Source organism: Brassica napus, chromosome A8, assembly GCF_020379485.1.
Source record: "Brassica napus cultivar Da-Ae chromosome A8, Da-Ae, whole genome shotgun sequence".
Lineage (NCBI taxonomy): Eukaryota > Viridiplantae > Streptophyta > Magnoliopsida > Brassicales > Brassicaceae > Brassica > Brassica napus.
Genome location: NC_063441.1, coordinates 10,214,323 through 10,277,454, shown reverse-complemented (window position 1 = coordinate 10,277,454; position 63,132 = coordinate 10,214,323). Strand labels below are relative to the sequence as shown.

The window sequence follows — 63,132 nt, the reverse complement described above, 5'->3', positions numbered from 1 at the left end:
AATAATATAATTTTATAGTTCTAAATTGAATTTTTGGTTCAATTAGTATATCAATAAATTAATATCTCTATAAATTAATAAAAAAATTATAATTTTGGTGTAGTCCCAACTATATTAATTTATAGAGGTTTCACTGTATTTTCTCCGACCAAATCAATTATAATGCTTCGTCCATCTTTATTTTATCCATTAAGACTTAGGCCGCTTATCAAACCCTTTTTGGCTTAAATTTCATTATTCGACCAACCTTTGTCCATTTCGGCCATACATCGACCATTTTCTCCTCGGCCATTATTTTGAACAGACTTATTTGACTAGTCGTTCCCTACAAACATAGTGAGGGGTTGTGAGGATAATGTTTATTGTGTTGTTCGCATTACTTTTTAGTTGTGAAGCGTCATTATAAAGACTAGATTTTTTAACCGCGCTACGCGCGGATAAGATATTATATGTATTTTTCTATTCTAAAAAACAATGTATAATATTATATTATATTATTTAAAGAATATAAATAAGACTACATAACATAAATATTTTTTTTTATTTTCTTTGTGGAAATCATTATGTTGTTTGATTGTTGTAGTTGATTCACATATTTGCATAGATATTTGTGATAGATGAATAACTATATTTTTATTATCAGTAAATAGTATATATTCATTATATAATATAAGAAAAATGAAATTATTTACTTTTTAACAAACTTGTCTCATGTTGGGGACTCGGTTATAGACATATCATATTCGAAGGAAACATTTTTACACTTATCAATCTTTTTAACAATCAAGAAACAAATCTGAATATCAAAACAATATCTCATACGATCTCTTTGTGGAATAACTGCTCTGAAAAAATTGAATTTATGCATCAAAAAGGACTGGAAATGGATGTGCATATGTGTTATCTAAGTCAGCTTTACAAAAAACTATTTATAGTTCATATATCTTTATGTCAATCCTATTTTTTTGTCCATCATTTCTTAAACATCTTGAAATAAGTAATGCTAATTAATAATAAACTTTTGGCTCAAAAAATAAAAATCAAATTTGTCTAATTATCGCTTAATTTGTCTAACTGATATATGTATTTCTCAATTCTAAAAAAAAATGTAGAATATTGTATTACATTATTTAAAGAATATAAAATATGACTACATAACATAAATATATTTTTTAAATTTTCTTTGTGAAAATCATTATGTTGTTTGATTGTTGTACTTGATTCACATATTTGCATAGATATTTGTGATAGATGAATAACTATATTTTTATTATCAGTAAATAATATATATTGATTATATAATATAAGAAAAATAAAATTATTTACTTTTTAAACAAACTTGTCTCATGTTGGAGACTCGATTATAGACATATCATATTCGAAAGATACATTTTTACAATTATCAATCTTATTAACATTGAAAAAACAAATCTACATATCAAAACAATATCTCATACTATCTATTTGTGGAATAACTACTCTGAAGAAATTGAATTTAGGCATCAAAAAGGACTGGAAATAGATGTGCAGATATGTTATCTAAGTCAGCTTCACAAAGTACTATTCATAGTTCATATATCATTAATGTCCATCCTATTTTTTTGTCCACCATTTCTTAAACATCTTGAAATAACTAATACTAATTAATAATAAACTTTTTGGTGGAAAAAAAAATCATATTTGTCTAATTATCGCTTAATTATTTTATTAATATGGTCTAAGAAGCTTTCAAGTGATATCATAGTTTAATTTATTAGTTTTTTTGTTAATTTTTAGAATTTTTTGTATTTAAGATTTTTTTCCATATTAAACTTCTATATCTTTCACAAAATTGATATATATATATATATATATATAATATATATATGTCGTAAAAATTACCATCAAATCAGTTTTACTTATTTATTATGTCGTAAAAATTACCATCAAATCAGTTTTACTTATTTATTATTTTGTTTTAACGAAAATACACTTTTTAGATAATTTAATTTAAAATAAAATTATAAATTAATTTGCTGTATTCTAACAATTTCATTGATTTAATTAATTTGCTTTGGTGGATAACTTAAAAAGTTTTCATATGAATCAGGGAAAGCAAGCTTATGTTGTTATATTATATTTATTTTGTGTATATAGAATCTATATATAATGCTAGTGTAATAAAGAAAGAACATTATTTTTTTGTAACTTCAAAAAGATACATTATTACAATTTGAAATGAATCAAAATTGAATAAAATGGTAATTAAATATTTGTAAATCTAATTGTTTAGTTGAATTCTCATGAAAAAAAATCGATTGGTTAAACAAATGTTTCAAAATTTGTTGTGGTATTGTTTTGTCTATAAATTATAAAATTTATTGAATTAATATATTTAATTATTGCATCCTTAAATAATATTTTATTAAGACATTAGAGAAATATGTTTTGAGTTGTTTTGTCAAAATTGTACAAAAATCTATGCTTTTTCATATTTGTAACTTAAAAAAGATACATTATGACAATTTGAAATTAATCAAAATTGAATAAAATGGTAATTAAATATTTGTAAATCTAATTGTTTTTTTATCTTGTTTAGTTGGATTCTCATGAAAAAAAACGATAGGTTAAACAAATGTTTCAAAATTTGTTGTGTTATTGTTTTGCCTATAAATTACAAAATTTATTGAATTAATATATTTAATTATTGCACCCTTAAATAATATTTTATTAAGACATTAGAGAAGTATGTTTTGAGTTGTTTTGTCAAAATTGTACAAAAATTTATGCTTTTTCATATTTGTCACGAAAATTTATATGTTAAACTTCTTTTTACAAAATTCTTAACTTTGTCACGAAAACAAAAATCTATGCTTTTTCATATTTGTCAACGTTCTCACACTTTCAAAGAATATATTAGCTTAGTCACTTACTTATTTTTTTTTTACAAAACAAAGTATCGGAGTCTTGAAAGTTGAATTCATATTATTCTAAATGTACATAAGAGTTTGTGATTACATACTTAGTGGTTCTTGTATATGTGTCCAAGAAAGTTTCAATGGCTTAGTGGTAACTGTCCTATATATATATCATACTAACCCGGGTTCGATCCTCACTTTCGCATTGTTTTTTCATTTTTTACGAAAAATAAATGAGATGACATGGCAATTTCGGGCTTTCTGATTGGTTAATTTTTCTATCCTACGTGGACACTCTCTCCATGGCTTATACCCCCCTTGGCAATTTATATGTTAAACTTACTTTTACAAAATTCTTAACTTTGTCACGAAAACAAAAATCTATGTTTTTTCATATTTGTCAACGTTCTCACACTTTCAAAGAATATATTAGCTTAGTCACTTACTTATTTTTTTTTTACAAAACAAAGTATCGGAGTCTTGAAAGTTGAATTCATATTATTCTAAATGTACATAAGAGTTTGTGATTACATACTTAGTGGTTCTTGTATATGTGTCCAAGAAAGTTTCAATGGCTTAGTGGTAACTGTCCTATATATATATCATACTAACCCGGGTTCGAACCTCACTTTCGCATTGTTTTTTCATTTTTTACGAAAAATAAATGAGATGACATGGCAATTTCGGGCTTTCTGATTGGTTGATTTTTCTATCCTACGTGGACACTCTCTCCATGGCTTATATCCCCCTTTTAGTATAGTATAGATGTGATTGGTGGTAGCCGTAGATATTCTCCACATCCTTCGTATTATTTGAAAAATATTACATGACATATGTCATTACTAGAATGTTTTTTAGATTCTTTAAAAAAATGAGTTGGTCAATCTAAACATATACGATAGTTTCACTATATGTTATATTTTAAATTTTTTAAAATGAATATAAATTACTAAAACTGTTAATAATTACACATTGAAAATTTTGTGATTATTGATTTAATTTTTTTATTATAATAAGATACAAATGATCATAAAACCACATGAGTATGAAATTTCATTTAATAGATTTTTAAATAAAATATATATCTATTTCATATCGTATAAACATTATAAAAATACATAATATTTTAATTTTGAGATTTTATTGAACGAATATTGAGAACTTAATATTTTAATTTCAGAATTTGCATTGAGTTTTAACCTAGTCCATAATTATTTCTACAACACCAAATTTAGAACAATCAAGTTTTACCAACTTTGTAAATTTAAAGCCCATAACTTTCAAACTAACTTATGTCTCTACAAATTAAATGATTCCTACAACCAAATATCTGTAGCTGATTTTGTGAGCTTTCCATAATAAATAAATAAATAAATATTCGTTCAAGTTTCATTCAATAAGTACTTTAAAATAAAAATAAAACCATAGATTTAAAATTATATAATTACTTTATATATAATAAAACCCCTGTGTACTACTAATATATATACCTTTTAAAAAGATTATTATAACCTATTAATTGTATTTTCTAATAATTTTATTGATTATTTCTTTATTAAAATAATATGAATTATGATGAAATTTATTTTGTATCTCTTAATATATTTTCTAATATAAATATACTATACTAATTTACAATTAAATTAATTATGTTTTGTTTCATTTTTAAATTACAATAAAAAAGTTTAAAGTCAAAATCCTACAATATAAAAATCTAAAATCACAATAACAAAATTCTACAGTTTTTTTTTCTACAGCAAATTTTAAAAAGCAACATCCGTTTCTAATCAAATTTTAAATACGTTTGCGGCCGTCTCTAGAAATTTGATGAACACTTTATAAACTGGCTTTTGGTGTGAGATTGTACGCTTTAAATATATATTTTTTTGTCTTTGTTACTTAATTATTATTTATGTTTAGTCAAATTCTATGTTTATATTTTCATGTTAAAATAAAAAAGAGAAATTTGTCAAAACTAACCCAGAACTTGATTTTAACCCCAAACATGTACACAAACTTGAATCAAATGCAAAACTAACCTAAAAGCCTTGTGAAATTATAGCCCAGCCCTTTGTGACCAAACAAAAAAAAAGAAGCCAAACGAATATAGTCCCATTACGTCGTCTGATCGTCTGAGATGTTGGAAGTCGTCTAGACGAGTAAGTCTTCTGGTGTAGCTGATCTTAAAAATAATTTATAATTTTTTAAAAAAATATTTTGACAAGCAAAAAATTAAAATCATTTAATTATAAACAGTTTTAAGTGATATAAATTAAAATATAACAAAATTGAATTATTTTCAACATAGATGAGTGTAGATAGTGAATCATGGTATTCTTTGGTCTAGGGTTTGGCAACATATGTTGTAGTATTGTATGTATTTTTAGGGTTAGATTTTGGAAAGCTTGAATGTTTTTTTGAAAAATTAAATTTTTACCTATAAGTGTTTATTTTTGTGTATAGTAAACACTTTTGAAGTTTAATTTGATTTTATGAAGTGTTTGTTAGTTAATTAAGTTTAGGGATTATGTTTACGATCTAGACGACTTACATTTCAGTTGTCTGGTGAATAATTAAAATAGACGACTTACATGTAAGTCGTCCAAATATTCCCGCATAAAATTTTTAAAAAATTATTTTCCCGCTTAAATAATTTAAACCAAACGACTTACTTGTAAGTCGTCTGGGAAGTTTTCTATTTTAGTTTCCTGCTAAAAATATTTTAATTTCCCGCTAAAAATATTAAAGTCTTCTTGACGACTTACAAGTAAGGCGTCTAGGAAGTCGTCTGAATCAAAAATATTTAACCTAATTAGATTTTTTGTCTCCCTATATAAAGAAAAATTTGCACATTCTCTCTCATCCTCTCAAATGGCTGCAACAAAAATGTAATGTTCATCATTCTAAAAATCTTCAACCTCTCTCTAATCTCTTTGACTTGAAAACACCAAACTTTATATGAATTTTTCAGTTTTGTCTCATGTCTTTCTTACTAATCTATTTTTTTTGCAGGTTTTTAATCAGATGGTAATCATCTTCCACTTATTTAAAGGTAGATCTATTAATTTTAGATATGTATTTTTGTGTGTTTTATAAAGGTAGATTTATCTAACCTTCCACTCATTTTCTCTGTTTTTAAGTCATTTGAACGTTTTTGGATATGTAGGTTTTTCAGATCTGGATTTGATATGCAGGTTTTTCAGATCTGGAAGACTTCTGGGACGACTAACATGTTAGTCGTCTAAAATATTATGCACTAGACGACTTCCATTTTAGTCGTCTGGACTTCGTGGAAGTCGTCTGGAAGTCGTCTAGACTTCTTGGAAGTCTTATGATGAAGTCTCCCTTTCATAATAGATCTAAGCGTTTTGGTAAGTTTTTATATCTGATTTTTTCTTCATTTGGTAACTTCTTGTTGTATAAAGTTCTTACTTTTTTTCCAAACTAAAACTCTTCAAACCCACTCTAATCTCTTTGATTTGAAAACACCAAAATTTATATGAATTTTTCAATTTTGTCTTATGTCTTTCTTAATAATCTACCTTTTTTTGCAGGGTTTTAATCATATAGTACTCATCTTCCACTCATTTAAAGGTAGATCTATTAATTTTAGATATGTACTTTTGTGTGTTCTATAAAGGTAGATTTATCTAATCTTCCACTCATTTTTTCTGTTTTTAGCCATTTGAACGTTTTTGGATATGTAGGTTTTTCAGATCTAGATTTGATATGCAGGTTTTTCAGATCTGGAAGACTTCTGGGATGACTTATCTGTTAGTCGTCTAAAATATAATGCACTAGACGACTTCCATTTCAGTCGTCTGGACTTCCTGGAAGTCGTCTGGACTTCGTGGAAATCGTCTGGACTTCCTGAAAGTCTTCTGACGAAGTTTTCTTCCATATCAAGTGGAGTTCAAGCTTGTCGTTGTAGTGGAATGATCTATAATAGTTTTGTTTGTGGTCTGTTTTGTGATTTGCATGTCTACTCTTTTAGTTGTCATTTTTTTATAAAATCATTAGTAATGTTTCCCAAGATGTAATACATGTGCTAACAATGTGTTTACACATTTACAAATCAATGAAATAATAGACTTAAATATCCTTTTTTCTTATCTTTGGATCTTTCATATGCAATAATAAACTCCAATGACCTTTTTCTCATCTTAATAAACAAGAATGTTGGTAGCTTCATATTGATACAACATTTTAAGAAGCATTTTAACCCTTCTTCCAACTCATAACAATAATCATCATTAGTATCTATAACAATAATACTTAAGAGATGGAAACAAACAATAGTAACTAGTCAAAGCATATCAAATTTTTTTATAAGTTTGTATTGAAAAACTTAGTCAAATTTAGTAAAATTAAGGGAGATAACATATTTTGAAAATATGAGCTTTACATATCTTGAAGTTACTTATCACTCTTAAAAATACAAGTTATTCAAAAACTAGCGTAGAAGACTTAAAAACTAGTAGAGAAGACTTCCACAGAAGTCTTCTCAGATTAGTTAGAAACTTTAATTAACGTGAATGTTGGCAACCTCATAAATATCACCAATTAAGTTATAAATTTCATTCAGTAGCCCAAATATTCATTAATAAACATGAATTAACAAAACTATTGCAAAACTAACGTGAATATTGGTAACCTTATAAATATTCTATGTATAATTAAATATTGAAGTTTTATTTTTCAATTGCAAAACTAACCTATGACGATTTACTTTTCAGTCGTCTGGTGAAAAATTGAAATATAAATAATTTATTAAAACTCGACGACTTACAATTAAGTCGTCATAGGTCAGTTTTGCAATTGAAAAATAAAGCTTCAATATTTAATTATATATAGACAACTTACAATTCAATCGTCCACCCGATAAGTCGTCCAGGATTTACAAGGTTTGACCAGAATCTCAGAATAAAATCATGGACGACTTATATGTAAGTCGTCTGGCGGACGACTGAATTGTATGTTGTCTGGGTATAATTAAATATTGAAGTTTTTTTTTTCAATTGCAAAACTAACCTACGACGACTTACATGTAAGTCGTCGGGCTTTAATAAAATATTGATATTTTAATTTTCCACCAGACGACTGAAATGTAAGTCATCCAGGAAAGTCAAACTTGTAAAATAATCCAGTCAAATGCAAAACTAACCTATGACGACTTACATGTAAGTCGTCTAGGTTATTTGGAGATTTTTTTGTAACCAAACAAAAGCAGACAGCTTATATTTCAGTCGTCTCAGAAAACAGATTTCAAAGTTAATTGCAAAAATAACCTCTGCATTGACCAGACGACTTTCAAGTAAGTCGTCTACAGCCAGACGACTTACCCTGTAAGTCGTCTGGATGAACAGATCTGAAAAAACTCGATTTCATACATTAAATTGGTGAGATAACTTCCTTAGCACACATAAGGCTTCTCCAAGAACACAAAATCTCAAACGAAAGTGACCCACACAGAATCGTTAGTTTCTATGACTCTATGAACCATAAAAAATATAGAATCAAAATCTTAGATTTTTTTAACTTAATGTGGAGAGAAAGTGAGAGAGATGTTGTGTTTAGTTCAGAAGAATGGAGAAAAAGAAGGGTAAACTGATTTTGGAACCGATTTTGGGAGCATTAAGAGCTTCAAATTGGTTGTTCATGGTGGTTAGGGTATTGATGACAATTGAAATCTTTTAATTATTTGAAGATGATGAGGGTGAGATAGTAAAAAAATCATTTTCGAAAAAAAAAAATTAATGGTATTTTCGTGAATTATATGAACTTGTGGGATGAATAAGGCAAAACTAATTTTTTTTTTAAAAAGATTAGTTTTGTGTTTGACTTTGAGTTGTATGTTAGTTTTGCAAAAAAACCCAAATAAGAAACCAATGTCATGTAAATTTTCTGAGAAATTTCTAGCTGAAAATAAAAAAGGATATGTTTTTCACTTAGATGGAAAACAATTCGTCTAAATCTGAGACAAATCTTTTTTTTTTGTTTTTTCTTAGTCACTAAAACTTAGCTTACTCTGCTAATTTATTTATTTTTGTCAGTCGTGGCTTTAAGACCCCTAAACTTAACCAATTTCATTATTGAATTCACTAGCAGTATCCAATCCTCTCTATTTGTTATTTTTCCTAAGTAATATTTTCCAAGAAACTAATAAATCTAGATCTTTCCTAATGACCATGCTTTTAGATATTCCCAATAGATGTAATAATCAAAACTGTTGATATTCAGAAATAAAATGTCCTCTTTTTAGTTTTAAATGCATTTGATATCTTAATTCCCCTTCTAATTGATTTTTTTCCTTTGTTTCCATTAATATTTTATCATTAACTTATTAAATATAATATAATTCTCCACATTTAGTTCATTATTCCATTTTCTTAATTCCAAAAAGTTAAGATTCCCTGTCATTTATTATTTAATAAGCTAATGTTTATTGTAAACATCACGTTCCAGTGACACTCATATATGGCGAATCTAAGTCTAGACCTTAACATAATCTCTGCACGTAACCTTGTAAATGTTAATCTCATCACAAGGATGGACGTGTACGGCGTCATTACCATACAAGGCGACGCCACCCAAAATGAAAAAAAGGTGAAAACTGCCGTTGATCGCTCCGGCGGTTGTAACCCGACGTGGAATCACGCCGTCGAGTTTTCCGTCGACGAGAGATTAGCTCGTGACAGTCGTTTGACTCTCGCCATGAGATTGACCTGTCGCCGTGTCCTAGGCAACAAAAATATAGGAGGAGTTAACGTCTCGTTGCTTGAGCTTTTAAAATCATGCACTCCCTCTATTAAAGGTGACGTTAACGGCCAGGAGATGACGTTTGTGACGTATCAGGTAAAGTCACCGTCAGGGAAACGGAAAGGCTATTTGACTTTCGCGTACCGGTTTAATAAGACACCGATTAAACCGGAAATCCCAGCGGTCCTTAACCGGAGTTCTGTTGGTACGGAGGGTTTTTCGCCAACGTCTTATCCTCCGCCGTCTGCACCGTCAGAAATCGAGCACTTGCCTTCAGTTCCACCAGAACGATCAACTGAGTGTCGTCAGGTCGATTCCGACCATCGGAAACATCTCCTCGTTGCTGGCTCGAGTTTCGATCCTCTTCCAGTATCCTACGGCGGCGCTGGTTCATCACCGTATGATAAATTCGGTTACGCTTACCACCATAGGTCACCACCACAGTCTTCTAACGCATACTTTGCGCCGCCAGAAACGAGGCACCAAGGGTACGGACCGTACGGTTCTGCCACGCCGTCACCACCCAAGGGGATAGGGCTTGGGCTTTTAGGTGGATTGATAATGGGAGATATTATTGTGTCTGACGTGGTAAATTGTTTTGATCTGTGATTTTTTTGTTTATGTATTTTTTGTAATCGAGGTATGGCTTATTTGTGCAATCTAAAATAATTTATTGATTCCAATCAATGCAATGCATAAAAATAGTTAGTTACATGAAACAATATTATAACAAAATTAATATTAAGGATTTTATCTGGCAGAAATCTAATTTTCCAATTCTCGTTTTAGTACTAATTTAGTTTGAATAGCTAAAATATAAGAGCTTGGATATATATAATACTAGGGGTGGCCCGCCCTACGGGCGGGAAGTTTACATTAAAATTATTTTATACTAAAATATATTTAATTTTATAAAATATTTGAAAAATACTTTAAACTGAATATAATAAATATATTTTTTTAATTAAATAATATATATTATTTTGTTAACATTTGACCTTTTTAATTTATAATCATGTACGTGTTTGGATTTTTATTTGTTATCAACTATATTTTCATAATTCATTTCAGTTATCATTACTCGAGCTCCCACTTTTAGATATTGTATAAACTACATATTTTTTTAGTGGACAGTTAATTAGTTTGTTTATTGATATTTAGCCTAATTTATTATCTGTCCGGCCAAGAAAGAGTGCCAAAGTATCGTTGCTACCGAGCTGGATCAGTATCAAAAGGGTGTGTCATGTATGCAAAGAGAGGTGGTGGTCAAGCTTGGATGCCACCGTGAATCCTCAGTGAATATGGAGAATTTGCAAAGCTTGTTAAGGTTTCAACAGTCAGATGACCCGGTTTTAGTTACAGTTTGTGAGCTAGTGGAAAGTGATAAATCTAATCATTTGTAAACCGCAGGAGTTAGGTAAACTAACAGTGTTTATTTATTTCAAATATTCTCGTAGTGTTACAATACAAACGAATCTTTGTTTTGTCCTTTACGTCTCATGAGGAAATGCCTATGCTAGTGTACATCATGGTGAAGTATGCAGCGATTTGCATGTGGAGACGCTGAAGTGTTTATAAAGATTGCGCAGTGACTTACAAAGAGAAGAATATGGGATCATGTTGCTGGAGTTGTGATTGTAGGAGAAGCTGGTGGTGTAGAGAGTGATACAATCGTGAGAAAGTTATATTTCACAAAAGGAGCTTATTTGGAAAGTGGAACGTCTTGACGGAGGAATCATAGGATATCTTTAAAATACAATATTTATCAAAAATATTAAAGTACATTAATTTTATTCCAAAAGAATGATTGTGGAGATCGTAGGAAATGGTTAAATTGCCATGGAAATTGTGATTAATAATTAAAAAAATTAGTTTGCTTTCTGGTTGCTTATTTCTCAACATATGATTCATGTGAATTGTCTTCTTTAAGTGGGAGATTCATAATAATGTTTAAACATCTTGTAGTTATTTACAACCAGATCATATATTCTCTTAGTATAAAATTCTAAAGGGAAAATTCCTCAAAAATACACGGACTAATTTTTATTTGCTAATAAAATACACGAACTATTTTGGATCTCCGTTTAATACACAAACTAATTTTTGTTGTTTATTATATACACAAACTTTTAAAATTCGCAGGTTTTACACATCGTTTTAGACGGCGTTAACTACGTTTAACGGAAGTGAAGACGACGTTAATGTTTAATTAAACATGTGTCTAATTTATGAAAAAAAAATTCCTTAAAAATACATGAACTAATTTTCATTTGTTAATAAAATACACAAACTATTTTGGATCCCCATTTAATACACGAACTAATTTTTGTTTCCTATTTAATACACAAACTTTTAAAATTTGTAAATTTTACACATCAATTTAAACGAAGTCAACTACGTATAACAGAAATGACTTTAGTTTTAACTAAACGTATGGTTAAAAGTGAAAAGCACGCTCACCCTCAACCAAAACCTCTCGAATCGATTGATACTTATATTTAAGCTAGCTTCAATTCAAGTTTGACACCCTAAATCGATGTGTAAAATCTGAAAATTTTAAAAGTTTGTGTATTAAATGAGAAGCAAAAATTAGTTCGTGTATTAAATGTGGATCCAAAATAGTTCGTGTATTTTATTAACAAATGAAAATTAGTTCGTGTATTTATTAACAAATAAAAATTAGTTCGTGTATTTTTAAGGAATTTTCTTTTCATAAATTAAGCACATGTTTAATTAAACACTAACGTCGTCTTCACCTCCGTTAAATATAGATAACACCGTCTAAAACTATGTGTAAAACCTGCGAATTTTGAAAGTTTGTGTATTAAATAGGCAACGAAAATTAATTCGTGTATTAAACGGGAAGTCAAAATAGTTTGTGTATTTTATTAGCAAATGAAAATTAGTCTGTGTATTTTTAAGGAATTTTCCCAATTCTAAACTAATACTGACCAAGAATTAATTAAAGAAAATCAGTTTATCTCATGTTTGTTAAAAATCACATAAGAAAGCACTTTCTTGGTTCAGTTTTACTATGCTTCTTTTGAAAAAAAAAAACAAAAAAAAACAAAGCCTCTTCAATCGTTGGTAAGTGGACCATAGTTGCGAATTTTAATTTCCAAGTGAAGATATGAATTTTTCAATTCGAAGATGAGGTGAACTTTTTAAACTTTTTAACCATATTTTTTTGATGGGTACGAAAATGTTTTAGAGAGGCAAATTCAAAACACCGACAGAAAAGACATGAACTGGAACATATTGATGCTACAAATTTTTGGAATTAAATAAAAAAAAGGATTAGAGTAACTGTGAAAATATAAAACAATATCATGGACTCCTCCATGTTGACGAACCGTCGTCAGTCCGGCATTAGCCTGAGTAAAGTAAAGCGTAAGGTGAGTGAAAAGTTTCAAATTGACAAAACTAATCTATTAATTAGCCAAACAACATATATGACAGTAGTTGGACAGACCTTTGAAGCGAATGGTAGTATTAATACCCTCAGTTTTATGTGTATCTTCATTGTATGTCGTTTGAATTTTGTCTAGTCAGTAATCGGTACATCAAGCCTCTACAATCAAACAAAAATACCAACAAACGAAGCATATTTTAGAAGGCTAAGCCATTCATCTATTAGTGAAAATTTGATTTAAATATTGATTGCAGAGCATAGACCCAATAGTACCTTCAAGGGAGCAAAATGGTCTAGCTCCAGAAGCAGAGCCAGCAGTTGCACTATCTTGCGACATAGCAGCACTCCTCGTCCAACGAACAAAGCTGCAAGAAAATTTGCAAAAATAAAGCTTTCATATTTACATGCAAGAGAAGCTTAATTCTCTCTACTGAACTCTTATAAAAAGGATAATAACATCAAATACACCTAGAAACTCTTAACGTATTCCCAAAAAAAAAACAATCAGGGAACACGATTTCATTTCTCTCTCGACTCATTCAACCACAAGAGTAAGAACATAATCTGAAAGCATATCAAACCCCAATTATTCAAAATCCCTTCTATGCAAACCATTACCTCCTGTGACGTCCGTACAGATTGTGAGTGGCTAGAACCTGGAAGTGTCGCAGAAAAACATGAGAGGCAATGGTAGATATGTATTTGAATTTTGACAGTCAAAAGCTTTGGTTGCTCCTTGATACATCAAACAGACTTAGGTCAAAGAGCCCGCCTTCCTTCAGGATGTTTCTGAAAGTATGAGCCGATGAAAATTGATTGAGGCATGGATGAAAGCGGACTGCAACCCACTTGAACATAACACGTAATCAGCTTATTTCGTAAGGATGCATGTTATCAAAGCGAAATCAAGACCAAGAGTTGTTACCTTCTCATCTACCAGTACCACATCAACGGCTGCAACTCTCCACCTTTCTTAAAGTTTCGAGCTTCCCAGAAACAAAGAAGCCTCATGATAACACTCTAACTGCAGCGGCCAGCCTTTAGCTCATAGAAGTGGGGCCGTCGAGTTGCCATTGTCGTGGATAAGATAAAACTATTAAGAGTTTTCTGATTTAGAAGGTAAAGATTGTCCAAGAGCGATGATGAAAATGTTGTTAATAAGCAATGAAGCAGACGTAGTGGGGATTGATGATTGAATGCCATAACTACAACCATTTTGCAAAAGGAACTTTGTGGGGGAGGTGAAGGAAAACGCAAAATCGAGAAGGGGAAGGGAATCAAATAAAATATAAGACACGTATGAATACCAGACTAATAGCCCAGAAAACTACAAATAAGAACCCAAATAGCATCCAGTCTCTGGCATGAGCAGATCCATCCACATTAGCTCCCCACCATGCTTAACGTTCTTAGACTCCCAGAATCGAAGCAGTCTCGCCTCCACAACTGATGAGCACCGCACAGACTTGAGATCGGAAAAGAAAACCTTTGTCATAGCCATTGAGAGAGATGAGGGGTAAGATTCGAGTATGAGTGAGATGTGAGATTATAAAAGTGTAGATAACGCGATTCGCACCGGTGAGATTGCATCAGATTCGTAGTGGGATGGTGATTGAAGACGATTTAAGACCTTTAAATCACAAACACCGTTACAGATTCTGGATCATCCCTGTGCTGATAGAAGGCGAATGAAGAACACAAAGAAGAGCGTAGAGACTGATTAGGGTTTCCGTAAGAGATTGTGTTCGATGGGCCGTAGACGAAGCGCAACGGCATGCCCAACTCCAAGCCCGAAACATCATAAACTCACTTTAATGAAACGCAGTGCAGAGGACATGTGTCGCGCGCAGGAAAGACTAATTTGTGACGTGGATGCACATGTGGCATACCTGGGAGGGATCCAAAGCCTGTTTTATATATATAGATTTACTTGTAAGCCTCTGTTCAATCCGGATTTTGGTCTAATCCAGATTTTGGTCTCATTTCGGTTCATATTCTTTTTTGGTTTTTAGTATTTCGGTTTATTAAAATTAGCTACTATATTGGAATTATAACTAATTTAATTTGGTTCAGTTTATATACTATTTATTTTTGGTTTGTTTGGTTTTATACAAAATTTAGTTTATATGATCAGAAATTAGATATAATCAAACATGCATAAATATATATTTCTTACTTTAATTTTTAAATATAATATTTTCTGTTTTACTTAACTATTAAAATAAAAGTAAGAAAAACAATAAGATCATAATATTATTATATAACTATATTTTAACATAAATATTTCCCTTAAAAATAAAAAAATTATGTTTTATTTAATTTGATGAAAATGAGAAAACAAAACAACCTCTATAACTTAAAAAATAAAAATTATTATAATAAATGTGTTAATTATGAATACCATATTTATGAAATAATTTATGTATATATTATTAATATTATTTGATGACAAAAAATATTATTATAAATTTTTACATAAGTATACTTATATATTTTAATTAATCGGGTTCTTCGATTTATTCGGTTGGGTCGGTTGATATACCCAACCAGGCAACCATATAAATATACTGTAGTCTTTTAACAATAAAATTCATTCGGTTTATTAGGTATTATGAAATCTACTTTCTTAACTTTGGTTTGATTTTACTCTATTGAACACTTATTTTTAGTATAAACTTATTATAGTTACGATCGTTTGATACAATCAGAGGATCTTTTGATACAGTCAGGATTTACCTTTAAAGCATACGGTGCAACTGTACAATATACTGCATAAATATTTTATGGATCAAATCCACAAACACTAATGTTATATTACAAATTTTTAGAGAGAAGTTAAACTAAGATTAAATGAGTTTCTTTTTCTAATGCAAGAATGTAAAATGTAAAATTAACCAAGTGGTGGTAGCCTAGTGGCTATCTCTTGGGGTTTGCTGTGTATCTACATCTGTCCTGGATTCGATTCCCCTTGGGAACTAAATTATCACTACTTGACTAGTCTGGGTTTGGGCTTCGGTCCAAGTGGCTTACATGGTGGACCATAACATATGATTGGTCCACCCCTGACATTAGTCGAAAGGTATTTCAAACTCGGGCCAGACAGTGTGGTACGCTTTTGGGCTAGTCCATTCTGTAGCACTAAGTGTGTTCCTTCTGGAACCGACCGGATCAGCCGATAGGGTTTATAAAAAAAAGTGTAAATTTTTTAAAACTAGTGGGTTTTGCACTTTTGCTGGCTAAAATCTTCCATTTATAACAAAAAAAAATAATTGAAGCAATTAATAAGATATGTTGAGTGAAGATGCTGAATAACAAGTATTACAGGATAAACTGAGATAACAAGCATGCTATGCACATTTCACATTTATAACCATTTACTTTATAAATTAACCGTTGACAACAAATGTTAAATGGTGATAAAATATAGTTTGCTGTGAGCGTCCAGTCTGTACTGCTACAGCCACAGTGAACGCATTAGATTCGTGAGCTTGTTAGTGTCCACCCTTAGGCACATCCCACATTTGGTATAGCCTTTAAATTCAAAAGCGAGATCTTGAACATATGAGAAGATAACTTGAACATTATTAGTCCATTGATATATCCAATGGTAGATAGCTCTTTTGTAAAACAATGGAATGTCCAAGTTGTTAGTTTTGACTTTTGATTGGTTAATGTTATTTTGATTTTCAAAAATTTATAAGTGGACAGGCATATTTTTGAGAATATACCAGTTTCATTCTCTTTCGACTTTTCTTCCCTCTCGTACCTGCTTCAATCATCTCGATCTTAATTTTGACCTAACTTTATTTGGTCACTAGTTTTGACCTGGTTAATTTCTCTCCTCTGACGGCCAGGGCAAGCAAGGTCCCATCAAAAGAAAGCATACATTAGACATCATTATTGTAAACCCTATAGTATTTGAATATTATAACTACGATGGGTTTATTTAGCAAACTTGCATTAATACGAAGAAGAAGAAAAGCCAGGAAAAGTCTAACATAATGGGACAACAAGCATCCAAACAACAAATCTCTTTTGGGACTTGATGTGTGATGCGCCGAGTGATATATGCAACAAGTAGAAGTGAAAAAAGAAACTGTACAACAAGTAATTCAAGTATATATTCAACATCATCGTCTAATCATGATATATTTTTTTAACACACGTAATTATCAGTTGTTATTTAAAAATTATGATTATTTCAAATAATTCATATGGGATACATAATCCTGACGCTAGGTATTCCTCAGATTCAACATAAACTAATTAAAAAAAACTGAAGTTTAATCCCACCTGTTTTTCAAAATTTCAACCACCAGTTCGAGCACTAAGGTCTAATGATAAATTCACCAAAACTTTTTACAGACGTCAATTAAAAAAAATCAATCATGATAAGTTGACAAAAAAAAATCAATCATGATAAAATGAATGACCTTATATCAATATATTTAAATATTACTTTAATTTGTTTTTCATTAAGTTGCTCGTACCGGATAATAACTCTTCCAAGTTTATACCAGGTTAAAGAAATATGAAAGTTTATCCTTCAACCATGTGTATATGTTGTTTATAAAAATTGGTAGGAATCATGAAGTTTATTCTCACTTCCACAGAACATTCCAAATTATTTTAAAGCTTCTAATCATATTGTGTCTCACTTCCGTTAATCTAAAAACGAAAAGTTGATCTTTCTACCAAAATGTTGTCCAAAAAAACTTGGTAGGAATCAGGAAAGTTTATTCTCACTTAAAACATTCCTTCTCATTTTCTTAAAAAAGCTTCTAGTGACATTTTGTCTCACTTTCTCTAAATTTTGTTTGGTCTTAAACTCGATTACCTATGATTAAGTTAGGGTAATATGCCAATTATAATTTCATTTCAATAAAGAAAAGCACATGATAAAAAAGAAGAGAATGAAAATGTTATAGAATTGATTAACTAACTAATGATGGTATATACACGAAAACAATCTAAGCGGCAAAAAGTGCACACTTCCCTCGGGTTCTTTTACTTAAATTTGCAATAGTTATACTTATTTAATTACTGTGGAATATACTTTTAAAAATCGAGATGAGTGGAATATATTTCTCGATTTCACGCACCTCAAAAAATTGTCAAGACAGAATCCGTTGCTCATGTCGAGAGTTGTTTATATAATAGCTTGCCAGTAACAGATAAAAACTCAAAAGGGGATGTTAAGTTATAATCATCATCATCGTCAGCTATGTGGGGAAGCACTTGAATCACTAATCATCTACTATTCCAATGGATTGCGAAATAAGTATGGAACTGGCACCACTCGAAAACCAACCAAGTTGGGTGATTATTCTCAATATTTGCAGCAATATTTGAGCTAGTTACTATCAGTTACTTCCTCCTCAGTCGCCTTTGATTGATGACTTGGCCTTGTTTACTAAATGGCAAATTTGGAAAATGAGGAGTATATTAATCTTCCCAAATCATAGAGAATTCATCTCACAAGTGATTAATAACTCTATTATCAATCGAAAACTATGGGATTGAGATAAAGCCAAAACATGGGAGGAGCGACATCAAATTCAATATACAAATATCAACGGTAATTCTGCTTAGGATTACAAACAAGTAAGACTGTATATATTGTAGATGCATCATGGTCTTCACCAAAAGATCGAGCAGGCATAGGATGTGCACCATATAGGAAGGACTACAAGTCATTAAAGCAAGTACAAATATTGATCTTTGGAAGTTGAAGTTGTCAAAGAAGTAATAGACTGGTTTCTGATGAAGTTGTGTTTGTTGGTGACAATTGGGTCCTCTTCAGTGAGCTTAATACCTTTCTAGAAGTAAAATGCTATTTGGTTGGAGCCAATCAGCATCCAGGATAATAATGCATTATCTTCCAAGCCTTCTTGTGTTACAGTTTAAAAAAAGTTCTCCGAATCATTGTTTCTGAAATTGACGATCTTGCTATAATGTCAAGAAAACAAATTTCAAGATATAGTGTATCTTAAAATACTTACGTAACATATCTTTTCATCTAATACAACAATATATTGCCGACAAAGAATAAGAGTAGTATTCAACGATGAAACAAACAAAAAGTAATCAGCCTAACTTGAACTGTCTAATATCACAACAAATTGATCAGAGTTAAACACATGAACAATGATTCATACAATATACTAACCAAAATCAGATTTTTTTTCAAAGCTACCAATTTTTTTTTTTGGCTCTAGAAGCAAAATACATAAAACACTTATATCTTGGATAGAAAAATATACAAATGATTAATTAATGTTTTCAGACTTACAACCAAAAATCCTACAACAAAAATATTTACAGCTATAACAAAAAAATAATCATGTGCATTATTATTTCTACAACAAAATATACATCATTCTAATCAAACTCTTCATTTGTAAATTATTTTCCTTCTACTTGTGTTTTAATTTCGAGTGTTTATTTGAAATTTAGTGATTTACAATTTTATATAGAAAAAACATACAAAACTCACTTCTTTAATTTTTTTTTGTTGCTTATTAATTTGTTTCGTTCTTAAAATTTTAATTTAAATGATGTGTCACAATTTGATTTCAGATGCGACTTCAAATGTGTTTAATGTTATATTGATCTCCGCCGTATCTAACACACCTCTTCCTCTCTGCAATCACTCCAAACGCCGAGCCTAACGTCTTTCTTCAATCGCCGGGATACGAGATCCGACGAGCAGATCTTCTGCTCTGCTTAACCTGCAAAGATGGTGAGAAAATTCAAATCTCTCGTTGATTTCTATTTCATCTCTCCCAGATCTCAAGCTAACTTACTTGCGATGCGATCTAGTTTCCTGCATTTGCATTTCATCCGTAGCTAGGCCTAATCTCAGCGAAACCATCCGGATTCTTCTTTGTAGTTATTTTTTCACGAAATCGAGTCTAGTGTCTCGCATTTTTGGTTTATGAGATTGAATACGGATCTGGTGTTTGTACTGACTACTGACGATTCGTTATTATTATTTTTTTTTTTTCAACAGCCGCTCAGACTCGATATCAAGGTAATTGTTCTTCTTCTTCTTCTTCTTTCCATGAAGGATAGTATTAGGAACAGTTTACTAACGTTCTTATCTGTGATTGCTGTGGCGATGATTTGCTTTTGTTGTGTTTGCATCAGAAAAAATTTGCTCAACGATCAGAGCGAGTGAAATCTGTGGATCTGCATCCTACAGAGCCATGGTGAGTAGTTTTCATCTTTGATTTTTGCTGATTCATGTTTTTTGTATTTTGGAATGTCAATTTATTCTCACGGTGGTGGTTGACATGTTGGTGTTACAGGATTCTAGCAAGTTTGTATTCTGGAACCGTGTGTATCTGGAACTACCAGACTCAGGTGGGTGAATTCTTTTTAATTTTTGTTTCTCTATCTGTTTCTGCTTGTAAGTCATTATAAGAGACTTGATGATGTAGTAGTTGTTATGATTTCGTGGACTTTATTCTAATCTGAATCTAATATGATTGTCTTCTCAGACGATAACAAAATCTTTCGAGGTCACCGAATTGCCAGGTATAGTAATTTGACGAGCGTCTTTTTTGTTATAGATTTTTTGTGGAGCTTTGTTTCTGATACTGAATTTTTTTATATATGACTTTGCAGTTAGGTCGGCCAAGTTTATCCCACGAAAGCAATGGGTTGTGGCAGCAGCGGATGATATGTACATCCGTGTATACAACTACAACACAATGGACAAGGTTAAAGTGTTTGAGGCTCATTCCGATTACATTAGGTGTGTAGCTGTCCATCCAACCCTCCCATATGTGCTGTCATCTTCTGATGATATGCTCATAAAGCTCTGGGACTGGGAAAATGGTTGGGCCTGTACTCAGATCTTTGAGGGACATTCGCACTATGTGATGCAAGTGGTATTTAATCCAAAAGACACCAACACTTTTGCCAGTGCATCACTTGACCGTTCCATAAAGGTAAGAAAAATGCTCCCAAGCTTAGATTTATGGCTTAGTCAGCAATAGGTGCTGTAAAAAGTGTTTGCTCAGATTGTTTTTTTCATGCTTGTTCATCTTCAGATATGGAATCTTGGCTCCCCTGACCCAAATTTTACACTGGATGCTCATCAGAAAGGAGTCAACTGCGTAGATTATTTCACAGGGGGTGATAAGCCCTATTTAATTACTGGCTCTGATGATCAAACTGCTAAGGTCTGTATCCAGTTATATATGTGATTTGTTAGCCTGAGAGCATATGTATTCGCAGATCATTTACTAGTGTTTCTGGAATCAGGTATGGGACTATCAAACTAAAAGCTGTGTCCAGACGCTAGAAGGGCACACCCACAATGTATCTGCAGTATGTTTCCATCCGGAGCTTCCAATAATACTCACAGGCTCTGAGGATGGCACTGTTCGCATTTGGCACGCCACGACTTACAGGTGTTTTTATCTAAAACCTTTCTGTAACAATGCTGATGCTTTTGTGGGGTATTTAAAAATTCAACTACGCCTTTGGCACATGAGTTTCTTTCTCGTACTCGTTTTATTTTGATTTGTTATTACTACTTTTATTTTTTCAGGCTAGAGAACACATTGAATTATGCTCTCGAGAGAGTCTGGGCCATTGGTTACATAAAAAGTTCGCGCAGGTAATGATTTGGACTCTTGCTTCCTGTATGTAGATTTGCTTTCGAGGGGTAGATTTTCTCTCTTAAGTAAAATCTTTGTGTCTGCCATTTTGTTGCTAACTTTCTTCTGAAATTGACTATTTGAAGAGCTAAGGGTGCGTATAATTAGTAAGAGCTATTGTGGGATCAGTGTTAACGCTGTATTCAACTGAGCATTCACGACCATCTAACGAATGTGCTTGCATTTTACAGGGTTGTAATTGGATACGATGAAGGAACCATCATGGTCAAACTTGGACGAGAAATTCCTGTGGCTAGCATGGACAGTAGCGGAAAAATTATATGGGCTAAGCATAATGAAATCCAAACTGCAAACATCAAAAGTATTGGTGCCAGTTTCGAGGTCTAACTTCTAACTATAATTTTTTTAATATAGCACGGCTGAACCTGCGCGACTAAGCTGTTTATGTGTATTGTCTGATGATTTTAACCGTCTCTTTACCTAGGTTACTGATGGAGAAAGACTTCCCTTGGCTGTTAAAGATCTGGGGACCTGTGATCTTTATCCACAAGTGAGTGTTACTATACAGCACCGGGAGAATCTTACCCTGTTGTGCTGAATTATTATAGGAGCTATTGGGATAGCATTTTGAAGTTTTTGGTATCACTAGAGTCGTGCTTCTGCTAAATATGGTTGCTGTAATCACTCTTTGAAACCATTTATTATTCGAAATGAAGTGGGTAACACGAAGTTCCAAGAGCGTGGTTCAGAATAATTATCTCTTGTATCTCATAAATTGCTATTCATTCTAACTCCCAGAGCTTGAAGCATAACCCAAACGGGAGGTTTGTCGTAGTCTGTGGGGATGGAGAGTACATAATCTACACAGCTTTGGCTTGGAGAAATAGGTCTTTCGGTTCTGGACTGGAATTTGTTTGGTCATCCGAGGGGGAATGTGCAGTTCGAGAGAGCTCGTCAAAGATAAAGATATTCAATAAAAATTTCCAGGTCTGCTATTCTCACTATGGCATTTCCCATACATTTTGTTAGAGTGTGCATCTAGGTTAAAGATACATTTTTTTCTGGATTGTTATTCATTTTGTTGTTGTGAGACTTGTTGAACCTTATGATTTCTTCAAGGCGGTCGTGATGAGATCGTTGAGAGATCCCTAGAGACATTGTGTAACGATCTAGGGTTTCGGATAGTAATAGGATTTGCATCTTGTATCCGTCTGAAATTTCCATAAAGTGCATCTTATTCTATACAAATGAGTTCAGTCACAACACATCACTGGTATTTTCAGGAAAGGAAGAGTATTCGGCCTACTTTCTCAGCTGAGAAGATTTTTGGAGGATCCTTGTTAGCAATGTGTTCAAATGATTTCATCTGCTTTTATGATTGGGCTGAATGTAGGCTGATTCAGCGAATTGATGTCACAGTAAAGGTATTCAACCACTAAACTTGTATCTGTTGTGGAATTTAACTTTCATCAGTTTTTTCCTATTCTTATTTTACATTTTATTTTCACTTGGAAGTTGTCTCCATTTGTATCTTGTCTAACTCTTTAGTGCTCCCATGAAAAATCTGCAGAATCTTTATTGGGCAGAAAGTGGTGATTTAGTTGCCATTGCTAGTGATACGTCATTCTACATCCTGAAGTTCAATGTGAGGGTTTCGCTCAACCTCAAAATTTTCAGGAATATATTTTTGCATTTCCACTTTCGTGGATTTTCCTAATGCTTACTCTGGTGTTCCTCTCTGTTGCAGCGTGACTTGGTTTCCTCCCATTTTGCTAGTGGAAGACAAACTGATGAAGAAGGTGTTGAGGAGGCTTTTGAGGTTCTCCATGAGAATGATGAACGTGTTAGGACAGGTATATGGGTCGGGGACTGCTTCATTTACAACAACTCTTCTTCGAAGCTTAACTATTGTGTTGGAGGCGAGGTACTTTTCTTGTATTTTGATATCTTCAAAGATTTAATCATCTTTATGAGTTACACTATATCTTAGCCGGTAATATATACTTATGACAGGTAACCACAATGTATCATTTGGACCGTCCAATGTATTTGTTAGGCTATATTGCCAACCAAAGTCGGGTCTACTTGGTAGACAAAGAATTCAAGTACGTTCCTTTTTTCTGTCTTTTTATTTCTCACTGTTTAATAGCTCATTCAAAATATGCTGACGTATTTCACCATTCTTGGGAATGCAGTGTCATAGGATATACCCTGCTGCTTAGCCTGATTGAATACAAGACTCTTGTGATGCGGGGTGATTTGGACAAAGCCAATGAAATTTTACCTACAATTCCTAAAGAGCAGCATAACAAGTACGTTATAAGTTATTTTAGTCTAAATTTCAACATTTACATATTCAATATGTACCGCAACTCATCTCCTACTGCGTCCTATGTCCTACGTGATGTTATTTTTAGATTTCCAATGGTCTTTGTTATTCAGTTTACGAAGAACATTGTTATTTTGGTTTCTTTGAGATGTATATGAGGATTCACTCAACTTGATATTATATTTCCCTCATCTATTGTATTTCACTATTTTGTGTACATCTCTCTCTTATTTTGTTCTGGAAATGCTTCAAATTGTTAGTGTTGCTCATTTCTTGGAGTCTCGGGGAATGATTGAAGATGCTTTAGAAATTGCGACAGATCCTGACTACAGATTTGAGCTGGCCATACAATTGGGTAGACTTGAAATTGCCAAGGTAAATATTATATTTGTGATGATTGAATGTTTAAGAAGTACTTTGACTTTATTCATTTACTTAGCAATATGTTTATTATCCTTGTTTTCCATGCTTGTAGGAAATCGCTGAAGAAGTGCAGAGTGAGTCTAAATGGAAGCAGTTGGGAGAGTTAGCCATGTCTTCTGGCAAGGTATATCTTCTCCAGAATATTCTTTCCTAATGTTTTGTACTGGTAATTTTAAGAAATTGATTATCTGTTTAGATGCTATATCAGTTGATTTTACTACAATATATTGTATTGATAAATAACGCTGCTAGTATAGATTTTATGATGGCATTGGCTTTCTTCTAATCTTCATGGATTCATTTTGATACCTACTATCTAAGTGTTTGTATTGCATTTCTGTGTGCGTCATCGTGATAGCTCCAACTGGCCGAGGATTGCCTGAAGTACGCTACGGATTTGAGTGGTTTGCTACTACTATATTCTTCTTTGGGAGATGCTGAAGGGATGTCAAAGCTTGCATCCCTTGCTAAGGAGCAGGGAAAGAACAATGTCGCCTTTCTTTGCTTATTCATGCTGGGTAGATTGGAAGATTGTCTGCAGTTATTGGTGGAGAGGTATTTTAGTAGCGCTCAAATGGCGGTTTATAAAAATCAAATCCATATATGCTTTGTGTTATCTCGAGACAAGATTTTCTTCTTTTTTTCTCCAGCAACCGGATACCAGAAGCTGCTCTGATGGCACGTTCTTATCTTCCAAGCAAAGTTTCAGAGATAGTAGCCCTCTGGAGAAAAGATCTAAGCAAGGTTACTTATTCATCTTTCTATAAATAATGGTGAATGACCATAAAAATGTCATATGTGTTTTAGTTACATTTTGACTTGTCAACAGGTTAATTCGAAAGCAGCAGAATCTTTGGCTGATCCTGAAGAGTACCCAAATCTTTTTGAGGATTGGCAAGTTGCTCGTTCTGTTGAAGCTAATGCTGTAGAGGCGAGGTACTCCTAGCATATCTTTTTAGCTAATGATCATTATGTTTATTATACGATTGTTCTGAATAGGGAGCGACTCACTATTTTCACTTGTTTACACATTGAGATTGTTAATGTTGATAGCTCATACCCAGAGTATCATTGGTTTGGTCAAACCAATAAATTTACTCTTGTTTATCTACAGGGGAGTTTATGCTGCTGCAGAAAATTATGCAACCCAGGCCGATCAACCTTTCATTACCCTCGTGGAAGCCTTCAGAAACCTGCAAGTTGAAGCAGAAGAACCACTTGAAAATGGAGACAGAGATGACGAGGTAAGCTCTTTTGAGAGCTATATTACTTTAAAAATGGTTCGTTTGAATCATCTGCTAAGCAGCAAACAGTTTTATTCTCCGCAGGACTCGACGTTTAGTTGTATTTTTTTTCTTACATTGTGCAGGTAGCAGAAGAAAATGGTGAGGAAGAGAATGAAGGAGGTGAAGAAGAAGTGAATCAAGAAGAGGGAGTTGTTGATGAAGATTCTACAGATGGTAGTGCTGAGGGTGAGGAAGAGTGGGGTACGAATAGTAAAGACAACCAATCAGCCTAATAAAGCAAGTCAGTCCAGGATCAATGTTGAAAAATCAAAAGAATATCATATAGATTTTTTTCTGAGTGCTTCACTGAAACTCCCACAGCAAATAAAAGTTGGCCGGTTCTAACATGTCATCTCTTGTTTCTTTGCATGAGATGGGATAGGTTGTTGTTATATGAGTTATAACTTTTGTTACATCTCTGCATTGTTGTGGCTAGGCTCTGGAGACGTGTCTCTCTCAAAATTTAATTCATTTTGCAGTTAGTGTGAACTAATCGTTTTGAATTTGTGTTTTTTTTTGCAGTGCTTACGCCACATCAGTAGCCAGTAAGAGTACTTGGATCCATATTTGGATAAGGAGCAGCGGAATCAGTTCTTGGTGGAAGATGTGTGGTTTTCTTTTGTGTTCTTAGGGCTCCCAGGTGGTTTTATAATGATCATTATATAATAAAAGTATACAATAGAGAGTTTATCTTTTGTTTTTACAAAAATCTGGTTATAGATTTTCACAGCTCATGTGTTTTACAAATTGCTCGTGCATATATATAATTTTTTGGAGACCTTATAGTTTTTGCTATGAATTGCAGTGAAAGGATGTAATGAACACATCGTAGTGCATGTAAGCTATCAAAATAATAGAATTGATCGAAAAAATCTTAGATTTTAGGGAATTTGGACGGGTGAACTATTTAAAAAACTAGTGGTATTCCGGCATTTGTATATTTTTTAAATGAATTTATAATTCATAAAATGATTTTATCAAACAAAATATATCAAATTCCAAGGAAGTTCCACAAATATGTAGAAAATATTCGATAGAGAACACTCTCTACAAAAAAAAACTACAAAGCTCGCTCTAAAAACCAAAAGAAAAAACAAATTAATTTTAGCTTGACAAAAAACATCAACAACAAAAGAACACAAAAAATCTTCATAAATAGTATCAATGGTCCCACTGTCAACACAAACCCGACTATGAATATTTGTTAATTGTGTAGTAGAATGTCTGATATTTGTAAGAACTTTTAAAGAAAAAACAAATTTGTAAGAAAAATATAATTATTGATGTTGTGAGTTTGCGGGTGGACGTTTGGTAAGTTAAAAAGTGTATATTGATTGAATATTCAGAGATTCTTAGACCATCTTTATCGCAAGTTCTTAGTAGAGGTTTTAAACAAAAGTAGGCATTTAATTAAATCAAAATAAATGAAAATTAAAGTAACCGAGAGTTTTGACAACCGATTATAAAGAGATTTCTTAATACACGTGTCACCAGACTGTTATTTAGGAATTTTTTTATTTTTTCTTTTTTCTTTCTTTTCTTTTCTTTCTCTTCTTTCTCTCCTCTTCTCTCGTGTTCTTCGACTCAAAGAAAAACAACAGAGATGCCCGCTTGATCGACGGCGTTCTGTTTCTCTCCGGCCGCCGAGTCTTTCACCTTTTTTTACTAGTAAGATTTTCGTTCTCTTATCGATGTCTTTGTTTCTTATTATTATTTTTAACCGTTAGTTGAATCTGTTTGCAAATCTTCGTTGATGTGATTAAATTGGCATAGATTAACCTTTTGTATGTGTTTGATTGTTGATTGTTCGATATGTATCTACTGGAGATTGAAACATAGGCTCAGTCTCGTGGGTACAGTAGCTTTCGATCTGGCTTTAACCGCCGCTGCAGCCTTCGCCGCCGATGATCATCTTCGTGAAAACGTCCCCGTCATGGTGGTCGAGACTGTTTTCCCTGGAGGATCCGACCCGAAGGCTGCTGTCTCAACCCGATTGGTAAGTTCTTAGCTTTAGCTAACTCGGAGAATCATAGTAATGAGACGTTTGATTCTGTGTTGTGTTTTGTTTTGAACAATTCTTGCCTACTAAGAAAGTTAAAGAGCGAGTTAAGTTTGTTCTGTGACATCTTATTCTTGTTGTTGTTCTGTTAATTGTTCTTGTTATTGTTCTGTTAAGTTAAAAACGTGTGGCTTGGTCTTGTTTTCTAAGCAGGTAACATGACACAAGACGACGCATGAAGTTGGTTGCTGTTTCTAAAAAAACACGAGGCATGAAGTTGGTAGAAAGTGACTTGGGAGTGGAAGGATCACGGACTTGTGTCTTGTGGTGTTTGTGTACTTTGTTGATTGTGTAATGTGTTTTAAGAAACCTTATCTTTGTTCTATCTACTTCCTCTTAAGTGCTATCAACGCTCTCGAGAGTTAATTGTTATTACCGTGTGTTGTGCAGATCATTACAGGGAATCAGAATCATCCAAGCAGCAGCTGGTGCTGGCCGTACAATGCTGATAAGTGATAGTGGAAACGTTTACTCGTGTGGGAAAGATTCGTTCGGTGAAGCTGAATACGGAGGGCAAGGGTCTAATGTTCCTGGTGTTGATTTTGTTCTGTTTTCTCATTGTTTCAAATGTTCATGTTGATATTGTTCATGCTAAAATGTTTAAAATTATCTTGTAATGCAGGTCTTGTTGTCTAGTTCGTATGTCAGGATCACTCACTCTATCTTCAAAGAACGTCAAGAATGGCTCGAAAAAGGTGTGTGTGTGTGTTGGAGTGTCTGTTGTAGTGTCACGAGAAATGTGTGTCTGTTGTAGTTGTTGTCTTGTGGTACAAACAGTTCGAGATGAAGACAACAACTGAGAGTTCGACATGTTTATTTTAAATTATTTTCGTTTATTGTACTAATTTTTTTTTATGTTTTTTTTAATCTATGTTTTAAATGTTATCTTTTAATATGTTTTATTTAATAAATAAATTTTATCTTAAAAAAAAATTTAAATTCTTTTTTAAGAATCTCTAATTAAGAAACTCCCATTGCACCACTCAAAATAAGAGTTCTTAACTACAGTTCTTAACCCTACTAAAGTACATTTATATAACTAAATTATCATTAAGAAACCCATTTAAAAGTCATGGGATAATCATGCTCTTATATTACAATGGTAAGAAATATTTTTAACTAACTTATAAAATCTCTTAATGATTCCGATGGAAAAAATGTTATAGCTTCCTGCGGATAGAAACTGTCTGATGTTGTAGCTATTTGTCATAGTTGTGGAGCCGGAAGTCTCAACGATGTTGAGGATCAGCTTTGCATTTATAAACTGGATGTCTTTTTTTTATGAGGGATTTGCTATTTTTGATGTAAGTAAGTCGTTGACAACCTTTGCGGCCAAAGCTTTTATGATCTCTTGTAATGATCGCAACGCTCTTACGCGGACTCGAAATAAGATCTACTGTTTTCTCTAAACTCGTTTGTTATCTTTTCATGATTTCCGCATATATTTGGTCACTTGTCGTTGGCTCTCGCAGAGATCCGGAACCTCTGGAAAATTAGGGTTTTTCTAGTTTCCCAATTTAAACGGAAATCGATAGTGCGAATTTCGGTTTCCACATTTGTACTAGGAACAAATGACGATGTAGGTTTTGGAGCATGAGCTGACATAGCCGTTTGAGGAGAATACACATTTCTTTTTCATGTCACTCAAGGAGAAAAACTATGAAGTTTGTAACAACAGTCTTTGAGATGACCTATTCCTCCATAGTGGATACAATCATGACGAGGCCTTTGATGATAAGTGGGATTACAGATATACTTCCATCATAGTGAGAAGTATGAGCTGAATTTTATTTTCCACTGGAAGCACATATCCTTTAGCCGTAGCTCCAACATTTTATTGACTTTGATCCTCGTCTAACATGTTTTATATGAATCTCATATTGAGATAATGATTATTGTTCATAATTTGACCACAAATGTTCACATTATATTTGTTTGACCCCCACTAAGAAATTGGATGGTTCTACTTGTTTATGCTTTGTCCAAGAGTTCATTAACCTTTCCAAACTTACAATTACAGTGGTACTTGCAAAGTACTGCCAATAGTCTTTCATCTTTGTATAAGAGGCTGATGGCTCCATTAGTCATTGATATAGATTCTAAGATTTAGTGGTCTAGTTGAAGATTCTAGGTACGTTCCTAACTTGAAATCTTTTGAATAGATCTGACAAAATCTTAGGAGCATCATGGCATACAATATGATATCATATATTTCCTGATTAACAACATGCCTATAGAAGCCATGATTTAACCTTACTGTTTCATGGATTCCAGAACTTGAACAATGAATCAGATTCATATGGTCTTGGCAAAGATCCGTCAATGAAATTCCATTTTCTTAGATTCTAAAGCAATGGTCATCACAAACTTCCAACTTTTGTAGTTCGATCTGCGGGTGTGTGAGACTTGAGAGAAGCGAAGATGATTTGCAGCGTTTAAGAAGTATGTACTGTGAGCTATCTATCCAGATTTGAGGAGATGATATGATCCATGAATAGCTGTATTTGAGGAGATAGATTGCTCTCATAGTTGATTCCATGACTTGTCATTTTATTTTTTTTTTTTTTTTTTTGATAATCCAGGGGTTCCCCACTTACGTGGGTCATTCCCCTGGGCCCGGTTAGGCAGCGGTCCACTTCACCCGGGAGGGCTTTACCTGGGCTGGGGACAAGGCCCAACACCCAGTACCGCATTTGATGACAGAATGGGTAGTTCGCCTCCGCTTGGCGTCGAACCCGTGAGCATGACAATTGGCCCACAAGGTCCTTACCAAGTGAGCTACCACATCCCGTCATTTTATTACGATGGGGTTCTATTTAATATTCTAGTTTGTGAGATTGTGATCTTGCAACGTAAAATATACGTGGGTGGTGTAGTAATTTATAAGTTGACTTTTGTTTCTAGCTGTGTTCATAGCTTTTATAATAATACCTTTATCTGTTACTAATTGGCCAGGTCAAGACTCTATTACTCTCCCGTAAATGTCTCCCTTACAGATTTAAAGAGGCAAAGAGAAGAATCCAACCCTCGAGCTAAGAATATACGTCACTGACGTCAGCCATGTCAACGTTGGATTCTTCTCTCTGCCTCTTTGCAGCTCTAAATAATGGAGACAATATTTAGTTATCCATCAACGAGGATGCAGCTTTCGAAGGCTTATAGACTCTATGAATACTTTAACAATATTCTCTTTCCATTACATAGAGAAAAACTTTAGGATAGCACTAAAATTTTTTTTATCACAAATGTAGATTCTAAAGATCAAAATGACCAAAATATTTCATTAAAAATCTAAGTATATATTTATACTTTTAGGGTTAACTAATCTAAATCTTAGGGTTTATAGTTAAAGGGTGAGAATTTGGGATTGAAGTTTAAAATTTTATAAAATAAAAAATAAATATTAAAAATGAAAATAAAAATTTGAAAAATAGTTTTAAAAAGTATTTTCGAATTATAAAAATAAATTTTGAAAAAAAAATTAAAAAAAAATTGAAAAAAATAATTTCAGAAATTTCTTTTTTTTATAAAAAAGTTTAAATTTGAAAACATATATTCTAAAACTATAAAAAAATTATTGTATTTATATATCTAGGATATTAAGGTCTTTTTAACTATTAAATAAAATATTTTGGTCATTTTTCTCTTGAGAATCTATTTTCATGACAAAAACTTAAAAAATATCTATTTAAGAAAAGTGCCCTTATATATAATATAAGAAATGATGTTTAGTGTTTCAGTAATAGGAGGTTATCCTACAAAATAACACAAACGTATATAATTTCGAATGTTGAAATTATTTACATGTGAATACTCACTCTTTATGAATTTGGTCTCGTCTAGAACATGTTACCTTCCCAACATCTTGTGCTTCTGTTTTTTTTTTTCACTAGCTACAAAATCACATCCATGCGGCTGGACTCCTCGAACGAACATCACATCATCAGTAATCATCCATGTACTCCAGGCATAGCGTAAATAAAAGGCTGCATGGAACAGGAAAATGACCTATTTAAACATGAAAGTTACGGTTGCGTTTTTGTTTTTGTTTTTTTTTTTTTTTTTTTTTTGTCATCAACAACAGACTCATACTGACTCTGTGAACCACTCCGGTAGATGTTGATCCATGTGAACGACAAACGACGGTTGTTTCCTAACACTGCGTGCTAGGCTATCCGCTCTTGAATTTTGCGTTCTTGGTACATAGATGATCTCCGAACGTGTGAAACCTTCTTTCAGGGATTTAATATCTTCCAAATAACTTGCAAATGCTGGCCATTCCTCTGGTTCCGAAACCATCTTCACCAACTGAGAACAATCCGTTGCAAACGTAACCTGAAATTGGCGTAAGTTTCTCATGCATTCCATTGCCCATAATAGTGCTTCTATCTCCGCATGTAGAGGAGATAAACAAGCCCGGACATTCCTTGCTCCCAACAGCCCATCAAAACCTTCTAAAGTACTCAGCCAACCTTGCCCAGAGAAGACCTCATTCTCCTTCCAAGAACCATCTGTAAAACACCATCTCCCCGGAATTGCAGGAAGAGTCATAATCTCAACTTGGGGTACTGTCCTGGTTTCGTTCATTGCATGTGCATCAGCCCAAAGTCTTGACTCTGTTTCTGCTAAGTTAAGCGTGTTTCTAGGGTCCATATCCAGATTACTAAAAACTTTATTATTTCTTCCTTTCCAAATATACCAAAGTATTCATGCAAATTGATGATCCTCCATTTGTGGAGAGACTCTCCAAAAGAGATGATCCATGTTACGGTTGCGTTTTTTTTCTTCGAATTTTGTATTACTGCATGTTTCATAGTGAACTAAACAAAATTTTAAAAATATTATATGAACTTTACGTGTCGTGTCTTTTTTTTTCTTGAACTTTATAGTAGTGCATATTTCATACTGAATTAAACAAAAATTCAAAAATACTACATAAACTCTCAATATTATGCCTATATATATTAATTGTCTAAGATGTTAAGTCAACCATTAATTTATCAAAATGACGTCTTTTTGATAAATATTACATGAAACTCTCAAAATCGTGCATATATATAAAAAATAAAGTTAAATATTCAAAAAATGTTATTAATTTAAATTATTAATTTATTAATATTTTTTAATTTTAAATATCATTTTGAAATTTAATTTTATTTTAAATGTAACATCACAAAATTCTAAATTTAACAATATATTTTCATTTTTAGTAATACTATAAACTAAGTATTTAAATTAATAATAATTAATTTAAATTTATAAAAAATGATTTTTAAAGTTAAATTTAAAAACAAAAATAATTATAGATTTATTTGATAAAATTACACCAACATAAATTTGATAACATTTATTTGATTAAATTAAAACTTATATATTATTTAATGTTTACACAATTTATAAAAGAAGGTTACTTTGGTCTATCAGTTAATATGCTTTTACTTGTCCACAGTACGAGAGTTAAAACATTCCAAAATTAATTTTAAATCCAAATGACGTCGTTTTGATAAATTAACGGATTACTATCACCTTTACGATTTTAAGAGTTTATGTAGTATTTTTAATTTATTTAGTTTTGCATAATTTATGCAAAATAATGTCGTCTTGATAAATTAACGGATGACTAAGACCTTTGACGACAATGTTCTAAAAATCGCTAGACGGTAAGTAGGCGCTTTATAGAGGACTAGCGCCTAGACGGATTATTCGGCGCCTAGGCGAAGCCTAGACGTTAGCAAATTATTGATTTATTTTATATATTTTATACATTTATATGACATATTTTAGTTTTTAAGTTTAATTATAAAATTATTGTAATGACGTATCAAAATTATATATACAAAACAGAAGAAAGTAGACAAATTTGTAGATTTGTAATAATATTATTCTTTAATTTAACATATATAGACGACAATTTTAGATCGATTTTAACCAATTTTAATCGATTCAGAACATTTTAAACCAATTTGAATCATATAAATCGGTATAAATCAGATTTAAAAAAAAATCATTTCGGATAGAACCGAGTTGCCGCCTAGACCGATTTTTAGAACCTTGTTTGACGATCAATATATATAAGCACTAGTTCGAGAGTTCATGTAATATTTTTGAAAATTTTTTTATGTTCAATATAAAATAGTCATTACTATAAAAAGTCCATGAAGGAAAAGATACCACGCGTAAAGTTTATAGATTATTTTTGAATTTTTGTTTAGTTCAGTATAGAGTGTGCAATACTACAAAGTTCAAAAAGAAAAAAACATGAGTAATAAAATTTACATTGAAATAGGCATTTTTCCCGTCAATCAACAACACACTATCAAAATTGTAATGTTTTCACTAATATAAGGTCACAAAATTGTAATGTTTTTTGCAACCTAAAATTTTGTCCTCTTTTGGCTCATTTAGTAATTAACATCCGATAAAATCCCACTATATAAAAGCAGCTAAATTGGAGCTTTTTTAGAGGTGCCACATGGACAAAAAAATTGAGAACCAACCAATCTGCCATGTCATCCCGGACTGGGCTTGAAAGACCAACCTTCACAGCCCATTATTACTAAATTTCGAAGCCCATTTACACCATTCTCAGCATTCCATTTTAACAGCCCATTATTACTCAGATACTAAAGGCTCTAACCCATTATTACTCATATACTAAAGGCCCTAAAACATAATCCCTAACCCATTGATACTAAAAGCCCTAAAACATACTCCCTCCGTTCCTAAATAATACATGTTTTAGAAAAATATTTTGTTTCTAAAAGATCCATATTTTACATTTTCAATGTATGTAATAATGAAAAATTGTAAATTTCAAAAACATTAATTGTGTTTACTGAATTTTAATTGGTTAAAAATCATAGGAAATAGCTAAACACAGAAAATCATACATTTATTATCAAAATTTTAAGTGTTTTCTTAATAAGTGTGAAAATTCTAAAACATAGATTATTTAGGAACATAGGGAGTATAATTTTCTAAAAACTGAAGATCATTCATCCTCACCCTAACCCTAATCACTGACTCCATCTCATCGTGATTCTCTTCCTCTTCATCTCATCTTCATCTTAAATATTATTATTTTTGAATGAAAACATTATTATTATTGAAACATTAATTATTTATCCAAAACTCTAATAAACAAAATATACAAGTTGTTAATGCACTCTATTGTTTGCAAAAAAGTTTTTCATATTACTTCCCTTTTCCATTTAATGCACAAATACAAATATAGATTTTCTTTTTATCTAGAAGATGTTTTTTAATTTAACATACAAATTATGAACCGTTTGACCATGTTTATCATAAATTTGGTTATATATATATATATTTAGTTTTAATATATTCTTCATTATTTACATCTTATTAGTTTTAAACCATACAAAAAAACATATATTAATTGCATATTTTAAAACTTACTTTATATTTTAAAACGATTAAAGTCACAATGACCAATTATTTTCCAGCACCATCAAAAACTCGAAAAACCCTATACAACCGAAATTTTATTTCCATATATTGTGATAAAGAAGGAAAGTTTTGATAGAATGACCAAAATGTTTCATTTAATAGGTAAAATGACCCTTATACCCTAGATATATAAAATTTAATTAAAAAATATTAAAAACATTAAAAAATAAAAAAATAATTAAGTAATAGTCTTAGATTATACATTTTCAAAATACAATTCTTTTAGTTGATTTTTTAATTGCAATTTTTCACTATTTTTGTTTTCAATTTATCTTTTTGTAATTCTAGCCGAAATTCACAACAAGTGGAGCGACAACCTCGGACCGCAACTAATTATCGCTAGGATCATTAGGATGTGGCCCATTTCAAATCACACAAATAAAAATGCTTTCCTAGGAACAACTTTCATTTATCTTGATATCTAGGTTTGTCTAAAAAATACTTACTTTTAATTATTCCAACAACATTTCAAATAATTGCTTTTAACCACTCAACAGGAACAAAAAATGGAAGGGCGGGTGCCTATTTCTACGTCTGACACAATGTACCAACGGTTCAAAGAAGGGAAAATTTATCACATTAGATATTTTAATATTCTTCCCAATAACCGACGGTACAAGCTTACACTTCAACCATACATAATCAATATCAATGAGACAACAATTATAACACTGATTCAAGAAAACATTCCACCGATTCCTTCATACATTTTCCGGCCCCAACGCTATCCCCAGTTAATCAGCTTAGCAAGTGCAACCAACTTCCTCCCAGGTCAAAAAAAAACCCATACCTATCACACATACAAATAAATTCTCTATTTTTGTCGCTAAAAACAAATTATTCCCACAAATGTTGTTGGCCGCATATGCCTCATCCAAGGAAGTGATTTATATAACCACAACACAGATACAAAAGTCATCATTAGATTGCGTTAAGCAATAAATATATAATATAATAATTTTTTGTAGATCCAAATTGGTCCGTCTAACTATATGGGACAATGAGGCGGCTATTTTCAGAGAGTTAAATAGCATATCTACCAGGAAAAACCAAATCGTAATCATCACAAGTATCATTCCAAGGTTACATGAAGGTAATCAACTAAACATAAAGTTTATGTCTAACTAAATGCTTACAAATATTTTACTTTTCAGGGAAACTATCACTCACAACCACACCAAGATTGCGCTTTTACTTTGACAACGACATAGATATCATACAACGCTTTCAAAAGAGGAATAAACTATTATCCTAAGCCTGATGGCATACCTCCACATGGGATCAAACCACAAGACAGAACACCAGTCAACTGTTTTAAATTTTACACTTCAATGCAAACAACCATATATTTTTCAAACTTGCTATTGTTTAGAAAACAGAAACTGATCACCGCATCGCATTCAAACAAAAACTCTATGGTTAATTCTACAACGAACAAAACTTAACGTCCAATATCTGATACTTAAAACTACAAAAATATAAAAATTTACTTTAATAAAACATATTATCCGCGCGAAGCGCGGACCCCGGCTCTAGTAATAATAATAATAATAATAATAATAATAATGATAATAATAATAATAATAAAATATGTCTTTATTTGAGTTCTCTTTTTCTTATATGTAGAATATCCCAAATACCAAGTCTTATACATCTGTTCCTGGATGTATGAAATTGTGCTAGTGGGACAGCACTCGACATAGACATGTTTACTATATTTCCTTGGAAAATTGTCTAAATATTCGCATATTTGAGATAGATATATGTTCGTGGCACATCTATATGTTTTAATACATTTTGTTGAACTCTTTGCAAGAAGATAGCTCCTTTTATTCAGTTACCGTTACTTATTCGAACTCTTTCTTAGAACATATGTTGGTAGAAGTGTTTGACAAGAATTTGGTGCGTAATAAGACGATATGTATGATGTATCCTACAAAGCTACAACATGGACATAGTGTCTATCTTTCTATAATTTGGTATATATAAAACTAACGTTGACTCGAGATATGCCATCCATGTTATCTTTCTATAGTTTTATAACATTTTAATTATAGAAGATTGTCCACACGCAAACTTGTATATATCTTGTGAAGATAGTAAAAGGCAAGACATTCTAAAAATGGCTTGTTCAGAGTTGCAAAGAGCCATAGAGAACCCAGTTCTTGAGCTCAAAATTGTATCAGCCAGCGACCTCAGCCATGTCGATGCCACTGACAAGATGGACGTATACGCCGTCGTTTCAATTCACGGCGAAGGTACTCACAAGACACAAACGGCCAAAACACCCATCGACTACGACGGTGGTTTGAATCCGACGTGGAATCACACCGTTAAGTTTCCCTGCAACGAAGAAGAAGGCCGTGAAGGCCGGTTAACCCTCAAGGTCGAGTTATTTAGCTATTTGCTCGAACGGAAGGAAGACCTTTATCTAGGAGAAGTCAACGTCTCGGTTAAGGAACTTTTTGCCTCAGATCCACGGCCGTTTGGAAACGGTAACGTCCATAAAATGAAGTCTATGACTTGCCCTATCAAAGTCACAGAGGAAGGAAGTACCAACGCAAGGTTGTGCCTCTTGTACCGGTTTAAACCACTGCCGGTTGATGATTCGTGTCCTCCTGTACCTCAGGATCATTCCCTCTCGATCGGTCAACCCGTTTATCCAAACCCGGAACCAGCAATACCAGGTCAGCCTGTCGTATTTTCCCCTCGGTTTCAAACCACCACGACCAAACTGATCCTTGAGATTGTGATCAAGTTTGCCAAAGACATTGAAGATGTCAACGCCTTCTCGGCTATGGACGTATATGCTTCAGTTGCGATCCTTAAAGACAGGAAAGTTAAGGACAGGATCAATACCCCTGTCGCTTTCTCCGCAAATACAAACCCTAAATGGAACCAGACGATTAAGTTTTCACTCGATGAGAAGTTAGCTCAAGAAGGGCGTTTGATGCTCCTCGTGGAACTGATGAGCCACAGGCCTTTTCTTGGTGATAAGGAAATCGGGTTCGTCAGACTTCCAATGAAACAACTATTAGGCTCAAACCCTCCAGCCAGTGGTGATGCTAACGGTATGAAGCTGGAAACGCACGCTTTGACGGGTCCTTATGGGAAAAAAGGTGTCGTGAGCTTCACTTATAGGTTTCTTGCGGAACAACTTAGGGTTTCAACGGTTCCAACACCGTCGACAACATCCCAACCATATATCATGTATCTACCGGTCTCGCCTCATTCATACGCGTCATCAGATCCGATACAGTTGACCTCAAGTTATGTGACTGTTCAACAAGGTAAAAATGCTGGGCAGGGTAACGGACTAGTACCAATATATATGTCGCCTCAATATCAATCACATGGATATCAACAATATTCACCACGAAATCCGCAGCCACCACCGCAACATTCGCAGCTTAAGCCACTGACTCGGGAGCCGTTCTCTCAGTCAATGCCGGATACACAAGAAGCATAAACTTGTTGTACTCGTCTTAATTATTGCGTGGAAAATAAAATGATCTCAGTTTGATATGTATTTTTAAATGCTTGGACCAATTTTCCTTCTTTTACTTTCAGTTGATTTGTGTTGTTCCTCTCTCCATTATCTTGAAACTTAATATTTGCCAAGAGAAATTTTCCATCACTCTTTTTTCATGATATTTTGACATTTCCTGCTTTATCTTTTCACTTTCATTTTTTAATATATGAAGTCTATGTTAGTCATTTTCTTGCTCTCTTTCCTTTTGTTTGTGTGGAACTATTCGTATGAGTAATAGTGTCAAACCACTCGAACAGACACGGAGCCGCATCGAACATTTTTCATGATGCACTTTTTAATATGTATAAGGTAAAATAAAACTTTGAAGTGGGCCCTCTTAAGGCATGCATATTATCACTTTTGAGAAGAAATTTAAATGTCCACAAACTTTTTTTTAACTAATGTCCACAAACTTGATCCAGCTATACTATATATATATTATACATCATTTCCAATACTATAGAAAGTTTACCAAATTCTAAAAGTGCATGTTGAACTTATAAATACCTGCGGTAAATTATACACGACGTCTATTTGATTTGGACCTGGTCCTCACGGGGACACAATAATATTTTATTGTCTATTATAATTTTTTAACGCTTCTAAATTATATTATTACAAACTGCAAAAATTATCAGTACTGTAGATGATTTAGCCGCCAATAATTTTACATTCCTTATAAAAATTCATGTTTGATTAAGTCACCTGAGCTAACTTATATGATTCACACATTACGGAAATCTTTATATGATGTTAGAAGATCTGATGTAAGTATTTTTCCATTAATTTGCATAGTTCTTTTTCTAAAAATTTGAAACTCAAGCACTTTTAATGTAGAAACATAAACATTTTATCAAACCATTGAAATATGGAGAATTCATTATTGTTTTTTTATTTGAAAAATGTTTTACTTGCATTATATTGTTTTCTTGAATTTAAATAACAGTTATATTTATGGTTTTCACTAAAATTAACGTATTATTTAACAATTTTATCACAGATTAAATTTTGTCACAAAATATTGTATATTAAATTAACAAAATACAAACTACATCATATTTTCAATAAACTATATCATCATTTTTTAAATAAATATGGTAATGACAAATAAGAAAGTTTGAAAAAGTAGATAAATAATGTTTAGGGGATTTTTCAGAAGCATGCATTTCACTCGTATAATTAACCACTAGGTTACATGTCTACCGGTGATTATATTAAAATAAATTGTGAGGATTTTATCATGAAAGACATTTACTTTTAATTTTCTTCTTGGTTGTTTTGTATTTTCTCAACATGGCATGATTTACGGCTCTGAACGTGACGTATAAATGTTTTAATGTATTTGCTGAACTCTACTAGTTCCATAGTATATGAACTATGGGCCGCACTGCTACATGCAATTGAAGATTTTTTCAGCCTATTTTAATAAGATATCTACCTAAAACATGCTGTTTGTTAATTTGTCTATTAAAGGCCAGTTTGATGTATATATAAACTAACATTTCTGGAGTAGTGACATACATGTTATCTTATCTTTTTATAATATATGGTAACATCAGAAAATATCCATGCAGTTGTGTATTATGTATACCTTTGTCCTACTTCGAGACAAGACAGGACGCGACTAGCTTTTCTCGAAAATGTCTTCCCAACGGTCGCAAAAAACGACAGAGAACCCAAGTCTTGAGCAGCTTTTCTTGAAGATGGCTTCCCGACGGTGGCAAAACACGATAGAGAACCCAAGTCTTGAACAGCGTTTCTCAAAAATGTCTTCTCAAAGGTGGCAAAAAACGACAGAGCGCCAAACTCTTGAGCAGCTTTTCTCGAAAATGGCTTCCCAACGGTGGAAAAACACGATAGAGAACCCAAGTCTTGAGCAGCTTTTCTCAAAAATGTCTTCTCAAAGGTGGCAGAAAACGATAGAGAAACCAACTCTTGAGCAGCTTTTCTCTAAAATGACTTCACGACGGTTGCAAAACGCGATAGAGAACCAAACTCTTGAGATCAAAATCATATCAGCCAATGATGTCAGATATATCGATGGTAAGGACAAGATGGACGTGTATGCCGTCGTTTCAATGAAAGACGACTATACTCAAACGAAACAAGCGGCCAAAACACCCATTGACTACGATGGTGGTTGCAACCCGACTTGGAATCACACCGTTAAGTTCTCCGTCAACGAGAAAGCAGCTGGTGAAGGCCTATTGACCGTTAACGTCAAGTTATATAGCTATTGGCTCGAAGGAGAGGATGATCTTTACTTGGGAGAAGTCAGCGTGTCTCTCCAAGAGCTTCTTGCCTACAATCCGCTTCCACCATTTGCTAACGGTAACGTCAATAAAATGAAGTTGGTGACTTATCCTATCAAAACCATAGAGGAAGCAAAACGAAATGCAAAGCTGAGCTTCTCATACCGGTTCAACTCGGTTAAAGATATTTATCCAAATCCGGGTCCAACGGGATCATGTCAGCCAGTCATATATTCACCTCAATTACATACCACCACGGTGACAAAACTAACCTTAGAGCTCGTGATCAAATGTGCCAAGGACATAGAGAAAGTCACCAATATCCTCGACGAGATGGACGTATATGCTTTGGTTACTATCCGTGACGGACGAGAAGTCTCTGCCTGAATTCAACCATCGCTTTCTTTTCAACTTCCGTTAAGCACATACAGGTCGTTGCAAAGCATCTTGGTACCCAAAGGTTATGCTGGATCTTTATTTCCAAATTTAGGCATCTCAGGTCTTTCTTGCTTTCCAACTCATTTGAGATTCACATAGTCTCGTTGGCAAGCTTCTTCGGTAGTTCAGAGTGCAGGGCATTCTGCATGGCGAATTCTCTTGAGTTTTCATCACTCAAAGTCTTCTCCGACAATTCAACGCTCATCAGAGCTATCTTCGGCAACATCCAGTCCAAAGAAATCATCGGAATCGTCTCAGACATCCGCTCGATCTCCTCTGGTTTTGCAACAATCGTGTTTTCTCGCTTCTTTAGATCGGAAAACTTGTTTGTCTACAATTTAGCTAAGCAGGCTTTACAGCCTTTTCTTCTTTGTACTGAACTCTTTGGGGTTAAGCCATCGTTTTAGGCTTCTCTTCTTTCTATTTTAATGAAAATTTCTGTGACAAAAAAAAAAAAAAAAACTATCCGTGACGGTAAGAAAAGTGTTAAGCATAAGAGCAGTACGCCTGCTGTTTTCTGCGCCTATCAAAACCCAAAGTGGGACCACGCCGTTGAGTTCTCCCTCGACGAGCCGTTAGCTAGAGACGGGAGTTTGACCCTATTCCTTGAATTGATGAGTCTCCGACCTTTCTTGGGAGACAAGCAAATAGGACATGTCAACGTCTCGATCCAGGAGCTTTTACGTTTGAAACTGCCGTTAACAAACGGTGATAGTAACGATATGATGTTAGTGACCGAGAGTGTTTCAGGTTCGTATGGCAAAAAAGGAACGTTGAGCTTTGCTTATAGGTTTCTTGCGGAACAAGTTACACTTCTCAAGCCATCACCATCCACAAACCGTCTACCCGTCTCATATCAGACACAACAACAACAATCCCAACCACCACCACAGAACTCGCAGTAGTCTAGACCACAACATGATACACATTCACATCCATATCAGTCAAATGGATACCAACAACATTCACCACCCGAACCACTACCACAACATCAGTTCCCGAGACCACTTCAAAAGCCGACACAAGCACAGGCGCAATCCACGACCAGAAGTGTATCCGCAAGAGGATAGCATCGCAGAGATAGGATTAGGGAGGTCGGTTTTGGGACGAGTAAAAGATGGAGAATAAGTAGCATGATTCGATGAAGTGAAGATCGTTTATTTGTGTGCAAGTTATTATGTTTTCTGGTTGGAACTTGGGTTGTCTTGTGACTTCTTAATTTGATACTTGTGTCCTCGCTTGTTTGCTTTCACATGGGAATTTGTAATACGAAATTTTCCTTCGGAGTTGATATGTTGTATTCAAGTTCAACACACTAATCCCCATCTATACCTAGAATGAATCTAGTGAGTGCATATCGAATATAAAGTAAAATTCCCTTGCTTATGGGGCAATGCCATAAAATTTTTAAAATTTATAAAAAAATCACATTTTGTTCTATTAGTATTGGATCAAAATATATTAAAAATGTATCAACTATTCCTAAATTTATTTTTATAATAAATTATACATTAACCCAAATCAATTGTAAATATTAAAATCACAAATAAAAATTTATGAAAATTTTAAATATTTTTCAAATTTAAACTTTCTTAGAAAAATAGATAACCTCAATGATAAATATATCCACATTATTTTAATATTTAATTTAAATAGCTTAAATATCTAAACGTATATAAATTGGTTTGAAATAAATATGAAATGTTATTTATCATTATTTCTATTTTACATAAATGTAAAAAAAAAATTGAAGAGAATATGAAATTATTTATATTTTAATGTCATTAACAAAAATAAAGTATAATCTAAAATAACGCAATGAATAAATGACTTTTTGTAAATATGACTCAAAATTCAAAGCTAAACACAAAACTAACCCATGATTTTTTGAAACTTTCATTTGCCCTATAAACCCCAAAAATTCGGATTATTCACAAAAATGCTATTATTTGTTTTTTTTCCAAAAATGAGTATATTACTCTATCATCCCCATCTTCATCAAATATTTACAATATTTCTATTGCCATGAATACCCAACTACCATGAACAACCAATTTGAAACTTTTAATGCACCTAAAAATGATTTTCACTCCTCCCATCTCATTTTTTATGCCCTAAAACAACATTTCTTTTACTTTCTCTCTATATTAATCTAAAAAACTCAAGATTTTGATTCTAAACTTTTTAAGGTTCATAGAACCATTCAAGCTTCTTATTCTTGGTCATTAACAAGTGGTTCGATTTTGTGGCGAAGTTTTTGTGGTTGGAGACGGTAAGCAAGTTATTTCACTGGTTTAAGCTATGAAATCAATTTTTTTTCCGAATCTGTCCGACGAGAGTCTTCTATCTTCTTGTCAATACATAGGTTAGTTTTGCAATTGACTTTCTGTGTATTTCCAACTTTTCTGTGTTAACAAAAAAATTTCAAAAATACCAGAGAAGACTTTCCGCTAAGTCGTCTAAGATAAACATGTTAGTTTTGAAATTGATCGGATTGTGTCAGAAATTTGACATTCTCTAGACGACTTGCAGGGAAGCCGTCTGCCATAAGACTTCTATATAAGTCTTCCGAACTCTCGGTGAAAGTTGTCTCACTATCAGTTAGTTTTGAAATATTTAATTTTAATTAGACGACTCTCATGTAAGTCTTCTAGGAGACGACTTACACGGAAGACTTCCAAAATTTTATTCTGAGATTCTGGTCAAACCTTGGTTATCACAGAAGACTTTCGTGTAAGTCGTTTACCGGAAGACTTACATGGAAGTCGTCTAATTAATATTAAATATTTAAGTTTATTTTTTCAATTGTAAAAGTATCTTAGACGACTTACATAGAAGTCGTCTAGTTAAAATTAAATATTTAAGTTTTATTGTTTCTGGTAGAAGACTTCTTTGTAAGCCGTCTAGAAAAGGTCAAATTTTTGACACAAACCGGTCGATTACAAAACTAATTTTTTTATCCTAGACTACGTACCGGGAAGTCTTCTCAGGTACTTTCAAAAAAAATTCAAAAACAAAAGTAAGCCCATATTTACAAAGAAGTCTTCTGTAGAATAGACTTCTCCGGGATTCTTCCTTTGTAAATTTCCAATTGCGAAAAATGACTTAAATGGAAGATTTCCTAGAATTTGTTTGGCAGGCGACTTCCTAGAAGTCGTTTGGCGGATGACTTCCTAGAAGTCGTGTGGCGGAGGACTTCCTAGAAGTCGTCTGGCGGATGACTTCCGTGGAAGTCTTTTACATCAGTGTTAATAAACTTTCATTTTCTCTAAAACTATAAAGACTTTTTAACATTTTCTTGTTAATTCATGTATATTAGTCAATATTAGAGCAACAAAATGAAATTGATAACTTAATTGGTGATAATTATGAGGTTACCAATATTCATGTTTGTTAAAGTTTCTAGCTAATAAGAGAAGACTTCATGGGAAGTTTTCTATGTTAGTTTTTGTATCTTGTTAAGTAACTTTAAGATAAGTTTTTAAACTTTCTAAAGTGTGAAATAATTTCAAGAATATCAAGTCATATGATTTAAGGTGTCTCCTTAAATCATAAAATATATATTTTTTAACTTTCATTAAATTTTAAATTTCAATTTTCACTTAAAATTTGAGTTTCCCGCTTAAATTTTAATTTTCCGCTTAAATTTCCTGCTTATATTTTAATTTTCTGCTCGAAATTGTAATGAAACTGTTATATGTTTGAACTTATGTAATGTTTTATATTTTGTGATTTGACTACTTTTTTGGGTGATAGTGTTTTGTTACTGAAGTTGTATCAATAACTTTTGGTAAGATAATATTATAGACATAAAAATATTTTCATTAATTTCTCTTTAAGTTTACAAAAAAATTTATAACTAAAAGAGTACACTTACAAATCATAAAACGGACTATAAACAAAACTATTATAAATCATTTGTCCACAAAGACATGTTTGGACTCTACTTGACTTGGGAGAAGACTCCACCAGAAGACTTTAAAGTCTTCTAGTGCATTAAATGTTAGAAGACTTCTGAGAAGACTTTCTTGGAAGTTTTCAAACTCTGTCTCAGATATGAAAAACATGTGTATGCAAAAGCATCCAAATGGCTTCAAAACATAGAAAAGTTTCAAAAATAAGGTAGGAGCTTAAAACAACTAAAATATTTTTCAAAAGGTAAGAGCTTTAAGCAACAAGAGGTTACTAAATGAAAAAAAATATTATTCATAAATCTACTTTTAATGGAGTTGAAGAAGAGAACCATGTAATGAAAACCTACAAAACAAGATGAATTAGTGAAAAAGACATGAGAAAAAATGATAAATTGATATAAAGTTTGGTATTTTTAAGCTCTAAGAGAGTAGATTGAGATTGGAGAGTTTTTGTTTGGGAAAAAGGTAAAAGATTTAAGCAACCAGAAGTTATCAAATGAAAAAAAAATCAGACATAGAAACTTACCCAAACACTCAGATCTATTATGAAAGGAAAGACAAGACTCCGCCAGAAATCTTCTAGAAGACTTCCAGCCTGGAAGTTTTCTGGTGCATTAAATGTTAGAGACTTTCGAAAAAACTTCTCTGAAAGTCTTCCAAATCTGTTTCGGATCTGAAAAACCTACATTTCCAAAATGACTTCAAAACATTGAGAAGCTTCAAAAATAAAGGAAAATATTAAAACAACCAAAGAAGTTTTCAAAAAGTAAGTGTTTTAAATATCTAGCTTTAAATGAGTGGAAGATGAGAACCATATAACGAAAAATCTGTAAAAACAAAATAAATTAGTAAGAAAGACATGATAAAAATGAGAAATTGATATAAAGTTTGGTGTTTTTAAGTTCAAAGAGATTAGATAAAGGTTAGAGATTTTTAGAATGAGAAACATTACATTTTTGTAGTAGTCATTTGAGAGAAAGAGAAAAAATGTGTAAATTTTCTTTATATAGAAAAATAAAAATTCCAATAAAGTTAAATATTTTCGAGACATAAGACTTTCAAGTAAGTTTTCTAATAAAAGACTTACTTGAAAAATTTTTAGACCCTAAATTTACTATTTGCGCAGAACTTCTAGTGCATTATTTGTTGAAAGATTTAAGTCACTTAAACCCTAAATTCAAAATAACTAACTAACTAGAAAAAAAAAACACTTTATAAAACTTAAAATCAACTTTGAAAGTGTTTAATACACACATAACTAAACAAATATAAATCAAAATTTAAATTTTCAAAAAAAATGGTTAAGCTTCCAAAATCTAACCCTAAAATTACAAACAATACTATAACATATGTTAGCAAACACTTAACCAAAGAATACCATGACACACTATATTTACTCATCTATTCCTAAAACAATTCAATTTTAATAGATCTTAATTTATATTATTTGAAAATGTTTATCATTATATGATTTCAATTTTCCCATCAATTTATTTCATTAATTTTCTTAGGTGTCATGTTTTGATTTAGGTTATTTTCATTTTTTTTTATTTGTCAGATTTTAAGTAATTTTAGCTGACTCATTTAATTTATTTGTCATGTTTTTAGTAACTTTGATCTGATTCGTTAATTTATTACCTTTAAGTAATATTATTATTTCAAAATTTTGTAACTATATAAATAATTATTCTGCTTAACTTTATAACTTTGACGAATAGAATACAATTTAGTTAACCCGAATACAAACCATTAACCAAAAACCATGCAGGGCAGATAACGTAAGGTCGGCGTAGGTGATCTTTTTATATTATATTATAGTTTAATAATAGTATAGATAATATGTATGTGATATTTATCGTAATCTATGTTGTATTATAATAAAACATAAGTGCTAATATTGAGAAACTATCTATGATGCCGGCTATATGTTAGTACAGTATAACTCTTTTAAATTAATACTCTATAAATTAGTATACACTAAAAATTTCTATAAAATAATATAAATTTATAGTCTTAAATTAATTTTTGGTTCAATTAGTATATCGATAAATTAATATCTTTATAAATTAATAAAAAAATTATAGTTTTGATATAGTCTCAACATTATTAATTTATAGAGGTTTCACTGTATATATCTATGTTAATATATATCTTAATATTACATATCACAACAATCGCTTTTACGTTAATATATATTGTCATCATAAGTTTGATTGGGAAAAATAATAATGATAGTCTTTTCAAAAAAGAAGCCCATTACTTTGTTTTTTTGTTGGAGATATTGATACGGCTAAAAATTGATACAAGATTGAAGTTAATGTGTTGAAACTTTGGTATACATGAAATTTTTAAAAATCGTTTTGGTTGAATTGACGTTTGTTGATAACATTGTAAGCATAATATTTTTCGTTATTGATTTGCGTTAGTTATACGATTTAGTGTTAGTGAACATTCTCTTGGCAACTTTTGATCTAAGCTATCTGAAGAAGATTCTTTTGTTCTGAGTAATTTTACTATCAGTAACAATACTACAGAATATAGAACGAATCACCTCTTAAGATAAACTTCTATACAACAACCAAAAATACTCCTTGTGATGATTTTCCGTAAGAATTGGTAAATAATCATTTCAAAGATTCTAAGGAAATATTGGGACATCAGTATGAAAAGAAAGTCTTGACCAGTGAATTTTCTATATCATATTGTGTTTTTAATGTGTTATATTTATAGTTTCTTTGTTGAATGCCTAGGTATAAAGCCACATAATAAACAAACAACATAAAAATTGAAAAAAATCTGCACACCAATGAAAACATATCATTTAAATCCTTCCGGATTAAAAAAAATTATCCGCATAAGGTGGCCAAATTTTCTGCCCAATCAATTTGTCCCACATGTTTAAGACGAGCCAGAAAAAAAATTCAAAAGTTAAAATTTTGCAACACTAATGAATCCACCTAGATATATTACAAAATTCCAACAATCTCATTGTTGAATACTAAACAGTTGAAACTTGGTTTCAACACCCCACATTTTGAATGATCTTAGAGTAAATAATATTAGTAAAAACATGTTTATTTTTCTCTCATTTACTCTAGTTTTCACTTTTTCTTTTCCTCTTTTTTACTCTATTTTTTCCACCTAATTACTCTAAACACTCTTAATCTAACCAGTGATTTCACAAAAATTAAAACCAAAACCAAAAATGAAAATAAATTATTTTGAAATGAAAAATGAGAAGACTGTATGTTGGTTACAGATCTCTGTACAAATTGATGGTTTAAAATGGGAGGACAAGCTATTTTCCCACGAGAAGTATCGTATAACACTATATATCTTTCAAACTATGACTTCGTTTTAGATGTCTCCGACATAAAAGTTCCAAACCTAGTTCCCGATAAAACTTAAGCTTAACACTTACATCTCCTTAGATTAAAATTTCGAAATCCCTGACCCCATAAAATTAAATTACTAGGTTTAAATTTCTTAATAATACACCAAAACTATCAAAATTTTAATAATAAACCAAAACTAAACCAAATTCAAAATTAAACCGGATCCGATTTAAAAACAACAGACTATAAAAATAAGGCAAAACCAACGCTTCTGGTCTTCTTATTCCTTCATCAATCTGTAAACATGGCTGAATTCAAAGACTCAGAAATGTTCAAGAACCCAGCTTGAAGCCATAGTAGACGTAGTCATAGAAATCAAAATCATAAAACCCACAAAGTTTCTTCCTTTTTTTTCTACTTCTACGTGAGACTTGTCTTCTCTATCCAAAGATGTTCTTGTCTAAATATCATTAAACTTGAGACACTGATGATAGTTTTCTCCGATTAAGAGATTTGATTTATCCAGTAAAATTCAAAACATAAGAGATTTGATTCTCTTGTCTAAGATCTGAATTAGAATGAGGTTGAAGGAGAAGACATAAAGAAAAAATGTGTTTATTGGTAATTGAGGTGGTGGGGCCGTTGAATCAAAACTTCTAAACCAATGAACTAATCTCTCTATATCTCTCTTGAAGAACATGAGTGACAAGATTAAACAAGCATATCCAAAACAATGAGAGAAGAAGAAGAAATTAACTAATGGAAGCAATACATATGTAAATGAAGAAGTATTGGGTTAGGATTAGGTGAAGAAGAATTTGGGTAAAATCTAGGGATAAAAGGGGTGCGGATGAGGATGATGGCCGGATCACTTTTTTTCTGTTTGGGTTTTACTAAATTAGGTTTTGGTTCTATTTCTGAGTTTTTTTTTTGTTTGGTTTTACGGTTATACCGAAAATTGACTTAACCAATTTCAAATTGAGTTTCATGGAAAAATAGGCTTCGACGTTTGTTTGGGGAACATCTGGAATGAGGCTATAGTTTAGGAGATATATAGTGCTATATGATACTATTCGTGGCAAAATAACCCGTCTTCCCGTCTAAAAACTAAAAGTTACGGAATATATACTCGTTTGGTATTTATTTCTGAAGCCAATCTGTATCTAATCTTATATATTAAAACAGAAGTCACAACCTTGATTCATGTGTGATTTTTTTAAAAATGGACTTAATGGACCTATTCATAGAAATTCATACTACATTTTAATTCAGACTAATAATAAATAGAAATTTTAAAATATTTTAATCATAATATCTTTTGATATCTTTTCATTTTAAATATAAATATATTTATTTTAAAAGTCAAACAAATCGGTTTGAAAAGATTTTTACAAGATCTTCAATTTCGAAATTATATTTAAATATTTTTACTAATTTCAAAATTAGTTTAAAATATTATTATACATTAATATATTCAGTTATATAAAATAAAAAATAAAAAAAATCTATAATATTTTATTTATTATATAATCATAATCAATCATATTAAGATAAAATTATTATATTGAGCTAAATAAAATTATTATATTGAGCTAAATATAATAAAATTGTATTAAAATTATTTTTTTATATATTTTATTTTCGTAATTATAAAATATTTATGTTCAAAAATAAAATCTAATATGTTGGTAAGATGAGTTAACATTATCAAACTATATAATACATGTATAAAAATTAACATGTATTTCTTTAAAGTTAATAATATAAAATCTTTGTAATTACTTTAATCATAATATATTTTCATTTTAAATATAATATAATATATATTTATATATTATATTTTAAAAATTCTAATAAATCTGTTTAAAAATATTTAAACAATAACTTAATGTATTTTAAGTTATCGTTTAGAAATGAAAATAAATAAATTATATCCTATTTTATCTACTTTTATAGTCATGATCATGTTAAAATATAATTATTATACTAAAATAAATATGATAAAATTATATTCAATTGATAAATTTATAAATTTTATTTTCATAAATATAAACTATTTATTTAAAATATAATATGATGATAGAACAGCTTAAAATTAACAAACTATATAATACATATCTAAAAATTAACATATCTTACACTTTTATATATACAATAATAGATTATCTAAAATGAATAATTATAAAAATATTGATAAAAAGAAATCCAGTTTTGAAATACGGGTCAGAATTTAGCCTAAATTAAATACAAAATATTTTTTAAATATATTTTCTCATGAATATATTAATTTGCTTAATAACTAAATACAAATACAATAAGATAAATATATAATAAGAAGTGGCAAATACATAAGGTTTAAACAATTAATTAATTATAACATGTAAATTATAAAATTATTATATTTGAAATAGTTATATAAATATTTAAGTATATGATTAACATTAAAAATATATACCACTTATGTTCTAAAACAATAATTTATGTTTAAAAAAGTGAAAACAAACACCCGTGCGGTTGCACGGATCTAAATCTAGTCTAATCTATTAAAACAGAGTCTTATTTGAAATTTACCTTTGACATGTTTTAAATTTAGACCTATTAAACATGTTGTGACTAAATAATAAAATATAATCAATATGTTACCAATATACTTAAGTTCAACCAATAATGAAACTTATTCCCTACACCCACAAACAAGATCATGACACGATATTTTTTCTTTTCTTCTTCTGGGTTTCAATTTTTACAATTAGGTATTCTGTTAAATTAATATCGTGAAGAAGTGGGGGGAGATATTTTATGTGAACTGAATTTGTGGTGGTTATAGCTGAGAAAAAGGATTTTGAGGTTTGACTGGATTTTTTTACGGATTTAGGCAACACTATTACCAGATTCAGTTGCAGTTATAATCATCTCACCAGGATGGCGACTGTCGGGACGAAGGAGATATTTTTGGCTCAGTTGCAAGTTTAATATGTCTCAGATCGTGACTGATTGTCTGTAATGTTAACAATTTGCCCCAGAATTTGATTTGAGCCATCCTGATCTGCTTCTGTTTTGATTTGATCTGGTAATTATGGTCATGTTACATTCTGGTTTGTGGCTGCCATTGTTTCTTTAGTATGACCTGTTAGACCCAATTTTGGTCAAGACCGAAATGGGCCACGATCAAAAGAATGGGCCGAGACAGGCCGAAGCCCACAATGAGAATCGAGCTCGAAGAAGGAGTCGCAGAGATCGCATAACAAGAAGCTGAGATCGCGGAGCTACCATAGAGATCTCGGAGTCGACTTACTATAAAGGAAGAAGAAGAAACACAGAAGAGGACACGTTGAAAACCCTAGAGAGAGCTACACATTCACATCGATCTTGTTGTCTTCCCACTTTTAGATTCTCTCTTTATCGATCTCGTTTGTATCACTCGATCTAGTTCAATTCATTGTATTTGATCCCAGTTATCAATAAAATCTATTTTCGCCTATCAGAAACTACTTAACATTGTTGTGTTCTAAAGATATATATCGTTGCCCACATCATTTGTCTTCCCTATATCAATCCTGATCACTGTCAAATACTTTGTGTAGATTTTAGGTTCTACATGACCTTTTTGTTATAATCATACTGTAGAGAAGCTACTGGAAGCTGCAATCCACATGATCTGGAGAGAAAGAAATATTCTGCTCAAGGTCTACACAAGCTGTTGGATAAGAATATGAAAAGAAAAATGTGAAAAATGGTCTTGCTCTTTTGAGATCTACAGATAACAAGAAGCATGAAGGTCTTATACAATTTTGGTTTGGCACTACATTCTAAAGTTTTTTTAATATCTAGTGTCTCAGATTTTGTTTGCACTTGATATACAAAACATGTTTTTTGGTGAATATAATTTAACGTTCATTCAAAAAAAAAAAATCATACTGCAAAGTTGATGTTGTTGATGAAAAAAAGAAGTTGATGTTGTTTGATTGGCGTCCTAGAATAATGGTCAATACAATGTTAAATATATTATGCTTGCATATATTTTACATTCTTAAACCCCACATACAATATTATTTTATAAAAGGATATATATATATATATATATATATATAAATATGTAGATATAAACATGGGAAAGAAGTCCAACCAGTGTTCTAAAACGTGCTAGGCGTTCATTACGCGTTAGATAACTGTATAGTGTCTAGCCGTAAAGGCAGATGCCTAAACGGGGTATATACGGATATATATTTTACATTAAATATAAGTATAAGATAAATATATATACATTATTTTGAAAAAAAAAACTGAACATAAGTATATTTTAAATCCAGTTTTATGTAAAAGTATATATTTTAACATATATAAATAGTTTTAAATTATAAAAATTAAAGCCATTTTAAATATATAAAGATGATAAATTTAAAATTATTTTGCAACAATTATACTAATATCTACAATCATATAAATACAAAAATAAGTATAAGTAATATAAATAATAAAATTAATAAAATATAATAATAATATTAATAGTTTATTTTTTTGAATATTACTGTTTAAAATCCGCCTAGGCGTCTGCGTAAACCACATAATATCTGCATAAACGCTATTATTCACCCAAATTATAGAAATCCGCATAAAACACTGTATAACATAAAAATAGTACGGTCAATTACCATATAGCGACTAAACGCCGCCTAGGCGGGAGCCTAGACCGTATTTTAGAACACTGAGACCAAAACTAGCTATTTTATTATTAGATATATCCTTTACAAAACTTAGTTAGATTGACAAAACATTCATAGAATAAATACACGTATCTGCTTTTTGTCGCTTTTTTAATTAGTTTTAATACATTATATTTATTATTATTATTATTATCATCAAAACGACCATCTGACGTAGGTATCTGTCGATATTTATCAAAGCCATAACGCCCCAACTCGCTTAAGCATCGGAACAAGAGAGCGATTGAGATGAAGACTCATGACTTGATTGGCTCCACCGACCAGCTGACCTCCTATGAACACCACCGGCACGGTGGGGCTGCAGCCAAGCTGAGCCAATGCTTGCTCTATCTCCTTTCCCTTGTTGATCTCGTCTAACTCATAGATCGTCGGGTTTACGCCAAAGTCTAAAAAGAGAGTCTTGATTGTGTGAGACATGCAGCACGAGTTCTTGCTAAAGATCACTACCGACTTCTCCGAGATCATCTTCTGTAGCTTCTCCATTTTTAATGTGAAAATGTGTTCCGACACTACAAGAAAACGTAGCAGTAACAACGGTATTTTACGAGGAAATTATTTCCTCGTAAATTTACATAAGCTTTACAACGCAATTACGACGCGACATGACTTCGTCGTAAACTCGATGGTAATTTACGACGAAATGTATTCGTCGTAAAGTTAATGTAAGTTTACGACGAAAGTACGTGGAATGCAAAATAGTTGTAAACGTTACATCGACATTACAACGAATCATGTTACCGTTACATAAAGGTGAAAACGTGTATTGAAAGTGCTTTAACTTACCTAAGTTCGTTGTAAACGCGTTGTAAATTTTCCATGTAAAATCCATGTAAAACTTACCATATTTCTCTATATATATGTCATTTCCCACAACTCTCTTCCTCACAACACACAACTCTCTTCCTCACAACACACAACTCTCTTCTTCTCGAACCACCAATTACTATTTCGAAGATAACGATAACGAACATGAGTCATTCGTCTGTCTGCCAATTCAGTAGAGCGATAAGGAGAAAATGGAGGGAAGTGAAGTTGGTTTATACTTGAGTGAAACCTCCGACCATCGTCAAAGGTTCCTCTCAAGTACAAACCAGCTGCACTTCCGTCCACTTTCTCCTTGTCGTTCCACTGAATTGGCAGACAGACGAACGACACAGGTTCCTTATCGTTGTTTTAGAAATAGTAATTGGTGGGGTAACAACGCAATTACGACGAAACCAAATTTCGTCGTAAACGCCATGTAATATTACGACGTAAGTACGTCGAAAATGAAATTTTACATCGATATTACAACGAATCATGTTACCGTTATATTTAGGTGAAAAACTTATCGAGTTTCGTTGTAAAGTCGTTGTAAAAAAACTATGTAAAATCCATGTAAACTTTCCCTTGTAAAATCGTTGTTATATTTCAACTACCCAACTCGAAAATTTCTCTATATATATGTCATTTCCCACAACTCTCTTCCTCACAACACACAACTCTCTTCCTCACAAGACACAAACGGAAAAAAAAAAAATTAAAAAAAAATAGTAGAAAAAATGGTCGGTGGCGGTAGTATTTACGAGTTACGAAGTTGGATGTATTTGCACAAAGATTCCGACGGGAGAGTGACGAATGCATTTCTGAACGGGCTAGAGACATTCATGCACCAGGCGGGCTGTACACCGATCACGCAGGAAAGCGGTAAGATGTTCTGCCCCTGTTCAAAATGCAAAAATTCGAAATTTGCACGTAGTGAAACTGTATGGAATCATTTAGTAAACAGAGGATTTACACCACAGTATTACATTTGGTATCAACATGGAGAGGGTTATGGGGGAAATGAAGCTAGTAGTAGTAATGCTAATTTTGAGGATGCTCATCATAATGAAGAACCGAATCATGTGCATAATGAATATAATTATCATCAAGAGGAGCAGATGGTAGATCATGATAGGGTTCAAGATATGATTAGTGATGCATTTTTAGAAACAACTACAACAATAGCAGATGGAACTGGAAATGTAGAAGAACCTAATTTGGATGCAAAAAGATTTTATGAAATGCTAGATGCTGCAAATCAACCAATCTACACTGGTTGTAGAGAAGGTCTCTCTAAATTGTCTCTAGCAGCTAGGATGATGAATATTAAAACGGATCATAATTTACCTGAGAATTGCATGGATGCATGGGCGGAGTTGTTTAAAGAGTATTTGCCAGAAGACAACGTGTCTGCTGAATCTTATTATGAGATTCAGAAATTGGTTTATAGTCTTGGGTTACCCTCGGAGATGATTGATGTTTGCATCGACAACTGCATGATCTACTGGAAGGAAGATGACAAGTTAGAAGAGTGTCGATTCTGCAAAAAACCACGATTCAAACCGCAAGGCCGTGGGAGGAATAGGGTACCGTACCAAAGGATGTGGTACCTACCAATTACAGACAGATTGAAAAGATTATATCAATCTGAGAGGACTGCTGCGTCGATGAGGTGGCATGCCGAACATGTCCAGAGAGATGGTGAGGTTGCACATCCATCAGACGCAAGAGCGTGGAAACATTTCAACAAGGTACACGGAGATTTTGCTACAAATATTCGGAATGTCTATCTTGGGTTATGCACCGATGGATTTAGTCCATTTGGAATGTCTGGTAGACAATATTCTTTGTGGCCAGTCATTCTTACGCCGTATAATTTACCGCCGGATATGTGCATGGAACAAGAATTTCTATTTTTGACCATATTAATCCCAGGGCCGAAGCATCCAAAACGGTCTCTTGATGTTTTTCTTCAACCGTTGATAGAAGAGCTAAAGCAATTGTGGTCAGAAGGGGTGAGGACGTACGATTGTTCCTTGAAAACCAATTTTACGATGCGAGCAGTTCTGATGTGGACGATAAGTGATTTCCCTGCTTATGGGATGTTGTCTGGCTGGACAACACATGGAAGATTATCTTGTCCGTATTGTCTTGGATCCACGGATGCTTTTCAACTGAAGAATGGTAGGAAGAGTTGTTGGTTTGATTGTCATCGTCGGTTTCTTCCACTTGCCCATCCGTACAGAAGAAACAAGACATTGTTTCGACACAAAAAAATTGTCAGAGACAGTCCTCCTCCATATCTCACCGGCCAGCAGATCGAAGCGGACATTGATTATTACGGAGCTCAGGAAACAGTTAAGGTTGGAGGAAATTGGCATGTTCCTGGAAATATGCCTGATGGGTATGGTGTATCTCACAATTGGCATAAGAAGAGTATATTTTGGGAGCTACCGTATTGGAAGGATCTTCTCTTACGCCACAATCTGGATGTCATGCATATCGAGAAGAACTTTTTTGAGAACATCATGAATACATTACTTAACGTCCCTGGGAAGACAAAAGATAACAAAAAGTCAAGGATGGACTTACCTGATATTTGCTCAAGAAGTGAGTTACATATCAAGAGCAATGGAAACGTTCCTGTTCCCATCTTCCGGTTGTCATCAGCAGCGAAAACAACCTTGTTTGACTGGGTTGCATCGGAAGTTAAGTTTCCTGATGGTTATGTTTCAAATATGTCAAGATGTATTGAACGAGGTCAAAAGTTCTCCGGAATGAAAAGTCATGATTGTCATGTGTTTATGCAACGACTGCTTCCATTTGCTTTTGCCGAGCTCCTTCCAGCAAATGTCCACGAAGCACTTGCAGGTAATTATAAATTTATATATATACCTATGTTACGAAATGTTATTAATTTGATTCCTTTTAAAATATACAGCCATCGGAGCATTTTTCAGAGATCTTAGCACACGTACGTTCAAAGAAGAAGTCATCGAACAACTTCATCAGAACATTCCGATCATATTGTGCAACCTGGAGAAGATATTTCCTCCTTCATTTTTTGACGTCATGGAGCATCTAGTTGTCCACCTACCGTATGAAGCATTGCTTCGTGGACCTGTTCACAAAGCATTGCTTTTGTGAATGTTAATTATATGAATTGAAGTTAATTATGTATGATTTGATTAATTGTTCAATTTGCAGGATGTTTGTATCTCAAGTTGAAGAAGCAATACCAGGAATATCTGCAACTGATGTGGATACACGTAAAGATAAGCACTTTGTCAAGTGGTTAAAATCACAGGTAATATATCTCATACTATTATATTAATTAAGTAAGTGTTTAAGAATATATATATGTTTTTTGCAGGTTGATTATGACGATCCTTATTATCCCGTATGGTTTCATGAATTGGTTCAAGGTCCAGTTGCAAAGGTCACCACATCACCTATGTATTTCACACGAGGATTTACCTTTCACACATACGAGTATGGGAGACATCGGGCAACGAGTAACTACGGAATATGTGTGAAAGGTGAAACAGACTTTTACGGGATATTGCAGGAGATTATTGAAGTGGAATTTCCGGGGTTATTGAAGCTAAAATGCGTCCTCTTCAAATGTGAATGGTTCGATCCTGTTGTGAACCGAGGGATTCGGTATAACAAATTTGGTGTTGTGGATGTCAATTTTGGGAGAAGATACAACAAATTTGAGCCTTTCATTTTAGCTTCACAAGCCGAGCAAGTTAGCTTCCTTCCTTATCCTCGGCTTCGAACTTCCGGGATAAACTGGGTAACTGCTATCAAAGTTACACCTCGTGGACGCATTGTCGTTGGAGAAGAACCGCCCTTGCAAGAAGAAGACGCTATCACTGAAGTTGAGGTACCAGAACAACCAACTGATGAAATCCTTTTGATCGACCCGCAAAACTTTCAATATGAAGATATTCCCGAAGATGCGACAGATGAAGCACGTGAAGACGAGTTCGAGAGAAGCGACGATGATGATTGTAATGATAGTGATGAGAACGAAAACGATTTAGAGTGATGTAATATATGTATCAAATGTTGGATTTCTCTATTGTAATATTTTCTAAAAGAAAGAGTAAGAAGTAGTATGATATAAGATATGATGTTAGATGATATGTCACTTTGGGGTTTAGGGATTTCATTCTCGGTGTTTAGGGTTAAGCGTCGTAATTTCGTCGTAAATGGAAAAACGCGGGCCTGGTAATTTCGTCGTAACTCGAAAAACACGGGCCTGGTAATTTCGTCGTAAATTAAAAAACACGGGCCTGGTAAATTCGTCGTAAATGGAAAAACGCGGGCCTGGTAATTTCGTCGTAAATTTACGTCGATTTTACGACGAATCCTAATCTATATAAGGGGACGCCGAGAGCGAGGCTGCCTCGCTCATTCCTCCCAAATTCCTTTGCTCTCTCTAAGGTAAACTCTCTCTTCTCTCTCTCTTTTTTTTTTTTTTTAAATTAGTTTAGGTGATTAGTTAGGTAACGGAATTAGTTTAGGTGATTAGTTAGGTAATTAGTTTAGGTGATTAGTTAGGTAACGGAATAATATTTTTATTATGTCGTAACTGATAAAATTTATTTTAATTTTTTTTAGATGGCTCCTAGAAGAAAATCCAGAGCACCTAGTTATAGAGATTTGTTTGGCGACGATGGTTCCGGTACATCTTCTTCCGGTCCATCGTCTTCTGGTCCATCATCCTCCACCGCAGTTCCAGACTCTCAGCCTTCTCAGAGAGTTGCTTGGAGTCCTCCTCCACCGCAGATGCCTCCACCGCAAATGCCTCCACCGCATATGCCTCCACCTCCTCCTCCAGCGGCTGCACCTGAGCCTGTCCCAGAAGGTGCAGTTCATCCGGATTTGCGTGTGCCTTCATATGCCCCATTCGCGAGATATACGGTAGAGGATTTGCTTGCCCAGCCCGGACGAGAGGGTTTGGATGTTCTAGACCCCGATAGACCCCGAGGAACTTATTGGTAAGTTATTAATTTTTATTACATAAAAATTTAAAATATTTTTATTTTCTAACGGTTAAATTGTTTTCCTTTCAGGTTTGGGGCTAATAACCGTGTTGGCCGGAGCGTTTCGAAAACGATTAAGGGTTACTACGACGGGGCATATCCGAACTGGAGCAAGACTCCAAATCACGTTAAGATCACGTGGTTTAAAATGTTTGCGGTAAGATTTTTAAATTTAATTAAATTTTAACTTTTAAATATGTATATATTTTTTAAATATTATTATTAATTGTAATTTTTTCAAATTTTTTGTGTTTCAGCAAAAGTGGCATTGGTCTTTGGGAATCACCGAGATGGTGAAGGCGGAATTCGTTGCAAAAGCAAAGATCCGCCTCTGCAACACAGTCTCCGATTGGAAGGACAAGTGGGAGCTCGACGGGTATGAGGGAAAGCCCACTGAGCTCACGACGGATGTGTGGGATGGCCTCATCGCCTATTGGAAGCACCCGTCTTCGATCAAAAAGGCCAATTCGTGCTCGGCTTCTCGAAGAACGAAGGATAAAGATGGTAATTTGCCCATGCTTCACAGAACCGGCCAAAAACCACATGCAGGCATCCGTCTAGACGTTGTAAGTTTTGTTTTTAAATATTTATTTTAAAATATTCAATTAATATAACTTTTAATATTTTTTTTTTGTAGTTGGAGAAGACGGGAGTCTTACCATCTCTGTCTGACCTATTCAAGATGACTCACGCCACATCCGACGGAGTTTTTGTGGATCCTGCATCAGAGAAACTCGCTCAAGCAGTGGCTACTCGGATTGAAGAACGGGAGACGCAACTAACTCAGGAGTCTCCCGATGGATTACCCGTCACATTGTCCACCGAAGAAGCCGACCGAATCTTCGAAGAGGTAGTACAACTAAAATTTTTTTTTTCATTATTTTTAATAACTATATTAATATATGTTTTAATTTTATAGCTGGCTCCTAGAAAGAAGGGCCGAATAGTCGGTATAGGCTCCGTTAACCAAGTTGCAAGGGCAACTTCGTCATACACTTCGAGACGGGATGAAGAGACTTCTCAGATGAAAGCTCGAATGGATAGCCAGCAGGTTCGTTTAGACTCTCTTGAGGATTTGCTAGACGTGATGGCCGTGGGAAACCCGGTTATGCAGAGAATGTTGAGTCAGAGACGAGCCGCTCTTGGGTTGCCAGTACGAGATCCCCAAGAGTCCGATCCAACCCGTCAACAGCCGAGCAACCCCACCGACTACTTCGATGATATGTAGTTTTTTTAATATTTTCGGTTTGTATTATGAATTTAAATATTATGACTTTTAAATGCTTTTTTATAAATGTTTTTTATTTTCATATTTCGTTTTAAAATTAAAATTATTTAAAATTCAGAATTTTAAATAAATTCAAATTTATATATATATATATTTGAGGTTAAAAATAATATTCAAAATATATTATAAAACGAAACGTCGATGTAGGCTCGACGTAAACATTTACAACTGATTACCGTCGAAAATAATTACGAGTCTTTTACATCGAAGATTTTACGTGGTCTTTACATCGAAATGTTACGTGGAGTTTACATCGAAATATTTACGAGGGTGTTACAACGAAAATGTTTACGTGTGCTTTACATCGAATCCATTACGTGGAGTTTACCACGAAATTTTACGTGTCGTTTACGACGAATCTCTGCCCTGCGCTTTACGAGGAATATATTTCGTCGTAAACTTAACAAGTCATTTACGACGAAACGTCGGTTACGACGGGCGTTTTACGACGAAACGTGTTTCGCGGTTCATTCGTCGTAACACCCCGTTTACGACGAAGTTACAACGTATATTGCCCTCGTAAAAAATATGTTTTCTTGTAGTGCGAAAGCAGCTTTAAAATGATGAAAGTTGTGCCTTTTAATCAAAATGCTATATTAGGGATGAAAACTGCAAAGCTAGTAAAGAGATTGTGAAATAACTGGGAGAAGATAGAAGTGATTTTATGTCTTTTTATGTAGTGAATGTTCTGTAAGAGTCCATTATATATAGTTTTCTTAGGTACGTAAGCTTTCATATTCCGTATTAAAATTTGATAAAAGCCAGTTTTATTCTACGTTGCACGGAAGCTTCATCAGACGTCCGCTTCCCGCTTCGGAACCGGAATCGGAATCAGAACCTTGTGGAAGCTTGCGGAATCTCGCTTCCAAAACGTTTCTAAAATATTCTCTTTAAAAACTTGTTGGAAGCTTATGATACAATGTATATCAATAAAATATAAAACCATAGTTTTAATCTATATAAAATAAAAAAAATTAATAGTAATGAATATTGAGTTATAAATATACAAATATCAAAAATAATACTATAAATTATCTTTATGCATTGAGATTTTTTATCAAAGATATAGCACATATTGAAACATATTGTGTCAATTATTTATGAAGTATTAAAAATAATTAATATAATATTTTTTGTAAACATAATTTTTGTGTATTTTTACAGTTTTAATATAAAATAATTTCAAAATTATTATAAATGAATAAATGTTTTATTTCAAATTTTAATCATATAATTTTTAGTCCTAATTTTTTAAAAAATTTACGTATATATATATATATATTTATATATGGATATACGCTTCCAACACGTATCCGCTTCCTAATATTTTAAAAAATCTCGCTTCTGCGCTTCTTTACGCTTCCGCTTCCACGTACCCGCTTCCGTTTCCATGTAAGATAGGTTTTATTATAGAATCAACTTGAGTTGTTGTGTCTCTTGCTTGCAGCTAGAGAATAACGAAGTGTGGCTATCAAAAAGTGGGTAAAACGTACAGATAACAAAATCTTTTAGATCTGATGTTAGGAATTTTTGATACGGACGACCCATGCCATATCTTGATACGCCTTCCATATATATATATATATATATATATATATATATATATATATATATATATATTTTTTTGATGAAAAGCGCCTTCCATATATTAATCACACAAAATATATTTCTAGCTCATGAGGGCACATATATTAATCACATAATTACATTTTTCTCGCTCACAAAATAATTTAATTAATGTTTGATGTTGCATTTGTTTGTGTACGGATCCATTAATTTTCCCAAAAAAAATATTCTTGGGTTAGTAATGTTTTTATATCATATATCAAACAGATTTAATTAGCTTAGGGATGCAACTTTGGGGTGTTTACTTGAGTTTTGTTTGTAGGCTAATTGCAAAAACCTTAAAAGGGGTTTATTTTGGTTAATATGATTTAACATTTTAATTTTTTAAAGAACTCAAATCAAAACGAAATCCCACTTAAACGAGAAAAACATTTAATCATAAACTTCGATTTATATTAGTTCGACATTAGAGCAATGTATACTTTTTAAAATGTAACATGTTATATTTTAACTAATTATTTTTTTGGTAAGCATTTAACTAAAAAATACCTCAAAAAGAAAACAAAACTATACCAAACCGTTTTATATTAGTGTAATATTACACCATTGACTATTTTGTTACATTTAAAACCACACAAAACTCGGATTGGCGACTCATACTTTAAGTCAATATGAAAGCTGCATCGCCATACTTTGTGAAGACTCGAGATCGTATGATATATCTCCAGAATGGTCTTTTGATGGTTTACGTGGCCTCTTTATTTACAGTCAAAACAACTTTATTCTCACGAAATTTTGGGAATAAAGCCAAATTATGCATGATTTTTGACATCGCATAGATTCGATCTCATTCCACGAGGATAAGGCTCAAAGGAACAAAAAGAAAATACCTCAACTGTGATCTGAAGAGTCATATACTACAAACTTCAAGGTGATGTTCCAAAAAAAAACTTCAAGGTG

The 63,132-nt window shown here is 32.6% G+C and overlaps 6 protein-coding genes and 2 long non-coding RNA genes across 12 annotated transcripts; 6 read left to right on the top strand and 2 right to left on the bottom strand.

Annotated features, from left to right (window-relative positions):
• Positions 1–8,879: 8,879 nt before the first annotated feature.
• LOC106358790 (protein SRC2-like) lies at positions 8,880–11,102 on the top strand. Its single transcript, XM_013798591.3, has one exon. It carries the CDS (start codon positions 9,375–9,377, stop codon positions 10,263–10,265), a length of 891 nt encoding a protein of 296 aa, XP_013654045.1. The 5' UTR covers positions 8,880–9,374; the 3' UTR covers positions 10,266–11,102.
• A 1,659-nt stretch (positions 11,103–12,761) lies between these two features.
• Positions 12,762–15,243, bottom strand: LOC125577308. Its single transcript, XR_007315701.1, has 3 exons — positions 13,687–15,243; positions 13,342–13,433; positions 12,762–13,227 (listed from the first exon to the last, which is right to left on the bottom strand). It is a non-coding gene; the product is annotated as an uncharacterized LOC125577308 (long non-coding RNA).
• A 4,376-nt stretch (positions 15,244–19,619) lies between these two features.
• LOC106360637 (coatomer subunit beta'-3) lies at positions 19,620–26,517 on the top strand. 5 transcript variants are annotated; one of them, XR_001272796.3, is made up of 25 exons: positions 19,620–19,810; positions 20,081–20,101; positions 20,218–20,279; positions 20,379–20,433; positions 20,571–20,607; positions 20,698–21,023; positions 21,126–21,257; positions 21,340–21,488; positions 21,629–21,697; positions 21,929–22,079; positions 22,183–22,248; positions 22,497–22,685; positions 22,982–23,122; positions 23,269–23,343; positions 23,446–23,622; positions 23,712–23,803; positions 23,894–24,010; positions 24,288–24,402; positions 24,503–24,574; positions 24,809–25,005; positions 25,101–25,194; positions 25,280–25,386; positions 25,565–25,694; positions 25,820–26,118; positions 26,259–26,517. XR_001272796.3 is itself a non-coding variant. In XM_013800261.3 (25 exons), exons 1-25 carry the CDS (start codon positions 19,808–19,810, stop codon positions 26,276–26,278), a joined length of 2,700 nt encoding a protein of 899 aa, XP_013655715.2. In that variant the 5' UTR covers positions 19,620–19,807; the 3' UTR covers positions 26,279–26,517. The 5 variants fall into 5 exon arrangements, 4 of the variants coding, with proteins under 4 accessions (XP_013655715.2, XP_013655714.2, XP_013655713.2 ...); XM_013800261.3 differs by having other exon boundaries at positions 25,820–25,922; XM_013800260.3 differs by having other exon boundaries at positions 25,820–25,937.
• A 1,221-nt stretch (positions 26,518–27,738) lies between these two features.
• On the top strand, positions 27,739–29,105 carry LOC111200038. Its single transcript, XR_002653763.2, has 3 exons — positions 27,739–28,086; positions 28,186–28,328; positions 28,418–29,105. It is a non-coding gene; the product is annotated as an uncharacterized LOC111200038 (long non-coding RNA).
• A 7,846-nt stretch (positions 29,106–36,951) lies between these two features.
• On the top strand, positions 36,952–38,938 carry LOC106359584. Its single transcript, XM_013799258.3, has one exon. It carries the CDS (start codon positions 37,388–37,390, stop codon positions 38,732–38,734), a length of 1,347 nt encoding a protein of 448 aa, XP_013654712.2. The 5' UTR covers positions 36,952–37,387; the 3' UTR covers positions 38,735–38,938.
• Positions 38,939–40,447: 1,509 nt separating this feature from the next.
• On the top strand, positions 40,448–43,062 carry LOC106358788. The gene has a single exon (XM_013798588.2). The coding sequence runs from the start codon at positions 40,501–40,503 to the stop codon at positions 41,434–41,436; it is 936 nt and encodes a 311-aa protein (XP_013654042.2). The 5' UTR covers positions 40,448–40,500; the 3' UTR covers positions 41,437–43,062.
• A 10,380-nt stretch (positions 43,063–53,442) lies between these two features.
• On the bottom strand, positions 53,443–53,963 carry LOC106359583 (monothiol glutaredoxin-S4). Its single transcript, XM_013799257.3, has one exon. It carries the CDS (start codon positions 53,941–53,943, stop codon positions 53,635–53,637), a length of 309 nt encoding a protein of 102 aa, XP_013654711.2. The 5' UTR covers positions 53,944–53,963; the 3' UTR covers positions 53,443–53,634.
• Positions 53,964–58,161: 4,198 nt separating this feature from the next.
• Positions 58,162–59,627, top strand: LOC125577307 (classical arabinogalactan protein 9-like). Its single transcript, XM_048738640.1, has 2 exons — positions 58,162–58,716; positions 58,894–59,627. Exon 2 carries the CDS (start codon positions 58,894–58,896, stop codon positions 59,275–59,277), a length of 384 nt encoding a protein of 127 aa, XP_048594597.1. The 5' UTR covers positions 58,162–58,716; the 3' UTR covers positions 59,278–59,627.
• Positions 59,628–63,132: the final 3,505 nt, after the last annotated feature.

Excerpts from the sequence above, each read along its gene's own strand:
- LOC106358790 (XM_013798591.3), top strand. The coding sequence starts at position 9,375 with ATGGCGAATCTAAGTCTAGACCTTAACATAATCTCTGCACGTAACCTT.
- LOC106360637 (XM_013800259.3), top strand. Across the intron at positions 20,102-20,217 it reads CGCTCAGACTCGATATCAAG|AAAAAATTTGCTCAACGATC; the intron begins GTAATTGTTCTT and ends TGTTTGCATCAG. Across the intron at positions 21,698-21,928 it reads TACATAAAAAGTTCGCGCAG|GGTTGTAATTGGATACGATG; the intron begins GTAATGATTTGG and ends TGCATTTTACAG.
- LOC106359584 (XM_013799258.3), top strand. The coding sequence starts at position 37,388 with ATGGCTTGTTCAGAGTTGCAAAGAGCCATAGAGAACCCAGTTCTTGAG.
- LOC106358788 (XM_013798588.2), top strand. The coding sequence starts at position 40,501 with ATGGCTTCCCGACGGTGGCAAAACACGATAGAGAACCCAAGTCTTGAA.
- LOC106359583 (XM_013799257.3), bottom strand. The coding sequence starts at position 53,943 with ATGGAGAAGCTACAGAAGATGATCTCGGAGAAGTCGGTAGTGATCTTT.
- LOC125577307 (XM_048738640.1), top strand. The coding sequence starts at position 58,894 with ATGGCTCCTAGAAGAAAATCCAGAGCACCTAGTTATAGAGATTTGTTT.